This window comes from Eubalaena glacialis, chromosome 6, assembly GCF_028564815.1.
Source record: "Eubalaena glacialis isolate mEubGla1 chromosome 6, mEubGla1.1.hap2.+ XY, whole genome shotgun sequence".
In the NCBI taxonomy this organism is placed as follows: domain Eukaryota; kingdom Metazoa; phylum Chordata; class Mammalia; order Artiodactyla; family Balaenidae; genus Eubalaena; species Eubalaena glacialis.
In genome coordinates this window covers 16,009,565-16,081,653 of record NC_083721.1, presented here as the reverse complement: position 1 = coordinate 16,081,653, position 72,089 = coordinate 16,009,565, and the positions used below count along the sequence as shown (strand labels likewise).

General features: G+C 38.8%; 1 protein-coding gene across 1 annotated transcript; it reads left to right on the top strand.

Moving 5' to 3' along the window:
• The first annotated feature begins 14,951 nt into the window (after positions 1-14,951).
• On the top strand, positions 14,952-54,118 carry MAP3K7CL (MAP3K7 C-terminal like). The gene is made up of 6 exons (XM_061192703.1): positions 14,952-15,056; positions 15,428-15,592; positions 17,595-17,703; positions 31,086-31,147; positions 41,583-41,698; positions 53,716-54,118. The coding sequence occupies exons 1-6, from the start codon at positions 14,952-14,954 to the stop codon at positions 53,894-53,896; spliced, it is 738 nt and encodes a 245-aa protein (XP_061048686.1). The 3' UTR covers positions 53,897-54,118.
• The last annotated feature ends 17,971 nt before the right edge of the window (positions 54,119-72,089 follow it).

The following is a 72,089-nucleotide window of genomic DNA, read 5'->3' as shown; positions in this document are numbered from 1 at the left end:
AGATGAAAAGACAACCCTCAGAACGGGAGAAAATATTTGCAAATGAAGCAACGGACAAAGGATTAATCTCCAAAATATACAGGCAGCTCAAGCAGCTCAATATTAAAAAAACAAGCAACCCAATCCAAAAATGGGCAGAAGATCTAAACAGACATTTCTCCAAAGAAGATACACAGATTGCCAACAAACACATGAAAGAATGCTCAACATCACTAATCATTAGAGAAATGCAAATCAAATCTACAATGAGGTATCACCTCACACCAGTCAGAATGGCCATCATCAAAAAATCTACAAACAATAAATGCTGGAGAGGGTGTGGAGAAAATGCAACCCTCTTGCACTGTTGGTGGGAATGTACATTGATACAGGCACTATGGAGAACAGTATGGAAATTCCTTAGAAAACTAAAAATAGAATCACCATACGACCCAGCAATCCCACTACTGGGCATATTTCCTGAGAAAACCATAGTTCAAAAAGAATCATGTACCACAATGTTCATTGCAGCTCTATTTATAATAGCCAGGACATTGAAGCAACCTAAGTGTCCACTGAGAGATGAATGGATAAAGAAGATGTGGCACATATATACAATGGAATATTACTTAGCCATAAAAAGAAACGAAATAGAGTTATTTGTAGTGAGGTGGATGGACCTAGTAGTCTGTCATACAGAGTGAAGTAAGTCAGAAAGAGAAAAACAAATGCTGTATGCTAACACATATATATGGGATCTAAAAAAAAAAAAAGGTTCTGAAGATCCTAGGGGTAGGACAGGAATAAAGACTCAGACGTAGAGAATGGACTTGAGGACACGGGGAGGGGGAAGGGTAAGCTGGGACGAAGTGAGAGAGTGGCATGGACAAAGATACACTACCAAATGTATAATGGATAGCTTGTGGGAAGCAGCCGCATAGCACAGGGAGATCAGCTCAGCGCTTTGTGACCACTTAGAGGGGTGGGATAGGGAGGGTGGGAGGGAGACACAAGAGGGAGGGGATATGGGGATATATGTTTATGTTTAGCTGATTCACTTTGTTATACAGCAGAAACTAACACACCATTGTAAAGCAATTATACTCCAATAAAGATGTTAAAAAATTTTTTTTAAATTAAAAGAAATCTTCTAGTTCTAACATTAGTAATATACTTACATGTGCCCTAATTCTTCTTTCTTACTGCCCATGTAGACACAAGTGGAAAGGCCTAGTTAAAATTACTCTACGTTTTGTTCTTAATGTGCCCTTAAAGAAAATTATTAAAAACATCTCAGATCAATGGCAGATAAAATTTTCTTAAAATCTTAGTTTAAAAACTTAAACGGAGTGAAAAATACTATTCTGTCGATATTCTTATTAATTTTCATTTACTTTTTCTTGGTAAAAAGGGAATGTCATTCTTCTTCATTGTGAATTTGAGAATCTAAATTTGGAAATAGAATTGTAAAGGCATGCTAATTAGACTCTGAAGAGAGTTCTTTAAGATTTTGAATATATAAGTAATTTTACCATTCAAAGTGTGAATTAGCTATAGTTAGTCCAGAGGGCTTGTTAACGTAATACACTTTTTTTTCATGTTCAGGAGTGTTTTTCTGCCATTTTTGTGGAACTCAGACCATAAACAGCCCTGTAGTACAGACTTGTCTAATTTGAATTGTTTGGATTAATTTGGTAGTCTGTGAAGTATCACTTTGATTCTTATCTTGGTCATGTTCACCTTAAGGAAGGTTTTTTGTTGGTTAATAATGCAAGCTCTGGGCTTCCCTGGTGGCGCAGTGGTTGAGAATCTGCCTGCCAATGCAGGGGACACGGGTTCGAGTCCTGGTCTGGGAAGATCCCACATGCCGCGGAGCAACTAGGCCCGTGAGCCACAACTACTGAGCCTGCGCGTCTGGAGCCTGTGCTCCACAAGAGAGGCCGCGATAGTGAAAGGCCCGCGCACCGCGATGAAGAATGGCCCCCACTTGCCGCAACTACAGAGAGCCCTCGCACAGAAACGAAGACCCAACACAGCCAAAAATAAATAATAAAAAAAAAAAAAAATAATAATGCAAGTTCTCATTTTATCACAAAAGCATTTGTGAACTCTGTCCTAACTATTGATAGATTTCTTATATTTAATGTATTCTTAAATCTCAAAAGGAGGTGATCTCCTGTCCTTCACTGGGATATTTCTGTTCCAAGAAAATGTCAGTTTCTATTTGTAGACTCTTATAGGAAATCTTCATTCTCCTTTAGCTGGAGCAATGATGGGAAACTGCCCCTTCTCTGATGGACTTAACGATGCTATTTCTGCAACTCATTTGAGAGGCTGGCCAGCCATTCATTTGTGGTTAACGCTGTAATTCTTAAAATGTATTTTTAAGAAGGGGATGGAAATAACTGAAACTCCATTTTAATTTGAATGCTATCACTGCTCAAGCACATACAGAACTGTCAGCAAAATGTTGTTTGTGTTGAGCAACTCCTATGAATTGAAAGTAGCTAAGCTAAAAAAAGGGAAATTGACAGGTGTCTTATTAGGCCTTAGCTATTAGTCATTTTTGTATCTGCACAAGGAATTGACACTCCACTTCTAAACTAGGAGTGTACATTTGCATGCTTTCAGGAAGAAGTCCTGCTGGGTGATTCTAATCCACTATTTTAGGATGTGATGGCTTAATTTGAAAAATGTTTTGATGAACAAAACATGATCTCTTCCGTGTCACTTTTCTGGACGCCCTCGGGGTTCACAATATAATCAGGGACTGAATGGATTTTGCTCGGGTATGAAATATCTGATGACTAAGGGAGTTTAGCAGTAAAATTGGGGGTGGTGTTGGTAACCGGCTTCAACAGGAAAAAGAAGAAGGATTATCTTCATTCTGTTCTTTTCCGGACGATTGCTGTAAATGTATTTTTGGTTTATTACAAACCATTTGACTCTTTACTAAATCAAAACTAGGGAAAGAATTCTGAGGATAATTCCTTTTTCAATTAGAGGCTGTTCCACCTCCTAAAATGAAAGAGTTTAGAATTGTAAAGAATTTCAGAGCATCAGTTTTAAATCTTTCCCTTCCAGATGAGAAACTGTTGTCCAGAGACATGAAGTGACAAACTCGATGGGGCTAAATGAGTTAGAGACAGAACCAAGATGAAAAGATTACTAAACCAGTTTGATGCCATTTATGGAACTAGACTCCTCTTTCTTCTGCCTCTGTGTTTTGTGACTTTTCCCACAAGTAGATGAATTGCTAAACCACATCCCACTCTCCACCCACTGCACTTCTGTGTTGTTTTGCTTTTGACCCTACCTCTGAAAACATGGAGTATATCTAAACTGATAATCAAATGGAAAAGTTTGAGTTGGTGATTTGATGAATTACATACCACTGCCTCAACGATAAAATGTTTCCCTACCAGCAGCTTCTCATTTAGGTGATTGTTGCAACTCGCCATGCTATTGGTCTTTGTGACACTATTCAGGAATCGTGTCATACCCAAAAGTGACTGTGCCCTTTGGGTAACCTCTGTTGTCTCCCCACAACCAACCTATAAGGGGGGTGTGGGGAGACAACAGAGGTTACTCAAAGGGGGGAAAGGGTTCAAACTATAACGAAATCACCAATGCCCTCTAGGACACAGTAATACTGATGAGCTGACTGATGGCCCTGAACCTTTGTGCTGTCATGCTGTATGAGTTGGCACAGTGGGCAGTGGGGTAATTTTGGTAGGGATTTCTACACTGGCTTGGCCAGCAACACACTCTATACTGAGATAGAGAACCACATAAATAATGGACAGTAAATGTATCCCCAACTCAACTTCCATTTAGCCAAATTCTCACACCTTCTCCATTTTCACCCAGTGCAGGTGTGGAAGTGTGACAGAGGGGAAGTTGGAATGGTAAGAGACAAAAGTCTTAACCCATGCAATGAAAATATCTTACTTTTGCAAAGTTTACAAAGACATATGACCATGTGAACCCATTGTAAGGGTCCCACCCAGGGCTTTGGAAGGGGTCTGTGTGAGTGAGGGTCCCTGAAAGCTGCCTCTGCTCAATAGATGCTTTCCACAGGGTATGATAGTGACCCAGTCCTCTCTTTTTAAAGAAAGGTAAACAATGGTGGCTGTGGGGAGAATGATCTAGAAGAGAGTCAAGGTAGCAGTTTAGTGATGAAGTCATCACCTGGATGTTGTGAAGATCTCTGAGGAAGAATTCACCCCATTTGTTTGCCAATTCTGCACGCAGAGACGGTGGCGAGGAAGTCCTGTGTGAGAAGGATTGGTGAGACTAGGAATTTTTCCTACCTCACTTCTACCTTTCTTTCAAAATCTAAATGTTTTAAATCCCTGCCTTCTCAGAGTCTCATTCTGCTTTCAAAGGTATTATTTGGATAGTATTACTGTACTTCTGTATAAATTAAGCTAAAAAACAGAGAATGATGCTGCTGCAACAGGCATAAACTTTTAACACTGATCTCTTTCCTTTTTGTTCTCCAGTTCAAAGGCATAACAGTTTTGCTGGGCCTGTTTCCTCAAGAAGGAGTTGGATTAAGATCCTATTCTAGTCTAATATTCCGTGTTTTTCTGATTGCTAATTATATGGACTTCATATTAATTCCTTGCACAAGGAATAACTCAAGGTCTTATTCATTGGATGAGGTGATCAGATTTGTACCTACCGGTATTAAATTACAAAAATAAACAAATCTCTTTGTATTTCCTGGGACTTTGCACTTCTCTTTCCTAAAGAAATTGCTTTTTGAGACTCCCAGTCTGGCAATAGGAAAAGGTATCTCTTACAAAGGCAATTTTAGCTGTATGCTTTAAACAGATTCTGGTTTGTAGATGAAGAGATTTATTTTGGCAAACAAATTGGCTCCAATGCTTTATTAGCTCTGGAACTCTGGAGAAATTACTAACACTTTCTGAATCTCAGTTTGTTCTTCTATAAAACGGAATGACAGTAGCTATTTTAAAGGGGTGTTTTCAGAATTAAATGGTGTCATATGTATGAAAAGAGCTTAGCTGAGTGTCTGGCCCCACCAAGGTCAGTTTTTATCATCATCTTGGAGCTAGAATATCTTCATGGGACACTGACACATCCTACTTATGAGGATATTAGCATAGGATTTTAAAAAAATAGATCTTTATTGGAGTATAATTGCTTCACAATACTGTGTTAGTTTCTGTTGCACAACAGAGCAAATCAGCCATATGCATGCACATGTCCCCATATCCCCTCCCTCTTGAGCCTCCCTCCCACCCTCCCTATCCCACCCCTCTAGGTCGTCACAAAGCACCAAGCTGATCTCCCTGTGCTATGCGGCTGCTTCCCACTAGCCGACTATTTTACATTCGGTAGTGTATATATGTCGATGCTACTCTCACTTTGCCCCAGCTTCACCCTCCCAGCCCACGTCCTCAAGTCCATTTTCTATGTCTATCTCTTTATTCCTGCCCTGCAACTAGGTTCATCAGTACCATTTTTTTTTGTTTTTTTAGATTCCATATATATGCGTTAGCATACGGTATTTGTTTTTCTCTTTCTGACTTACTTCACTCTGTATGACAGACTCTAGGTCCATTCACCTCACTACAAATAACTCAATTTTGTTTCTTTTTATGGCTGAGTAATATTCCATTGTATATATGTGCCACATCTTGTTTATCCATTCATCTGTCGATGGACATTTAGGTTGGTTCCATGTCCTGGGGCATAGGATTTTTAAGTGGCCTTTTCTTTTCTTCCTTCCCTCCTTCTTTTCCTCTTTTCTTCCCTCCTCCCTCCCTCCCTCCCTCCGTCTCTCTCTCTTTTTTCGTACACCCAACATTAATTTATCAATTTGGAGAATTATTCTCTCTCTACTCATGACACTGTCCAAGTGCTCTACTCCTTTTCCACAGCAATGGACATGGCACTCAAGCTTGACCAGTGACTATTCTAACCAAGTGTTCTGAGGAAAAGGATATTCTCTTTCTATTGGGCTTTTGAGCTGGGAGGATGTAAGTTTAGGCAGCTGGTAGCTACCTCATGGGGACACTACATCTGAGAACGAAGTTAACATAGGAGAAAGCTGACCCAGGAGGTGGAGAAAGACAGATTCCTGATGTCTTTGTGCCTTTGAATAAATCCATTTCTGAAACAAGAAGCCTTCTGGATTTCCTAGTGATGTAAGCCTGTAAATACTCTTTGTTATTCAAGCCAGTGTTGAATTGGCTTTTGACTCTTGCAACTAAAAGAATCCTAAATCAGATCTAAAACTTTTTTCTTTCCTCTCATTCACATGGGAGGTTTGCCTGGCATTTGGTCCTCTCTTGCACAGAAGGCTTTCGAAGTGAAGACATACACTAAAAGGGCGGAAAGCCACCGTATTTAATGGAGCATGCAGCTCAGTATTTGGGATTTTTAGAAATAGTTCAATGAGTTTCCTTAATAATTTTAGTAAAATTGTGACCTTAAAATTGAAGCTCATTTGAGAAATGTCAGAAAGGCATTTGGGATACATCGCTTTAGGCCTTTTGATTTTAACAGGCTTGTGTTCATGTGTTAATATGGTACAAATGAAGCAGTTGTGGTTAGAAAAATAAAGGAGGCCAACGTTTACACACCTCAGGTGTTCAGCACTTTCCTTAAATGTGTGCTTGTTGTATGAAGGCCAAGAATGTCATGGGTACCACTCAAACATGGGTTTCAAAGCAGGTCACAGAAGAAAAGTCCCACAAGGAACCAGTCATCATGCCCGTGGCAGTGTGGAGAGGAGGAACCCTAATGTATCAGCACTCGAGAAGGAGTCCTATGTTCAAGCTCTGTGTACTTGCTTATTTTCAGGAAAGCATTCTGTCATGTTAAATTAATGTGGTCAAATTCTATTTTAGCTTTGGTGCTTTATTTGTATTCAATTTGTAAACTTGGTTTTATGAGCCTTATAAATTTGGTTTTATTAAAGTTTTGTAAGAAGCTTACACATAGTTTTATGCTGTTCTTACTTAAATAACATTATTATCAAAATCATCTAAGGTCTTCATTGCTGCGTGCGGGCTTTCTCTAGCTGCAGCAAGCGGGGGCTACTCTTCGTTGCGGTGCGCGGTTTTCTCATTGCGGTGGCTTCTCTTGTTGAGGAGCACGGGGCTCTAGGTGAGCGGGCTTCAGTAATTGTGGCTCACTGGCTCTAGAGCGCAGGCTCAGTAGTTGTGGCACACGGGCTAAGTTGCTCCGAGGCCTGTGGGATCTTCCCGGACCAGGGATCGAACCCGTGTTCCCTGCATTGGCAAGCGGATTCTCAATGACTGTGCCACCAGGGAAGTCCCCTGTTTTCTTTTAAGAATATTATTCACTGCCTATGAAGTAGTCCTGCAAAAAAAAAAAAAAAAAAAAAAAAAAAAAAATCAAGCTTGAACCTGATCAAGTTTCTGGATCTCATTGTCAATTTACAGGTAATCTAGAGGACAGAGAGGCATGTTAAATGACATGATGGGGGTGCAATTGTGGGAAACTCTATGGTTTTTAAAACAAATAAATTGCCAAAAACTTAGTTGGAGGTGATGCCTATAGATTTTTAGAAATGTAAGAAGAGTAGCAATCAATTACATACTTGAAACTTGTTTGGGCCTTGATTGACCTAAATGGGAAGGAAATCCAAAGAAGAGGGGATACATGTATACATATAGCTGATTCATTTTGCTGTACAGTAGAAACTAAGACAACATTGTAAAGCAACTATACTCCAATAAAAATTAATTAAAAGCAAAAAAAAAAAAAATCCTAAAAACAAACAAAAACGGTAACCCCCCAAAATAATTTAAGACATTTGTGAGAAAACTGGAGGTTTGAATGTTGTCTGGATGTTTGATGATGTTGGGGAGTTATTGCTGTGCAGGTTGTTGCTTGGTATGACAGTGTTTTTGGTTGTGTTAAAGACGGGAGTGGTCTCGCCTGTTGGGGTGCACGATGGGGATTTTACAGATAATAAATTTATGTTTTCCTTAGGATAACATGAAAACAATAAAATAAATCTATCTGTACCATAGTGACAAGTTTTAAAACTTGGTTTTAGTAATCCTTCCAGATTGTATTCTTGGGAAACATGCAAATGTTGATATATAAGATAAATATGATTTCTCATAGTCAAGAATATTAAAGGAAATTTCATTCTCTCTCCAAGAGCCTGATGTCTAAGTTATTTTAGAAATAAGAACATGTAAGTCAAATCTAATCAACTATATATGATAGGCTTATAATATAAAACCATTCAAATTCTACGTAAGGTTAAAAGGCAAAACAATGGCTCCACACACACACACTATATTATTCCAATTTGGGAAACCTTAACTTTTCCTTTGCTTGCTTGTTGGCGAATTCTATAGGTTAAGGGTCTGAAAACTATGGACCTTTGTTCAGATCTGGCCCACTACCTGTTTTGGTGTGGTCCATGAGCTAAGAATGCTTTTTAAATTTTTAAACCATTGACAAATATTAATAAGAATAATATTTGGTGACATTTGAAAATTGTGTGAAATTCTAATTTCAGTGTCTATAAATACAACTTTACTGGAATACAGATGTGCCCATTTATTTACTATTTTTGTAAATGAAGTTTTATTGGCATCCATCCATCCGTTTATATATTGTCTATTGCTGCTTTCCACAATAGAAATGGCAGAGATGAGTATAGTCTTATCCCTCAGCAGTGGATTGGTTCTAAGACCGCCCCCCCCATATCCAAATCCATGGATGCTTTAGTCCCTTATACAGAATAGTGTGGTACAGCATCTGTATCCACGGGTTCTGTATCTCCTTGTTCTGCATCTGAATCCACGTATGTGGAACCCGGAGATACGGAGGGTCCACTGGAAATGCCACAGAGATTGTACAGCTTCCTAAGTCTAAAATATTTACCCTCTGGCCCTTTACAGCAAAAGTTTGCAGACCACTGGTATAGATGAAAAAACAGGTCCCAGAGATGTAAAGTGTCTGTTCTAAACTCACACAGCTTTTGAAGGCAGAATCATAATTCAAACCTAGATCTTCTAACTCTTCTAATGCTGTTGGGTGTAGTTTTCCCTATGTTTTTTGCCCCCATGAATTCATAATTTCTACTTACATAGTGCTTATTGTCTTTCCGGCATTGTTGTAAGTACTTTACTTATACTGTCTTTTAATAATCAAAACCACCTATAAGAGATACTAAAATTATTCCCCATACTTGTGGAAATTGAGACACATTAGTTGAGTAACTTTAGGAAAGTCCCACACCAGCAAGAGACAGAGCCAATACCTCACAGTGTTCTGTCTCTTTCAACAAGAAAAACACCAAGCCCAGGAAATAGAACTCTTCGAGTGGCTTAAAGCTTCTAATCCTACTCACACCTCTCTTGAGCTTTAGGGCAAAACTGATAGAAAGTTGGTCACTCTGCTATCTTAAGGGTGAAGTGAACTTGGACTACGAAAGTGGCTCCCGGTCACCTTTAAAATGAAAGGCTGTGGCAGTGTATGATCAGAAGTTCTCGGAGGAGGGCTACCTTGTTTTTGCTTTGGAGCTTCAATCCTCGCTTTGTGATCTTTCACTGTATTACCCTGACAAGGAGATTCGGGAAGGAATGGCAACATCACTGGAAGTAAGGATTGCAAAGAGACTTCTTTGGGACCGTGGGAAATCTTAGCTGAGGCCTGACTGGGGTCAGGAGGAGAGGAAGAGACCACCCAAAAGAACAGTGTCATGAGACCATCTCACAGCACACAACAGGTCCTCACAACGCTTTCCCACCTTTCCACTCGCAGTCCTGTGAACCAAGGGAAGAATCTCATCGCCTGAATCTATACAGCTTTATTGTGGTGCATCTCATAAAAATTTGCCTTCCCCTCATTAGACCAAGGAAACATGCTAAATCCTTGTACTTACTTGCTTATTGAAGTATTTATTCCCCTGTGTTTGTTTCAAACAGATGTATCAGTGCTTTATAGAACAGCAGGGTTAAGGAAGAACTTTGGGAAAACCATAATTCAAAAAGAGACATGTACCACAATGTTCATTGCAGCTCTATTTACAATAGCCAGGACCTGGAAGCAACCTAAGTGTCCATCGACAGATGAATGGATAAAGAAGATGTGGCACATATATACAATGGAATATTACTCAGCCACAGAAAGAAACAAAATTGAGTTATTTCTAATGAGGTGGATGGACCTAGAGTCTGTCATACAGAGTGAAGTAAGTCAGAAAGAGAAAAACAAGTACCGGATGCCAACGCACATATATGGAATCTAAAAAAACGGTACTGATGAACCTAGTGGCAGGGCGGGAATAAAGACACAGACGTAGAGAATGAACTTGAGGACACAGTGGGGGAATGGGAAGCTGGGATGAAGTGAGAGAGTGGCGTGGACATATATACACTACCAAATGTAAAATAGATAGCTAGAGAGAAGCAGCCGCATAGCACAGGGAGATCAGCTCGGTGCTTTGTGACCACCTAGAGGGGTGGGATAGGGAGGGTGGGAGGGAGACATAAGAGGGAGGAGATATGGGGATATATGTATATGTATAGCTGATTCACTTTGTTATAAAGCAGAAACTAACACACCATTGTAAAGCAATTATACTCCAATAAAGATGTTAAAAGAAAGAAAGGAAGAACTTTGGGGCTGTTGTGAAGAAAAGTCTGACATAGAAGAGTTTTTCTGTGGGGATGGAGTTGGGAGGGATGAATAGAAGAGAGGCAACTGAGAGTGGCAAAAAATGAAAAGTTAATTTTCTCCAAGGAGACTCTGCCCTGCCCCTCTGGGAGAGCTATGTCCACTGGAGCTTCAGACTGTGGTGAGGTGAGATAGGAGCTGGTAGACTATGGCTGTGGACCAAATCCAGGCTGCTGTCTGTTTTTGTAAATAAAGTTTTATTGGAACACAGACATGTCCATTTGTTTCCTGTTTTTGTAAATAAAGTTGGAGCCCCTCCATTCAAATGCATCTCGTCTGTGGCTGCTTTTGTGCTGCAATGACAGAGATGAGTAGTTCTGACAGAGATTGTAAGAGCTCATTCAGTGTAAAACATTTAGTATCTGATCCTTTACAGAAAAAAACTGCTGACTGACGGTTATAAGGGAAGACATTACTTCACCATCGTGAAACATTTCTTTTGGAGATTATAGGCTACATATGTCACACAGCAGTGGAGAGCTAACTTTAAAGTATTGATGAAAATGTCTTTCAAACCATTCTCTAAATGCTGTACACAAATATTAGCACTTTTTGCTTAAATTTATAAAACCCTGGACCTACCCCAGACCTACTGAGTCACCGCATGGCAGAGCCTGGGAATAGGTATTTTTAAAAGGCATGAACCCACAATGAGGCAAACTTGGGAAATGCTAGACTGGCACATGCCAAGTCTTCCCAAGATGCTTATTGAATTGTATCAAGAAATTGAGATCACATTATTTGTGATGACAGTCTGTACCATGAGCTGCTGTGTGCATTATAGACCATAATTCAGAAGCAAGTCAAGCGTTCATCATTTGAAAAGCTCCTTGAATTCCATTAAAAATAACTTTCCATGTAACAGTAAAAATCCATTTACTGTTGAAAAGGAGAAAATAAAAATTTTACATATTGCTTCTATCCAGAGACATACTGTTAATCTGTTAATATTTTGATGTACACACACTATCCTTTCTGGATTGAATTAGTATAATTCTATTGAATTCTTAAAATACCATGTAGTTATTTTGGGTTACAGTTGTGGGAAGAGATTTCACTTGAGTTTCAGATTTGTTACCCTCTTGGAAGTGTTTAGATAAAGAGCCAAGAAATACATCACTGCTCCCATGGGAACAGAAGAACTGGTGAATATTATTATTAAAGCCTTGAATTTATGTGATCAGGCTTGGACAGAGCACATTTAGACTACTTAGATGTATTCTTTTTGTTCCTTTCTTGTTGTTGTTGTCATATTATCCTTTAATGACATCTTTTCCTTTGTATCTCTTTACCAACTGGCATCACCATACCACTGTTGATGTCATGAGGATGCAGCCACTGACATTGCAACCCATACAATGGGTGGTCCCCAGGATTGCTGTAAAGGTGCTGGAGAATTCTCTGGATAAAGATCTATGCTGCATCTGTCAGGTGCTTTTGACAATATCATAAGAGGTGATATTTCCATTGTATTTAATATATAACTGCCGTGTTCTATCTCTGGTTGGTTTGCCAAGGGCTTTGATGATCAGGGCAGAGGAGGAAGGTGCTACCTCATTCTGGGCCTTTCCATTCTGAGGGTCAGTTTCACTGGAATCCAGATGCTTCCACTTACTGATTTCCTTGGCAATGTCCTTTTCACCACCAGCTTTTCTGAAGACACACCCATGGGCTGGTTTGGGAGCCAGTGCAGAATTGGTATCCACTTCCCCATCAGCACGCAAAAGATCCACAACTCCGGTTTCCTTGAGGCTGAATTTAGATGTCACGGTAAAGATGGCTGGTGTCAGATGAACCTGGATGCTAATAGATCATGAAGAAAGTTATACCTTTGTCTCCTTCACTCCAAAAGTTGAGTGTCGGACATCGATAATGAAACAACTCAATTTGATAATTCATACACAGTGCATCCTGGTATAGTGGAAATAGCACGAACTAAAAATTGGAAAACCTGGATCTTATCTGGGTCATTATTCCATAATGATCATTTATCCTTGAACCTTTTACTTAAATTGTTTGAGTCTCAGTTTGCTCATCTGTTAAATAGGGATAACAGTATTGGCCATGTTTATTTCATAGGATTATTGGGAAGATGAAGATAAACTCTTTTGAATAAGACTCTTTCTGGGGCTTCCCTGGTGGCGCAGTGGTTAAGAATCCTCCTGCCAATGCAGCAGACACAGGTTTGAGCCCTGGTCCGGGAAGATTCCACATGCCGCGGAGCAACTGAGCCCACAAGCCACAACTACTGAAGCCTGAGCACCTAGAGCCCATGCTCCACAACAAGAGAAGCCACCACAATGAGAAGCCCACGCACCCCAACGAAGAGTAGCCCCCGCTCGCCGCAACTACAGAAAGCCTGTGCTCAGCAACGAAGACCCAACGCAGCCAAAAATAAATAAATAAAAATAAATAAATTTATTTAAAAAAAGAGTCTTTTTGATCAATTTTAATGTAATACGTAAGATGATATTATTATCCATAAAATAACATCAAACTGTAATAATAATTCCTGGAAAGATTTGCAGTTAGAAATGCAAATAGGTTTATATGTGAATGTTTTTAATCATCTGAATCTATGCCCCTTATTACTGTGGATAGCATAACAAATTAGCCTTTTATTCATTAGACCAAGGAAACCTGCTAAATCCTTTTACTTATTTAACATTTTTTGAGCAGTTTAAGGTTTACAGAAAAAAGAAAAATGGGTGAAAAGCACAGAGTTCCCTTCTATCCCCTCCTCCCCACTTCTCCTCCCCTATTTCCCCAATTATTAACATCTTGCATTAGCGTGGTACATTTGTTACAATTGATGAGTCAATATAGACACAGTCTTATTAACTTAAGTCTGTAGTTTATAACTCTTGGTGTTGTACATTTTATGGGTTTTGACAAACATATGACATATATTCACCATTATAGTGTCACACAGAATAGTTTCACTGCCCTAAAAATCCTATGCTCCCTATTCATCTCTCTCTCCCTCTCCACCCCTCTCTCCCTCTCTTTAAACCCCTAGCAACTACTGATCTTTTTCCTGTCTCCGTAATTGTGCCTTTTCCAGAATGTTGTATAGTTGGAATCATACAATATGTAGCCTTTTCAGATTGGTTTCTTTCACTTAATAATATACATGTAAGTTTCTTCCATGTATTTTGTGGCTTGATAGCTCATTTCTTTTTATTATTGAATAATATTTCATTGTCTGGATGTACCACAGTTTGTTTATCCATTCACCTATGAAAGGACCTCTTGTTTGCCTCCAAGTTTTGGCAATCATGAATAAAGCTGCTATAAGCATCTGTGTGTAAGTCTTTGTGTGGACATAAGTTTTTAGTTCCTTTGGGTAAATACCAAGGAGTGTGATGGCTGGATCATAACGGTAAGTACGTGTTTAGTTTTGTAGGAAGCTGCCAAACTGTCTTCCAAAGTGGCCACACCATTTTTCACTCTCACCAGGATTTGGTGTTGTTAGTGTTTTGGATTTTGGCCATTCTAAGAGGGGTGTAGTGGAATCTCAATGTTGTTTTAATTTGCAATTTCCTAATGACGTATGGTGCTCAGCATCTTTTCATATGATTATTTCCCATCTCTATATCTTCTTTTATGACGTGTCTGTTCATATCTTTTGCCCATTTTTAAATTGGGTTGTTTTCCTACTGTTGAGTTTTTTGTTTGTTTTTTTAATCTATAAACGTAATGTAATTGTTTTTTTTTGGGGGGGGAAGGATTATTTATTTATTGATTGATTGATTTTTGGCTTGTTGGGTCTTCGTTTCGTGCGAGGGCTTTCTCTAGTTGCGGCAAGCGGGGGCCACTCTTCATCGCGGTGCGTGGGCCCCTCACTATCGCGGCCCCTCCCGTTGCAGGGCACAGGCTCCAGACGCGCAGGCTCAGTAGTTGTGGCTCACGGGCCCAGTTGCTCCGCGGCATGTGGGATCTTCCCAGACCAGGGCTCGAACCCGTGTCCCCTGCATTGGCAGGCAGATTCTCAACCACTGCGCCACCAGGGAAACCCTGTTGAGTTTTAAGAGTTCTTTTTATATCTTGGATACCCATCCTTTACCTGGTATGTATTTTGCAAAGATTTTCTCCCAGTCTGTGCATTCTCTGGATACTTGTTTATCTTTAATTATTTAACCTCAACATCACCATCCAACTCTTTTAAAGTACTACCCATCTTCAGGTTGATAGCTATTAAAAAGTTTGAACAGTTTGAACTTTCCCTTCCTGTTTACCACTGACTCGGTTTGCGGTCGGTTGCACCGTAGATGGGATCAAGTCATCAAGCCCAACAGCAGCTCAACCTCAGACCTCACGTTCTTAAGCCGAATCATCGCTGCCATCATCTGAGAGTCGGCTTGTGGCCTGTCCAAGTTGGCTGGGTCCCGGGGAGCTGACTGGAGCGGCCGACATTTTTGCTGACTGGAGTCATGCTATCTTTGCCAGTTTGCTGGAATAGACACAGACACCGATTGGGTCACGCTGAAGACATTCCTGTCTTGTGAAGCAAGTCTGTTTGTATTTTAGGTTTGCCAGGACTAATGAATTAAAACATTTGGACTCTCCACAACTTGCTGTTTATCAATGCCTCTGACAGGAGGAGGGATTTCTTTTGCTCTTGCTTTTTCTAGAAGCATGACAACATCCTGGCTGTTGGAGAGACAAGGAAAGGAGAGAGGGGTCGTGGAGGGAAGCGGAACAGGGAGGCCCCGTGGGACGCCGGGGTCTGGGGGACAGCAGGTAGCAGCGAGCCGCCCTCCCAGCTGTCACTGCTCCTCAGATTGTCAGCGGCTGCTATGCGGCAGGTGCAGCCTGCTCTGCCACTGGGTCTGTGCTCCACAAAGGCAACGACCGGCCAAGGCAGTGGCTGGCCCTGGATTACACAAGTGCAGACACTCAACTAAGTGAGGTAAGGCGACAGGTGTGAAAACCCAACTAAACGCTCAGAGCACCAGCAACCTAACCAAAGCTCTGCTACCGCCGAGAGGAGGAATCAGTGGCCCATTTCCCCCGGCGGTGTGATGAAAAGGCAAGTTGGTTCAGGGGCTCTTGTGGCTGACACCGTGTGGAACTCAAAATCCACCCAACTTTGCCGCCGCCATCCTTTGGGAGGCAGACAGATGTTCTCTGTTGTGTGGAGGGGAGGGACTCTAATTAGCTGTGTTGATCAATTCCATTTCCCGTGGCTGGAAACCCTGCCAGAGATCTATTTACAAAATCCCAGAAGGCAAATTTCCACCTCTTGTGGTTTATTTCCTGGTGCAGGAGAGCATTGGGAGATTTAGCCAAAAGAGGAGTGAAGCTATTCATCCTCAGATGTTACGATAAAATGGTTTGGTGATGGTACAGGGCGTAACAATAAGATTTTTTTCTTTTGGCTACAACTTTAAGGGGTTTTTTATTGTCTGTTTTGTTAAATTTGAGACAGTCTGTTCTATTCCCTAGGAACAGGTGGCTAACGAGATGGTTGATTCTAAGCAGACGAGACTACACAGAAATGTATGTCAGAGCTAAGATAAAACAAATTTTGAGTCAAGTAACAGTGATTTTATATTACCCTTTTCTTGAGTCGAATGTTTCACATTAATACTTTTTTTCTAACTTAGAATGACATGACTTGGAGTGCTTTATGGTTCATTGCTACTTGTAGTGTTAAATGAATGGGCCAAATATGATTCTAACTGGGTGATGAACAGTTGCTGGTTTTTCTCCAAAGCTATACTAGGTGTTTAATATAAGCATGTTCTTTTTTCGTATACTGGTGATAAGATGATTCCATATGTATGTATGTCTAAATATATATATATATATATGTATGCATTCGCTTTGGCTCTATAAATAATTGTAAAAACAAAATTCAGTGTTCTAGACACTATTTTTAGATAGAGAAAAGTTATGGGAAAGAATCAGAAACCTTGCTGTGAGAAAATGTCCTGCTAAAGCAGTTCCCAGAATGTCGCTAAGGATGGTTAAAGAGATGATTTATATTTTGCCATTTTTAGAGACATTTTCTTTAAAATGTCATTCAGAGTTTTTGGTTTACTGTCTGCATGAGAAGGAAAGTAGAGGGCTTAGGGGGAAGCATGACTAAAAATAGAAAAGTTAAATATATGGATTTAAATGACAAAGATATCTTGTGTTTATAATAATATCTTTTCCTAGTCCCATTGAACAAAAATTATCAAATATCTTGGTTAAATTATTATACAAAGAAATATTCATGTATTTTCACCCACCCCAACCCATATTATCTGTAGCATGCTTTTCCATTCATTCTATTTTAGTTTATTAAATGGTAATTTAGTAGGTGATGTAGATCATCAATAGGATGTTTTTAGGATGTGTCTTTTGCTCATATCACACAACCTTAGAAATGTTTGGTAGATTAACAGGTAGTTAATCAGATATTTAAAGCACATACTATTCATAATATAACTGGGGGATATTTTAAAATAGTCTTTGGTATTCTTGAAATAATTCCATGATAGTTATTTGTTACCACTCCCAGATCAATAATTCAGATCCAATTTAGGCTTTTGAGTGTGAAAAGATGTCTGATGCCTTATTAAGACTTCTTTAGCCCCCTCAATTAAAAATAAAATACTATATAAGACCTCAAAGGGCCAGGGTTGGACTGGTCAGTGTAAGGGATACTAAAAAAGTGAGGTGGGTGGAGATTTTGCCCCATCTTTTATATTTCGTTCCAGATGTATTTCCAAAGCACACTTTTTTATAAACCAGAAAAAGAATTATAAATGGGGCAGGTGTAGGGAAAGAAAGCTAGGAGCTAGGAATATCTTTAAAATAAGAAAGCAGTGCTTACTAACTTTCCCCTCTAAGTTCCAAAGGCCTCTGAGTATTCGAGGGATAATGTTGGGTAAAGTGACAATGGCTCTCTCTTGTCCTTACAGCTGGAAGACCAGGAGGAAGGCCAAGGCTCAGGTGCCCACATGATCAGCACAGCCAGGGTACCTGCGGATAAGCCAGTACGCATTGCCTTCAGCCTCGATAATGCCTCAGGTATGCTCTGCTTTGAGGAAAAGGGTTGCCTCCCCTGCCTGCCGCCTTCTTACCATCATTTTTTCTAGTTCCACAAAGGGCATTTAAAAATGCATGCCTGGGGACTTCCCTGGCGGTCCAGTGGTCAGGACTCCGAGCTTCCACTGCAGGGGGCGCGGGTTCGATCCCTGGTCGGGGAACTAAGATCCTGCAGGTTGTGCGGCCAAAAAAAAAATGCATGCCTGGCATGACCCAATGATGGGGAGCGTGATTCTTCATCATGCATCGTTGGAGCGTGGCTTCCAGAAATGCCTCTGGTGATGCTTCCATCTCCAAACCTTTGGTTGTTTGAGCACATTTCTTCTTCTTTTTTAAAAAAGTATTTATTTATTTAGGCTGTGCCGGGTCTTAGTTGCGGCATGCGGGACCTTCCTTGTGGCATGAGGATTTTTAGTTGCAGCATGTGGACTTCTTAGTTGCAGCATGCATGCGGGATCTAGGTCCCCCACCAGGGATCAAACCCGGGCCCCCTGCATTGGGAGCACGGAGTCTTACCCACTGGACCACCAGGGAAGTCCCTCTTCTTATTTTTTTACTTTTTCCATTTTAGTTTTCTTTTATTGTAAAATTCACGGAGCTATAACAATTTCTAATGAGAACAAATTATGTCATTGTTAAAACTGCATGAGGAAATGTTTATTAAGAGCTGGCAGTTGGCTAGGTAATATAAAAATATCACTGTCCCGGTTCCAGCAGCATTTCCTGAAGCCTAAGTTCCAAATGCTGGTTTCTCACTGGTGCTCCCACACTTCCGGCTAAATAAACAGACTTCAGCGGGAGTGATGAATGGGACAGGTGAGGCGGACCTTCTTGAAATAGTATGGTCTGAGGTGAGGCTGCCATACTTAGAGCCCTTTGTCATGGCTTCCTTCAATGACCTCTTAACACACATACTCAGTTCCACCGTCTTTGACAGGGGACCTCAGGTGGTGTGAGGTCACAGCAGTGAGGAAGGGAAGGCTTGGATCTCTTCCACTGGTGTCATCTTTTGCTTTCAGTCTAATGTCATCTGTTAAAATCTCATAGTCATATGCTTAAACAACATTATCATTTAAACCTTGCATCTTCTGAGGATTGATTCCCTCCTTCCTCCTTCCCTCCCTCCCTCCCTCACTCCCTCCTTCCTTCCCTTTCTTCCCTCCCTCCCTTCCCTCCCTCCCTCCCTCCCTCCCTCCCTTCCTTCCTTCCTTGCTTCCTTCCGTCCTTCCCTCCTACAATGCTCCTGTAGGAAGGAATGCTTTAAAAAGTAATGATTGAAAAGGGACAGGTTCCACCCCAAAATAATGCAAAGTAAGGATCTGGGCTCTGTGAAGTCTGACACTACACAACCCATTTAGACTTTACTATACCAAGTGATTATGGTGGTGACACCTCTGCCCTGGGGTTCCTGGACTATGCAGCCCCCAGTGGAAAATTCGTTCTAGAGTAGGAAGAGGTGAAGCCTTGACTCTTCATCATCTTTTCTTCCCACACTCTTCCCATGGCCGCTGTTATATTATATTCCCTATCAAGGTTGCCCTGCAAGACAATGATGAAGGGGAAACCGCCCAAAAGGCAAACCAATCCGTCTCAACTAAGAAATGACAACTACCATTAATTGCATTTGTCTTTGCATTAGATCTTCACTTATATTATTTCTGATCTTTAAAATAACCATGCAATGTAGGCATTAGTATTTCCAATTTGCAGAGACAGAGATCAAGGTCCAGAGACCACACTGTTAGTGAGTAACAGAGTTATGATTTAAACTCAGGTCCCTAGACTGGACTGTCTGAACTCTTCATTATCCCATCATGCATCTCTAGGAAGAAAAGGAAGCTATGTTTGTAGGGAAAGAGAGTATGTAAGAACTCTCTGTACTTTCTGCTCAATTTATCTGTAAACCTAAAACTGCACTAAAAAATAGAGTCTATAATTAAAAACAAAACAAAAAAGAAAAGCTCCTTCTGTTTTTATGCATTTCATAAATGCAAGATTTTGAGGAATAATCAGTGCTTGAGTGGCTAACTCTCAAGACAGACACATGTAAACCCAAAATCCCAAGGGAGAAAGAAGATGTACAATTTTCTTCCTGTGCTCATGTCCCACATGAGCAGGACAAGTCCTGTCGCAATCAACAGTGTTACAGAGAAAATTTAGTATATAAAGCTTGGTTATTTCAAACAATATTATTATATCATAATTTTGGGCAACACAAATAAACATATTGGTCCCTCATATTCATTTTAACAAAATTTATGTACAGAAAAGAACCATGGAGAGGTGGATCTTGCTCTTTGGGCTACATGAATAGACTCTCCCTTGAAGTACAAGATGTACAACTTGTAATTAATTTGCCACCATCCTTTGAACCCTCTTGGCCCCTGACTGGGAATTCCTGCATGTTTTTCATCAGTCATTTTAGATTGGTTTGTTCCAGTCTCTTTCAAATGTCCCAAGAATGCCCACTTCTGAAATTCACAGTTTTTGATACAGTAGCTTCAAATAAGGGTTGTCATTTATTTCAAGTAATTCCTGACTTCTAGTTCTACGGAAAGATGCTCATGAAGCCTTATGAAGAACCTTCTAAAATTAAATTTTGTAAAATGATCAATGTGTCCTCATATCTCTCGAAAGGGCACCTAACTAGAGAATCCAAGACAGGAGCTGGGGTTCTGTGTTTCTCTATCTTTCTTAAAATAATCACCCGAGAGCACTCATCAAAAACATATGTTCCATGGCCCCACTCCTCCTGCAGTAGGCTCGGACTGAAGCCCAGCAATCTGTATTTTCCCATGCACCTGAGCTTACAAGTGCACAGAAAGATGCCTTGCAGATATCTGGGGACACTCCCTCTGAATTCTCGAATAAGGAGTGTGTGGAGTGTCACACCAAGCAACACTTGCCATCATACACACTGTGCATGCCTTTTGAATTCCACTGCATGTGGTCCATAGACCACACACTTAGGGGGAAAACAAAGGAAAAATCCTAGACTTTTACCATAAATGGGAAAACTAAGGTAAACTTTTAGGGAGTAATTCCTTATTATTGAATTTATTCTTGAGGAGTAAGCAGAGTCCATGAGAAAATGAGATGTCTTTGCCTGTGAATGTTGACTTGTTCATTTCTTACGAGCCGAATACAGTGCTTATTCCTCTGGTCATGTTAGGACCGTTTCTTTTCTTTTCTTTTCTTTTTTTGCATATTTCTCTGAGACAATTTAGTGTAGAGGTTAAGGGAATATGGCTTTGGAATCAGTGAGCTGTGGTTTCTAGATCTATTTCCATCACTGTCTGTATGATCTTGGGTAAGTCACTCAACTTTGCTGAACTTCAGTTTCTCATAAGATGTGTATAGTAATAACTCACAGAGTTGTTGTGAGAATTAAATGACACTATATAGATAAAACATGTAGCATAGCACTTGACATAAATTAAGGACTCAGCTAGCCCCTGTGTTTATGATGATTGATTCTGGAAAATGAAGGAAAGTATAAACCATGAAGCAGCTTTGTGTTTCACCTACATCTCACACTTCTACTTCTTGTCAAGGCAGGGTTTATAGTATAACTGAGCTGCAATTATTTAGGGAGCAATTATCCAGTTGGTGGATTGAGGGTACCTCTGCTTCTGCTCTTATCAGTTAGCTGAGCTTTACTTAGTTTCTATATTTCTAGCATTCTGCCAAAGACTGGTGATATGTGCAAAGAGAAGTACAATATGATCTCTCCTATGGGTTTTATAAGGCAGAAGTACAATATGATCTCTCCTATGGGGAAAAATCTGTCACCCAGAGCAGATGGGAACAGCTTCTTGGAAGATGTGATAGTCATCCTGGGCTTGAAGGCGGGTAGTGTATAGAAAGGTAGTGTAGGAAAGGTGCCATTTCTGGATGCCAGGTATAAGAAAAGGAAGCTACACATCTTCTAACAATTCTTCTTCCTTTTCCCTTCAAACAGAAAGCGTGAGCAAAACCTAAGTCAGGAAGAGCACAATTTGTTCAGGAAATACTAAAACTCTCTTCAGCTGGAACAGAGGTCTGAACTGTGGAAGAGTTCCTACCATTTACTGGGCCCCACTCTGAGCTGGGCATTGTGCTGGAGTCTTAGGTAGAATGTCTATTTTAGATAGCAGTAGACTAGAGTTACCAAGTCAATCTTAAAAGTTCAGTGAAACAGTTTGGATTTGATCAGAAGCAATAGAGTTTCAAGAGTTCTTGAGCAAGGGAGTAATATGATGAAAATGGTGAGTGTTCAATTGGGATAGTCTAGAATGTGGGGAGATGAGAGACTGCAAGGGGCTTTTTATCATGGTACACAGACAAAGTGATGAAAGCCTGGATTAGAGAATGGAATGGAATGATTGAATTCAGAGTACATTTGGAAGGAAGGGTTGAAAGGACTTGGTGACAGACTGACCTGGGAGATGGGGAATTGATCATTGATCACTGATAGTAGAATGAGCCACAAGTTTTCAAAAAGACTAGGGACCTCTAGGGGCTTAAATAAAAGAAGCAAGTTGTTAGGGGGAAAAAAAGCCTTTTAAAATACAATCAACATTTCTAGCCTACCATTAGACCCCGTCCTTAAGTAACACTTAGCTAGCCATAACTCCCAGAGGCAGCAACGCTTGCCTTTTTTTTTTTTTTAAGAATATATTTTATTTTATTTATTTATTTTTTGGGCTGCACTGAGAGGCTTGCGGTATCTTGGGGTCTTAGTTCCCCAACGAGGTGTCAAACCCGGGTTCTCGGCAGTGAAAGCATGGAGTCCCTAACCACTGGACCGCCAGGAAATTCCCAGCAATGCATGTCTTTAATAAACTATGATATGACTGGTATTACCTCCAAACTGGGGATTCCAAAGAGTTGACTTTCTAAGAAAGTGCTTAGAAAGAATTAAATGACACTAATTACTTGTAATTGGGACAAGTAAATTGGGACCGTCATGAAGTTAGTTTTCTCAATAGAAAATGTGCAGAAGAGAAATGGGAATCCCACTTCTTGGGTTATTAGAGACTCACTGGCCCTTCTCCAATTACAGAGAATTTAGAGTTAGGCAGACGTGAGGATTTGATGTTAATTACTTGAGAATTTTCTTTATCTTCAGCAGAGCCAAAATCTGGCACATTCTCGTGTAAATCTAGACCTTGGCTTTTTTTTTTTTTTTTTTTTTTTAAATTTTATTTTTATTTATTTTTTTATTTTTTTGGGGGGCTGTGTTGGGTCTTCGTTTCTGTGCGAGGGCTTTCTCTAGTTGCGGCGAGTGGGGGCCACTCTTCATCGCGGTGCGCCGGCCTCTCACTGTTGCGGCCTCTCTTGTTGCGGAGCACAGGCTCCAGACGCGCAGGCTCAGTAGTTGTGGCTCACGGGCCCAGTTGCTCCGCGGCATGTGGGATCTTCCCAGACCGGGGCTCGATCCCGTGTCCCCTGCACCGGCAGGCAGACTCTCAACCACTGCGTCACCAGGGAAGCCCCTAGACCTTGGCTTTTTAAAAAAATTTTTTTGGTTGTTATTTAGAATCAAGGATACTGGTATCAGCCCTAGCTGGTAGCTTTCAACAATTTGTTTAAAAAAATTTTTTTTTTCAAGCTATTAGAATTTTTCATATCTGGGCATGAATTAATCATAAGACCTTTAGTTTAAAAAAAACTAAAGACCCACTCTGCTTAAGTAATACTATTTTGTCCTCACACATCTGGTGTTTTGTGTGGCAGTGGGAATTATGTGGAGTAGCTGAAGTAGCTATCCTTGAATGTAGTTTACCTGGGTATCATGTGAATGTCTTTCTGCATACATGTGCAAAACTGGCTCTCAGCAAAATTGTGATGCAGGTGAAATGTCTCTTGTCATTGTCCCCTTCCTTCAACTTTTTTCTCCCTCTGGTACCTTTTGGTGTTACTTCTCTCTCCCTCTTCAGGGCCCCAAAGTTTCCGTACTCTCTTCTCTTCACAGTCTCAATCCTTGCTTTTGGGAAAGACTCTGGAAAACCTCATTCACACTAAGCAATAAGTGTCGAGGTTTACCTTTTTATCTCTCTCAGGGTGTATTTTTGTGTATCAGTAGGAAGTCTAGGGATAAAGTTCCCACTGGAATTCTACCAGCCAACTTGGTAAGGATGGCATTTGGGGACATGGGCTGGGTGAGCCTCTTTGAACTCTCTCAGGTCGCATTCTGTCCCAACTCTGACCCTACCTTTAGGGCTGCCTCAGCATGTACTGATAACAATAAGTTGAAAACCACTCAAGAGTGGGGTGGGAGTGGGGGGGTCTGCTATATTTACATCCTTTACAGAGCACAGAGTTGAGAACCACAGTAGAACTTAATTATCAAATACTATAAAATCAATAATACAGTATCTATAACCCCTTTGAGTTTGTTATTCTGATATCGGGTGAAGATTCTCTGAGATACAACTGGATTTATTGGTTGGAATCTGTTGCTTAAGGCTGTAAAGAAAGGTCAAAAAAGGAAATGAATGCTTATGGAGTCCCTAGGTGCTTTTACTTGTACTATCTCATCAATTTAGTATAGGTGACAACTCTGCAGGAAGATGTTATTATACCCATTTTACAGATGTGGAAACATTGGCTAAGCGAGGTTAAATAACTTGCCTCTAATCAAGCAGTTAATACATAATGGGAAGGGATTCAAAGCCAGGCCCTTAGGGCTGTTTTTACTTTATCGCCCATTTGGCGGTAGGATCCAAGTAATAAGAGAAAAGAATGATAGTTCCTGTCAGCAGATAGCTTCCCCAGTGGTCCTGGGAAATGATGGAGGAAAGTTAGTTCTGATATGTTTTCATAGAGCAGGAAAGAAGAAAGGGAGAGGTAAATTTTATTTAGTGGTGTCTGACAAATAAATATACTTCCAACGAGTTCATCTTGAAGCAGATGTTTCTGGGTGAGGGAGTATGCTTTTAAGCTAAATAAGTCAAAATATTCTTACAAAAGGATAAATCAATAAGATTCACAAAATGATAGGTACAATAATAGTGACTAGATGAGTGTTTCAAAGAAACATAAAATCTGTCTTTAAACTGAATCAGGTCTCTCCATGCAGAGAAATATCATTCAGTCTATTTGATGTATGATCTTGTTTGCCTGATCATTTTAAGTACTGGTTAAGGTAACATGGTGATTTTTATTAATTATAAACAATTGACAATCTGCTAGGTATCATATGAAAGCTCTACCTTTATCCATATCCATATCTATAGTTTTAATTTTATGGGCCCTGAAAATTCAATGTGCATTAGATTTGCATCTCTAATGTTTAACAAGCAGAAAGCAAAGTTTTAAAAAGCTTTTGATGTGTTTCAAAATGATATGATGCTCTAACAAGAACCAAGGTATCCAGAAAGTTTAAAATAGTTTTTTGATGTATTGGTAATGTGATTTGCAAACTTATGTCACTTATTTTATTTCTAAAAATAAAATGTGAATCTTGATTTAGATTTAAAGGGAAAGTACTCAAAGACCTTTCATGTGTAAGTTAAAAAAATTTTTTTTACAATATTTTACATAGAAAGTGCTTTGATAAGGAAGTAAAAGAGAAACGCTTTTAAAATTCAGACTTAAATGAAGAGAGCTGAGGTTATGGCCACACCAGGGAAATCTCCCTTAACTTGGCCTGGGGAGAACTCAGTAATTAGAGTCAGTGATCTTGACCCTACCTGTTCTCTTTGGATTATTCGGATGATGAAGATACCCTTAACCCCCATCATTAAACACATACTCACATATGCGCATGCGGGCACACACACACACACGTGCCTTGCCTCCCCATTACCACTTTGACTGAGTTTATGGTGAAAAGGAATTTAAACTCGATTATATTAAGCATTCATTATTACTACTGATTATTTCCTAGGTGCCAGGCTTTAGGCGAAATGGTTGACATATGCATTCCTTTACTAATAAGTTTCTGAGCCGGGGAATATGACGTCCATTTTGCAGAGGAGAAAACTGAGTCTCAAAGAGATTATGTTGATTGTCCACATTCACCAGTTAAAAAGCAGTCAACCCAGAGATTCAAAGGCAGGTTTATCCATCCTACCAAATGGCACCAACCTGCTGTGTCCTTAGTGGTTAGGAGCCTTCACAGGCAAACAGTTACCAGGAAAGGTTTTTCATGAGCCTCTGCAGTGCAGCCACTGGCCCAATTCACTTGCCTCTTAAGTGTCAGTTTGCCCTGGTGCCCTGAAGGACAGTCTCCAGGAGACCAGCACTCAGGGGTTGTCCTGGAGGCAGGACCATAATGTGTAGAGGCACAGTGCAAACATTCTGGGGCTTTTCAAAAATTATTAAGAATTTCAAGACAGTGTACCCGGATCATTAAACCAAGCGCGGGCCCGCCTCGGAGAAGAGCTTCTGTGACTGCACAGGTGCATTCCCACGAAGCCGGCTTCGACTGCCGGAAGTGTAGACGGGTTGAACGGTTTCTGGGCCAGCTGCCTCTCCAAGTTCCTGGTTGTGGAGTGGAGTGAGGTTTGGGGATGTTCTCTGAGCGTGACTTCTCCCTCTCCTGAGGGCTTCTTCTCTGTGTGGAAACCGACACTCATTCTACCAAGGATTTGGAGTTTCCCAGCGTAGACCCAGTTGTACAATATTTAGGATGGAGGGCACAGTGCGATGGGGAGAGAGTTGACTCCAAAGTCCTGTCAAGATGTTGTCTAGAGCAGTTGTTCGCAAATGCTGGTTCTCAGACCTGGTCTGGTTCTGATGAAGTTTTCCTCTCTGATGTAAAACAAAAGAAATGAGGACAGCACAGTGAGGTCGTGTGTGTGTGTCTGTCTATAAAGCGAAATTTATCCATTATGATGGATACACTTGCATTCTAAGATTATATTTGTCTTATAATTTTGGTGTTAAAATGTTCTCTGTCATAAAGAGATGTTAAAGATACATGGTCGTTGTTTTGGAATCTTCACTAGCTGAATAAAAATTTGGACAGTCTAAGGGCATGATTCCCAATGTTTTGGGGAAAATTTTACTGGCTCATGAAATACAAGTGCATGGGAACCCATGAAGCAGAAGGTGAAGAAGCACAGGACAGCATGAGAAGAGCCCTGGGTGGGGAGACACCCCTTAGTCTTACGAGGGGCCCTTGTCCTCAGCTCTGCTCTGAGAGTCTGAGACCAGATGACCACCAGTTCCTTCCAGCTGTAGCATTATCTGAGAGCTCTGGCTGCATAATTACTAAATAACAGTGAGGATTTGGATTACAGACCCAGTGGGCCTCCCTTATCTGATTCATGGAGAAGCACAGAGCAGACAATTTAAGGAAATCTGAAACAGAATAACCACCAAAGCAGCCCAACAGCTGCTAAATAGACACTGAGACAAGCCCATCATAAAATGTACTATGGTATGTCATAATGGTTGGGATACCAATCAGAAAGTTCTATATTAAGTACCATTGACTTAGTCACATTGTGTTTGCAAAACAAGCAGTGAACATCTGCTTATTAAAAAAAAAAAAAAATTCCTCTTTCATTCTTTCCTTTATCTTTCATCCTTTAACAAATTCCTGAGGATACATTTTTCTTGGTCCATCAAGCCCACAGTGCCATTTTGGAAAGGAAGCCTAGGAATTATTTTCTTAATGCATTAAAAAATGTGGTAAAGTGATTTGCCAGTTTGGCATAGAACCTCAGTCCCTGCCTTGAATGTAATAGGCATTTAATAAATACTTGATTGATAAATAAATTTTAACAAAAAAGTACTTGCATTCTGATTTTTATCACATTATGAACATATCTAGCAACTACTCTCCTTTTTTCAAAAAAGCCAAATTTTTCAAGGGGGTGTCTTGCATAGCTACTGTACAATTTACTTTGTGCTTCTGGAATTGTCAAAACAAACTTAACTGCTCTTAGGAACTCCGATCTGATATCACTGTCAAAATGTTTTACAATGATTTGGCCAAATGTTTGTGGAACAGCTGTGCTACTAGTCTGCCTGAGTCATTTTCCTTCTTTCTTTTTGGCCCAATCCTGTGATTCATCATTCTGCTTTTAGAATATTTGCCTATTTTTAAAAGCAGTCCAAGAAGGCAGCCACTGTTTAAAAGTAAACACACCACACATCAGCTTGGAGCAGCTTTGTAAGCAGCTTTGCAAGCACTGAAATCTCTGGCTGGCAGGGATGCCAGCTAAACCAGATGGCATCAAGCAGTGAAATACAGGACTGGCTTTCAAACTCAGTCATCTCCTTACATCTGTCTTTGGTTTTCTTGTTTCCAATGCCATTTCCTGCTTGGATTAAATCAACTTTAACAAAACTCTTGCTTTTATTTTGTCTTTCTAAAATATTTATTATATGTTTATTTCTATGTCAATCAATTAGACTTTTTTTTTTTTCCAACTCGAGGAATCTAATCTTAAGCCTTTACTTATCTGCAAAATTATCAGCTTGGTCCCATATATATGCCTTTACATGGTGTGACTATCAATAATGACAGATTTTTATAATGGGCTTTATTAATTCTGGGTCATACCAGATATTTGCTATTTACTATAGTAATGCAAATGAATATCTGTTTTCCTTTTTTTTTTTTTTAAATAATTAAGCAGGAAGGAGCGTGACTTCACAGAGAAGAAGGTGGATTAAGTCCCAGGAAGCCTTGAGTTCCATTCCTGGCTATCTTTTAGAATTCTAGAATGTACTATCTTCTCTGTACTTTGTAGAAGTGGTTTCTCCTTCTAACAAGTGGCTGCTCATCTGTGACTATTAAGGTTGGGGTGCCAAAGTATAATATGTTCCCATTTACCCGTACCAAGTTGTTCCAGCCTTGAACTCAATGAGCAGAAATAATCATGATGTTTGGGTTATTGATATTTTATTGAAGTAAATTGAAATACGCCTTAGACCAAAGTCCATTTTATATACAAACTATAGGTTTTATATAAAGGCTATCTCCAAAGGGTCAGTAGAAACAAATGATTATTTCTGTCTTTTTTAAAAAAATTTCTGTTTTTTTGTCCAATTCTTTGCAAATGATGGGGTGGATTGAAAAAGCCACAGTATTTGGCAGAAGTTGTCACCTCCGAGTAGAAGAAAGCATTGCAAGGGCCAAGGGATTGACTCTCCTTGTTTCCTTGTGAGATGGTACTCCAGCCTGCAGCGAGAGTCTTGGGAAGATTTCCCTGTTTCTACTTGCTCTCTGCAGCTACATAGCGTCGGTGAACCTGGGGGCATCCATTGTCTGGCAGGTACAGGAACAAATGGATTCATAGTTGGTGCCCCATTGCCATTGTCTGAAGCCACTCAAGTGGGAGTATTATTACACTACTCGACTAAAATATAGCAGAGGCCCTTAAGGTGTTTGGAAGAGGTGAATACTGTCCTTGTTTGAATGATATTTCTGGTGATTATCTTCGGTGCCTTTGAAGAAACGTAATCTCTTAGAAGCCAGGAGCTCCTCGTGTGCTGCATTTTATTCTGGATAGTACTGTCCGTGAGTAGGGAGAGGATGCTTGCTTCTGCGTTGTGTATGGCCCGTATTACTTCTTCTGGTTCAAAGAGAACTTCAACAGTTTTTATAAATAAATTTGTTTATGGTAGTGAGAACATAAAAAGCATGATCTTTCTTTCTTATAATTTAAAATAGATTTGGTATTGAAATTATTTGTGTAGCCTGTATTTCATCGTATTCTCATAGTCATACCTGTGGTAGATGTTGTCAACAAGGAGAGGATTGGAAATCTATGGCCAGTGGACCCACAGAGCCAGATACAGAGGTTCTGCTGACAAGAGGGCTGTCCTCTAGTACCAGAGCTAGGTCAGCAGTATGTTCTTTTTTTCTTTTTTAAACTTCTAAGGACAGTCTTCATTAGTGCTAAAATTACTTAGTTAAACCCCAACCTGAACTGCTATACTTCTATCTTTATCTGTAGAAAATAATGGAATAAACACCAATAGCTACTCACTGCTCTAGATCCCATAACTCTTTAAACTTCCTAGTGAGGGTCAAAATGCTCTACTTCAAGATCATATTATTCTTGAGAAGCACTTTATTCTGACTGTATGCACAGCTTTTCTTCCTTTTTTTTTCATTGCAGCATTATTTATTATTACAAAAAATTGGAACTCAGTATTCACCAATAGGAAAAGGACAAATACATTCAAATAATAAATGAATGAGTGAATACTGTATATCAGTTAAATGAACAAACTAAAACTAAGTTTATTTAGTTCACTCTCAAACACATAATGTTAATCAAAAAAAAAAAAAGAACAAATTTTAGGATATCTACAATGTGATTCAATTTATAGTTTAAAATCATCCATGCATAGTAATACTATATTACCTATATTGTTTGTGGGTGTATACATACATAATAAAAATATAAATACATACATATGCATGATAACCTCTAAAATCAGGATAGTGGTTACTTCTGAATAGGAAGGGGTAGAAGGGGAATAGAGCTGTCTCCACTCACCTTATTTCTTAAGCTAGGTTCTTACCTTTTCTTACCATATGAATTCAATTGGCATGAATTCCATTAGAAATTCTGCAGTAGAAAAACCCTCCTCCTTGCCAAATAATTGAATGGTACAATTCTCATCATCTTTTTAGTCTGAGGAGGTCAGCCTTATGGCTACGGCAAGGATAGCAGAAGTATGTTCTTGAAGAGATTTGGATAAACTTCTCTCAGGTTTCCTCTGATGCTTCTGTGAACCACCTCTTTTGATCCAGCAACACCTGCCTATTGCCAGTCAGCCAGATGAAGGCAGCTGAGGACAGAGTTGCGGGCTCTCCCGCATCAGGACAGTATATGGGCCTTGGGTTGGGATTGCTGCCTGGTACGTTGGGAAGAAACGCCCTGATTGGGTTACTGCCTGTCACCCACTGTAACCCAGAGGAAGTTCTGGTCAACTGCCTGTCAGTGGTGGTTTGTGGTAAGAGCAGAGGGCAAACCCATCAAAGCTTGCCACCCTTGGAGTCTTTCAGAGCAGAACTAACACTTTTTTTCCACTAACACGTTCTTCTGTCCCAGTGAGGTTGTTCTGGTCACCTCATTATTACCTTGTTAAACAAAGCACTTTCCTGCATATCATATTTTTTGGTTTTGGCTAACGTACGAGTATTGAAAGATAAGCAGTACTTCTTAATCGGAGAACTACTAGACTGAACATTTGAGGATTCTGATACTTGTTTGCAAAATTTTGGTCAAACCAACTACGCCTTCTGTGCTTCTGTTGGTACCAAAAAATGAGCAAAATTGCCTTCTGCATTCTTTCTGTCCCTAACTGATGTATACTGACGATGCAAATCCAAAGATGGTAACAGCAAGAAAACTCTCCTGAGAGAAAGGGCTCTAATAGTGAAGAATCATTTTATTTTCATGTTTTAGATGATACACCTCCTGAAGACGCCATTCCTCTGGTCGTTCCAGAATTAGACCAGCAGCTACAGGTAAGGATTTTTCTGCAGTCTTTCCTTTTTCCTCCTTAGTTTCACAAAATACAGTGACTGGAAAAATCACTGTATTTTGCCTAATTGACAAAGACTGACCTGGAGACAGAGTGGGGGACATTTCACGTCATCAAGGTTTGCATTTCTAGGGTTTCAAGGTCATGAAGCCCTCAGGTAATGCCCCTGTCTGTTTATGTGGCTGTAGCATGAGAATAGCAAGAACTTAGGGGACTTCCCTGGTGGCACAGTGGTTAAGAATCCGCCTGCCAATGCAGGGGACACGGGTTTGAGCCCTGGTCTGGGAAGATCCCACATGCTGCAGAGCAACCAAGCCCGTGTGCCACAACTACTGAGCCTGCGCTCTAGAGCCCGCGAGCCACAACTACTGAGCCCATGTGCCACAACTACTGAAGCCCGCATGCCTAGAGCCCATGCTCCGCAACAAGAGACGCCACCACAGTGAGAAGCCTGCACACTGCAACGAAGAGTAGCCCCCACTCGCCACAACTAGAGAGAAAAGCCCTCGTGCAGCAACGAAGACCCAATGCAGCCAAAATTAAACTAATTAATTAATTTAAAAAAAAGAACTTAGGGTGTAAGCTCCTACTCTTAAGGAGTTTTGGAGCCTGGGGACAGGGCTGGTCCCTGCTCTCCTTGGCTGTGGATGTTTCTGGGCTATTGCAGTTTTGGCCCATTTTGGATTAGTGATTTAGTGATAAACTACAAGGGACACTTGTCATGTGTGGCGAGACTTCAGAATAATCTTCCTTTCTCTACTCCACGCTCACCCTCTCCCCAGTTCTCTGACAATTTGTAATAGAATGTAATTATTTTAAGTTAAGCCTTCTGAATACTGTCTGGTTTGACCTATGAGAAAAATATTTTGTGTGTGTAGTCTATGGATGACCTATCAAAGATATCTCATTTTAATACACCAGAATTATTTGAAAGAAGCTAATTTATGACACTTTAATTTTCTTTAGGTGATATATGGTGATTCCAGAAAGATGGCTTTAGGAAGAGGCTCTGCCTAAAATACCTGGATACTGGCCTTGGGTCAAATGTTCGCCTGAGTACTTCACTTTGCTGTCACATTTAGACCAGTCTAATAGGGGTCTTGAATCCTGTGCACAGAGATTTGCTTAGTCACCACTTTTTTCTCTAAATACTGATTCTGAAAGCCTTTAGGAGGGGTCTGCCACCTCCAGTTCCCAACTGATGTTTCCTATTGTCTTACACTTGGTAGCATTTCCCATTTGTGGGTGCACTTGGTGTCCTGAAGTCATTTGAGTTTGGGACCCCTGGACCAGAACAGCCCTTGACAGAGGTGGGAAGAACCAAGAATGAGCCCTTACGCAACCCAAGATACAATCCTTTTTTTTTTTTTGGCTCCAGTTCTTGTCTCTGTGCCCAGTGCACTGAATTAGAACCTGGAAGCGACTAGGTTGGGTCTGAAGAGCTGGTGCGCCACTGCTGGGGTGGTCCCCTGAAAATCTATCCAACACAACTCAGGTGTGACCAGACCTCTTGGAGGAGCTCTTATCTCATCTCTGCGCAGTCCTGGGCATCGTCACAGCCCTCAGACAGAAAGCCTGCCAGCAGAGCAATATCAGTAATGTAGAGATTATGGAAGACTGTTCAGGAGGTTATACTAATGACCTTGCAGCTGCCAAAAGACAGCTCTGTTCTCCTCTAAAATTTCCTCTGCAGCTATCGGCCATCGTATCTCCTTCCTCTCCCGTCCCCCATGCAGGATCTTCAACCCAGCTCTCTGGTTCCTGCTGTCTAACCATAACCCCCAATCTCTCTTCTTCTCACCATGGAGGGCGACTCAGCTGTTCCTCTGCTTTTCCGTCTGGCGTGCTTACGCGACGTACAACCTTCCTTGCTTGGGTTCTGTCCTCACTGATGGACTGTATGTGTGCTGCTCATGGTGTAGTTGGGGTTGCAAAATAATAACTATATTTTCTTCCCAGTCACAGTTTTTCTCCTTTATTTTACTGTCACCGCAAAGCTATTTTATTATCTTAGGAGTCAGCTGAAAATAAGGAGTTAATGCGTTTTGAAAATAAAAGAGGGAAAGCATGTTTAGATTCATATTCCCCCCACCACTATTATGGATCATTAATTCTACTTTCTTGTGCTGACAGTTTTTTTCCTTTGGGAACATTAATGGTCTTCCCTGGCTTGTGGATCATTCTTCCCAGGATTCATAGCACCCCTGGCAATTATCCAGATAATTTTTCTGTTAAAACATCGCAAGATCCCTTTGAATTTTATAGCTTTAATTCCATTTGACATATATTAGAAATTGTCTACTTAATTATTTTAATCTAATGAGACTATTTCATCTTCATTGATCCTTAATGAATTAGTCAGTTGAGAAGCTGATTTCAGACTCAGGGGTTATGATACCCCCAACTCCCCCACCCTAAAATATGGTATTGCTTTGCCTCTTCACGAACAGAGAGGACATTCCCAGCACTACAACTAAAAGCATTTAAGTAAGGGCTTGTTTTTTGGCTGAACGATATGATTGAGTTTGTTATAAACATTTACCAGTGGTCAAGCCATTTGGTTAGGGTTGCCTCTGTCTAGGGCTGTTGTCAGTTACCTTTATTCTACACTCCAGGGTGTGAGTAACTAAAATATAAGATGGAAGGGATTGAGAGGGGAAAAGCTACATCTAAAAGCAGACTCCTGTTTCCATGCTTAGCATAAGCATATAAATTTAAGACATTCTGCAGCAGGAAGTCTCTATTGAAAGCAATGAAAATGCTTTATGTATGAAAGGAACAATCCATTCCACGGAGCAGGCTGTCTTTACAGTCAGTCCGGTGTGCTTTTATCACATAATAATGGCTCTTGGCATTTAACCAACCATCGTAATCCTCTACAGAAAAATAAAAGTTAGGTTACAAAGGCATATGAAGTGCTTTGTGGTTGTCACTATTTGCTTGAGGATGAACTGACTCTTAACTTATCTCTGCTAGAGCCTTATAAATGTGCCCAGTGAAAAATAATTGATGCCAGCTGATTATTGCCAGCCTTACTCTCTGAATACCCTCAGATTTAAATCCTACCCATGCATATTGAGTACAGCTAGGCAAGGGGGGTTTCCACACAAATGACCTCATTTGATCCCTGCAACAATTGTGTAAGCTAACTATTATGTCTCCACTTTAGGGATGAGAAATATGAGGTCAAAGTTTGGTCTACATAAATTTGCTAATTCAGACTAGATCTCTGATTCTTTTTTTTTTTTTTTTTTTTTTAGATCTCTGATTCTTAATCTAGGTAGCCTTCATCTCTTTACAGCTTTGGTGGAACCTATGGTCTGCTTAAATTATGTTGATAGGTGGAGAGTTTTTGGTTTCTGGCTTGCGAAGTTGCCATAATGTGGTTATAGAACAACCTAGTAAAATCTATTCTGGCTTTCTGATATCCATTACACGTTCTTTCATAGTTTATAAAATGCAGCTATAAAGTATCTGTTTGGTAGATACGCTATCACCAATTTGACCCCCAAGATTTTTCGGTTGCTTTGCCAAGAATGTGGACATGTTTAAGCATGTAATTCGTGGGGCTTCTATTTTCACAGAAGCCAAAAAAAGCCTTGGGCAAGAATAGCAGTGACAAACATTTTTCTCAATGTCTCTATTAATGCAAAATGTTGGGCAAGAGACCTTGGGGTAAGGTAGGTGTTAAAATGAACATCTCTTTATAGACCTCAGCCCAGGGGCAGGTGCTAGGTTGGTTCTATTTTGTGCGGATTCTTTTCCTGGAATTTGGTTTCTAAATTCTTCATGTCCATTAGGGTCAATGTTTGGGTAGAGCTAGTTTAGACCATACAGTCAAAAGAAAGGAGGTTCAATTCTATGTCCATTTGTAAGAATGAATGAAAAATCACTACTCTTCTTTAGGCCTCAGTTTTCTTCTATTTGAAGAAGAGGTAATGATTGACCTCCCTCCCTTTTCTGAAGGATGGCACAATCCTTTAATAGTCCCAAGGTCTGGGTCAGAACCAAATTTGTCTTAAAATTTAACCACATTGTTATGTTTTGGAGATTGTGGTTTGACCTATAGATGATCCAAAGCTAAGCTTTGTGGTCTTTGTTGCCCCGGAAAGAAGAATATGTTTTATTTGTAATCAGGTGGAGGACATGCTGATGACTAGATTGTAATAAACTTGGTAATGGGAGTGACAGTGACTGGGGCATAGGCACTGGCATTAGGCTGGCATGAATTTGGACCTCAGCTCCACACCTACTAGTTTTGTGATTTGGGGCATGTTATTTACTTTCTGTAAACCTCACTTTTCTGACCTGCAGAGTGGACGTAATATCTCACATCGTTGTGTGAATTAAATGTGATAATGAATAGATCGAGCACGGTGCTTGGCAAAATAATTGCTCAATTAATGTTAATTTCCTTCCCTAGTGAAATTGTTTACTGAATGAAATATTTAAGCACTAGTATCTTTATAAGTGTAAAATGAAATGAGAGAAGCATCTCTTTGGAGATTTGAGTTAGGAACAGAGATGCTGATGCCCTCTTCTTTAAGCTAAGGTACTTGGAAAACAATATGACTATTTTTTCAAACCAAATTGAGCAATAGCTTCAATCCTACCTAAAGTCCTCCCATCTAATCTGAGAAGACAGTAACAGGTGTCTCCGTGGTACACATTGAACTTGCTTTTTTCTCAGACAGAGTTTGGTAAGTCCAGAAACTGATGTCACCTCCACAAATAAACAATGTCGTAGCTTTGGTTGTGTACTATAGTATCTTGTTGTCTGAGCAGTCACTCCAGAAACTTCTTTTATGTCTTGCATCAGTGTATCACTTGCTATCTGGGAAACAAAAATGGTAGAAAATGGAGGAGTCTTAGCATTCTAGGATTCTACTGCACTAGTCTTGAACATCCAGAGAAAACACTGAAAAAATGTCTGCCATTTTCTCTCTCACGCACACGTTGAAAAGTATCTTACAGTCATTTTTTTGGCTGCTGGGACCACACAGGAAACATATATAGATAACTTGGAGCTTAATTTGATCCCTTTATTTTTTTTTTATTTATTTTTTTGAGAAGCCCAGTTCATTAGGATATGCATTGTTAGAAGCGTTTGGGACACTCGAGTTCTTGTTCCCTTTAATATTGCCTACATCGATAGAAATGACTTAAATATCCTTCATTCCAATCTTATATAATGTATAAGATGTGTAGTATAATTATTACTAGTGCTGACTTTGACCATAATGTAGATACTATAGAAATGTCAATTCTTAAAATATGTAAAAAATATTTATAGTTCTTGATAACAGAGTTTTCAAATATTGCAATTAGTCCTGTCTGTGTTTTTCCATTTAGTTTTAACAAATTATGCTTGTTAATTTGGGGACATTAAAATGCAACATAAATTTAAGCCAGACACCCCCATTCTGCCCCCAAAATAAAGATAACACTGAGAATCAAGGAATACATACAAATACAGTCTGCTCAGCGACTGTAGAATATTTAGCTTCCTAAATATATCTTCTGTGTGGGAAGCTGGGAGAGGAAAATTAAATTCTTACATTTTTGAAGTGGATGGGGCCAGTAGTATTTGAAGAAGCCAAGTAGAAAACGGAAACGCTTAAGCTGGCTTTGCCTCTTGAGGAGAGATGCTTGGCTGGGTCTTTTCCCACGGGGCTCCTTCCAGAGGACAGAGTCCATTTCGGGAGGAGCTTTGCTATAAACCGATGGATGGGATGGTGTGGCTCAAGCCGGCATTCTTGGAACAGGAGTCTGTGGTTTCTCTCTTACTTCATCTTGTTAAATTGGTCCAGATGACTGGGGTGGATACCAGAGATAGTAGCGGCTCTCTCACACTGCCATGTAATTTAAAGCCCTTGCAATCTCCATCCTCAGGCAGTAGCAGGATGAGGGGGGATAGAGGTAAGGGGGTGTGGAGGAAGTGCCTCCTCCTGGGCTCTGACCTCATCCAAACCCCAATCTGTGTCTTGGGAAAATGTGTTTCAAAGTTGTCTTGAGACACTGTTAAGGGAAGGTCTTAATTTAACCTTCTTAGAACTGGCTGGGTTGTGAGTAGACCAGATACCATGGCATTGAGTGGACCGGAAAAGTTGTTTCTGTGACCCTACAGAGTTTGTCCCCTAGTGCCTGAAGAATACTTTTACCTTTTCATTTTCACATGAAATATCTTTGGCTTCTTTTTCTTTGAAATTCAATATTTCATTCTTTAAGCAAGAGCGTGTGATAAATGCGTCCAAACCATGGGAGGATGTAGGGTAATTGTGGAGAAAATAACGAGGAAACTTTCTCTTCCTGAAGAGAAAAGAAATTCACAATCAACATGGAGTTTATTTATTGCTTGCCCATTCCCAGCACAGGATTATAAGTATGAAAATCTCTTGGATGAAATAGTCAAAATCAAGCAATGAGAACTGAAATAAAAAGTTTTATAGGTAAACAAGGATTTACTGTATAGCACAGGGAAATATATTCAATATCTTGTAATAACCTAAAATGGAAAAGAATCTGAAAAAGAATATATATATATATATATATATATATATATATATATATATACACACAACCAAACTACTTTGCTGTACATATCTGAAACTAATAAGATATTGTAAATCAACTATACTTAAAAAATTTTTTTTATAACTGTGTTAATTTTTATTCCAAGGTGTTAATAGTTGTTTTCATCTGGGTTATCACGGGCATTCTTTTACGTTATTTTTTGGGTTTTTTTTTTTAATGTGAACACATGTTAAATAGTATCTTAAATCCATGTACAGTTGATTAATTCATGGGTGCCAGTGTTTTAAATGTCACATGATGTAAGCCTACTAGTAGCTTCAATTTTAAATTGGAAACCTGATTCTTGTGCTTGAATTTTAGGAATCTATTTCCTCGGGTAAACACTTTATTCAGTGAACCCTATTGGTCATATATTTTCTCCTGTTTTCAGGGCTTATAAGAAGGTAAGAGAGAGTCACTCTCAGTGAGGACCTTATGATACAACACACACACACACAAACCCACATTATATCATGAAACAATGAGAGTGTGCTATGTCATGCAGGACAATACATTTCATTACTCTGTAGTTCTATTTTTTATATCAGGTAAATTCCTGTTGGGATGAGAACAATATGTGTTTAAAAAATTCTTTGATGAGTTTCCTAAACTGGAGTAAACATCCAATGATGTCAAATGGCTTTCTAGGAACAGTGGGTCCTGCTGACCAGAGGGCACTTTGATTTGTCCAGCAACGTTTGGGTTTAGTAGTACCTGGCTTCGAATTATAAAGGGATGAGAAATTTTAAGTTCCCTGGGGAGAAATTTGGGAAGGAGAGAAAGGTAGGGTGTGAATGAAGTGAGTCTCAGATAGGGAATCCTAGTAGCAATGCTTAGAAGATGGGCTGGGGGCAGCAGAAGAATCTAATGATACTTTTTTTTGCATTAAACTTTTTTTTTATCGTGGTAAAAACACATAACACAAATGTTATCTTCTTAATTTTAAGTGTACAGTTCAGTAGTGGTAAGTATATTCGTATTTTTTTTTTATTCGTATTGTTGTGCAACCAATCTCCAGAACTTTTTCATCTTGCAAAACTGAAACTCTATACCCATTAAATAATAATTCCTCATTTACTCACCTCCCCTCCACCCCCAGCCCCTGGCAACTAATGAGATAATTTTACAGTGTTGTGGTGTGTTGTGCAATATAACTTCCCTTCTTGCTTAAAAAATAATTAATTTTGTCCTTTAATGCTTTCATACGAATTGGAAGAACATATAGTGCTGCTGAGTTACATGTCAGGCTGGGTATAGACAGAGCTTTTAGGAGCTGGAAACTGAAGTGACACCTGGCATCTTTTTACTCCCTGAAACACTGAACACTAAGTATTTTTGGCTTTTTTAAAAATTGGCACTACTTCTTAATTGTGGGCAATCTTGAAAATATTGTGACGTATAGCATGATCTTCCTGCTGAGAACATATGAGGATACTGAATATATCCTGAAATACTCCATATCCTAACGTCCCGTTAGCATGATCATGTTACCTGTACATAAAAACATCTTCAAATTTCCCACAATTAAATAGTGCCAATAAAAAAAGAAGTCATGAAAAAAAAAAAAAGAAAAAAAAAAAAAAAGAAGTCATGAAAACATTTCCCCCTTAGTAAAAAGCATTGTGGGTTGGCAAGCCAAGGAGGAAAAGAGGACTCTTTCTTCTTAAGAAAATTATTATCTGTAATTTTCAGTTTTTCTTTTAAATTATAGCAGCAAAGGGCATTTCTCCCTTTCCATGGCTGCTCTCATCTGTATCCTCTTAGGCATGCAAACACAGACTCCTAAAATCTTCTGGCTGTCACATAGGTAACTATGCTGAATTCGTGGTTCAGGTACCTCCATGTGGCAAGTTATGGGCTGAACTGAGTGTAGTTTATGAGTGTTCATAAGGACAGGAAATAGGATGTGTTGAGTCTTGGGGCTTACCGGTATGCAAATCCTTTAACAGGGCACAGATGATTTAATAGCAGCTTGGTGAGGGTGCCCAGAGTAAATTGCTTTCATTCCCCTTACGGTTATACCTGGTCATTTGCCAGTGTAACAGGTGAAAATTGATGAGGGGGTGGTGATATCTAGGATTGGAGGAGCCAGGAGTTCTGAATGCCTTTGGCAATGGCTTTATATCCTGGGGTGAGTTGTACTGTTATACTCCTGGGCACTACTTTTTAATTTATTTCACTATAGAAAGAGATAATGGCTCCAACAGGCTGAGTTTATGCTGTGAATGTGTTCATGGGGCAGTAGGGAAAGATGCTACATAATATAATTATTAGATGAATTTCCATGGATTAGAACACAACAGATGTTCCACATAAAGGTTAATTTCATCCAAGTCTATTTCAAATTTTATTTCCTTTAGAAGATCTCTACTCAGAGGCTTCATGATAAACAGGAAGCGTCATCTTATTTATCAATCAGATTTTATAGAATTTTGTAGAACTTTCTAGAATTTCTTTTGCATCCTGGGTGAGGTCACTAAATATGACACCCAAAGAAATCTGTGTCCTTGAAGAATATATTGTGAGAGGAGCAAGTAGTAAGAAATTCATTAGTTCTCATTTACTAATATAAAATTAGTGAAACTATGACCTAGTCAGACACATAGTTTACATATAAAGACTATTGTGAAGAGAGGATTAGACAGAAGAGCCTATTTAGCAATTAAGTCATATTTCTCAGATATTATATAACATTTTTCTATAAATAATTGAAAAAGGTGATTAAAAAGCTCTTTAAAAGACTATTAGCTAGTATTTCTCCAAGTAATGCTTTTAATAATGTGCCACTAATTAGAACTAAGGATTACAAACTCAGGGAAAGCTAGTTCTTTAAAAATAATTTCTGGAAAGAGGATTTTCAACATGTTTCGGTTAGAAAGGCTTGCATTCTGGCCTTTGTTTCCCTCATGGATGGGAGAGAAGCAAAGACAGGAAGTCTTGTTCTCTTTGGCCACACACTTTATAAGCATCGTCTTATTTGGGGTTTGGTCTTTCATATGCTTTGTTAATTCTTGCAAGCATTATTTCCAGGCCAGCATCATTTTTTCAGTTTGGATTCCTTTCTTTTTTCTTTTTTTTAAAATAATTTTTATTGGAGTATAGTTGATTTACAATGTTGTGTTAGTTTCAGGTGTCCAGCAAAGTGAATCAGTTATACATATACGAATATATCCACTCTTTTTTGGATTCTTTTCCCATATAGGTCATTACAGAGTATTGAGTAGAGCTCCCTGTGCTATACAGTAGGTCCTTATTAGTTATCTATTTTATATATAGTAGTGTGTATATCTCAATCCCAATCTCCCAATTTACCCACCCCCCCATTCTCCCCTCGTAACCATAAGTTTGTTTTCTGTATCTGTGATTATTTTTGTTTTATAAATAAGTTCATTGGATTCCTTTCTTGTAGGGCTCCTCCACTCTACAAGATGTGATAGAGCTACAGGAACAGAAAACAAGGGGGGATTGAAACAGACAACTGAACTATTTCCCCATCACTAATTCTCTAAAGCAGAGTTTAAGATTTCTGGGGACAAGTACAGAATTATTAGGGGACTTATTTTTCCTCCAGCGCATGGCAGGTAACTGATCTGTAACGGGTCTCATGGCTCTGGCTTGGGCCTGAGAATGCCCCGGAATAACACTGGAAGATGCATGTGGGGAGGATCAGACCACTTCTCTATTTGTAGTCAAGTAGAATCAGCTGAACTCTGTCCAATGTGGATGGACAGTGCTATTCTCATGCAAAAACTCTCCTTCTAAAGAACATCAGTAGAGCACGATGGTTGGTAATTTATTCTGCTACAAGGAAATGGACTGATTTCTTCTTCTTGTTGTTTGTGAAGCCTCTGCCGCCTTGTCACGACTCCATGGAATCCATGCAGGTGTTCAAACAGCACTGCCAGATAGCAGAAGAATACCGTGAGGTCAAAAAGGAAATCGCCCTGCTTGAGGAAAGAAAGTAAGTACTGTCCCCCTGCGCACCCTCAGCCCTGAATACTGACTGCTGGTCATGGACCAGGGGTCGTGGACTGGGAAAGGCAGGGGAGGAAAAGGCTGAGCATGGGAGCAAGAGGGAGGGAGACATACCGGGAGGAGAACTGACATTCTGTGGTTCAGAGGTTACATGCATGTCATGTTTGATTCTAGAAATGATCCAAATGCAACTGCGCTAGATGAAATGCTTTACAGTAGTGAGAGGAACCACAGGAGTGCTTCCTACTCAAATTTAATTTTTTAATAAGCATTCTTTAGTTCAGGAAATTAAAGATGCCAAAATACCACCTAGAGCCACGTTATGTTCCATGTGAATGTGCCCAAAGGCCCCAGAGCACTTTGTCTTGGGGTGAATTTTAATTAATGCTTGAATGGTGGAGTACCCACATCAAGTAAAGAAGCCACTGTGACGGCTCTTTGGAATAATGTAAATGGATTAGTTGCCTAACTACATTTTATAGCCCAATAGTCCAGTAAGTTTTTACCTTGATAGCTTCTATTACCATTACAGTTCTGCTATAGGGAATTAGTTCTATTAATTAAAGCACTATCACTTTACTTACTCATAACTTTATGCTTCAGAATTCTCCTCCTTTTCATTGCACTAAATTCTGCTGATGTCTACCCAGTGATCCCCATTCTTTCATACTTTCAAAGCATCATAGCACTGGTCAGTTTGTACTTACACATTTATTAGGGAGATCTTTTGATGAATATTTGCATCTCCTGTTAAGTGGTAAGTGTCATAAAAGGGAGGATAATCAGGTGTCTCTCACCATCATATTTCTGAAGCCTAGCACAGTGCATGGCATGTAGATACTGAATAAATTTTTGTTGGATGAGTGACACATAATCCAAACATACTGAGTCTGTAAGTTTCTGCTTCTTCCCTTCTTCTTACTGGAGTGATACATGGTATCACTCCATATTTATATCAATATTTATACTTTGTATTTATATTTATATAAAACTTAATTTTTAAATGAATATAAATGAAATATATTTTGTTTTGAGAGATTTATGAAATTCGTGGGACCCTTTGGAGACTCCCCAGAATGGTGGTTGCACAGTATAATATGGTAGGGAGCATCATGGGTTTTAGGGTCAGACTTCTACATTCACTGTAAGACCACAGTTAGCATGTTATTTTCTTACTTCCTTGCTTCAAACATAAAGTCTTACCTGGACTTTTGGTTATAGGGCATTGAATGATGCTTACGAGGAGATCAGAAATACAACTTTTCCTTCGTATGTCTGAGACTTTCTTTGTGGTCTAAGAGTTTTCATAAATTGGTCGGAATGCTTAAATTGTCCATTTACACACAATATGAGCCCTAAAAACAGTTTCATAAAGGAACAGAGGAAGCTTACTAATAATGTGACCAGTGATTAAGTTAAAGGAGGACTCGTATAATAGTAGCCTATAAAGGTATCTTCCAGTGGGTGTACGTGTGTGTGTGTGTGTGTGTGTGTGTCTGTGTGAGAACTGTGGTGTTGTGATAGGAAAAAAAGTCCCAGGTAATTATGTATTTATTTGTAAACACTTTAGACTGGAAGTACAGTGTTATTTAAATTAACCCCATGTGTAGCTTTTTTGGGTGGGGGCCATGCAAAACTTACCCACTAAATTATACATTTTGTAAGTTTATATTTTTGTATATTGCATTAAAAAATACAATAGGATAACAATATGAGAGTGATTCATCTGCTCTTTTATTGAAACATATTCCTGCTGTTTCTGCAAAACTAATCTTACTTCCTCCCTAAACCTCTTTGAACTTTGGAGTTTTCTTGAAACCATGATGTTGTCTTTTTTTTTTTCTTTTCTTCCTAATAATTGACTAGATGTGAGGCAAAGACCAAATTCTTTGATTATTTTTTTCCTTTCTTTTTTATAAAGTCTGTCAAGTTCCTTTTCTTCATTCCCACTTCTGCCATTTGGGATCAGGACTTGTTATTTCAAATCTTGATCAATGTAATATTATAACTGCTTTCCCTGCCTATGGTTTCCTATTGCTAGAGAAGGGCACTCAGTGCTTGGCCTGGATTGAAAGATCTACCTCGGGCCTTAGTACCTCTCCAGAATGTTCTAGCTCATCCTTCGTCTTCAGCTACGTTGACCTATTCACTTTTCCCACCTCGGTGCCCTTGCTCACACCAGGCTCTCAGTATAGAGTCTCCCTCCTTCCTCTGCACCTGTCCAAATGCTATCCTTGAAAAGAGCTTAAAAGAGCTTACAGCTCACCTGTGTCCCTAGTCCAACCATCCCACAGTGATCAGTGCTTTTCCTGGGTGAAGGAAAATTCACTGGAATGATTCTTTGGGCACTTTTTGTGGGCTAGTGTTATCAATAGTTATCCACTGAAGTTTCTGTCCTTTCTGACTATGTATAGTTCCCTGCAGACCTGGATACCCTTTAACATCTCTTTGGATCCTAATCACTGAATAGGGAGCTGCACGTAGGGTAAAATACGAATAGGGGTGATTTACAGTAGCTGATGATAGGAAACTGTTCTATGCTCCATGTATGCATTTTTTAAATTTGTAATTTGTACGGTCTGTATTTAAAATATGGAGCCAATATCAGCAATAAAGAATTGCTAAGATAAATTGTTAAAATTCAAAGTAGGGTTATATTTTATATCTATAAATAAATGAACTTGGTCCTCCAAGGGTTATGGGTGATCCGTGTTTTCATTAACACTTTACTGAAGCAGTAATTCATTTTAAAACAGGTATTTTCCTGAACAGTCTTTGTGTTCAAGCAAGATAAATTGGGCCAAATGGATTTGACCCAAGTAAATTCACTCTCCACTTTTTTGATGATTTGGATGAGAATTTCTTCCCCATCATTTAATCAAGTGTGGCTGATTATGCTGCTTCCAGTGATTGGCTGGCATACGCTGGCCACACAGAGAGTCACTAAATCAGATATTTTAAAAGAGAGATTTTGAATATTGGAGCCATGTGGGCACAGGTTAAGCTGAACTTCTCTCTCATCTCCAGAGGGGGTCTCCCTGGACCTAGTTTGGGAGACTTCGCAGACGGGAGAGGAGAAGAGTTGATTATAACTATTGTTTTAAATCATGTCTGTTGGGTGGATAAAGAGAGTCAAACATTTTCTGGGATTACAAATTCAGCATGGGATGAATTTAATTTAAAGAATAGCTTCTGGCTTATTGACCAGTGATATACAAAAAGCTTGTTCTTACTTTCATTGGAAATTTTTCTCTTCTCAATTGAAAAAAAATGACAATTTTATTGAAAGCTTTAAAAATTTACCAAGAATTCTGACATCTTTACAGAACTCCTACTATCATTTTTGCCTATTTTTTTCTAGGCCTTTTGGATGTGAATAGGTATTTTTATATAATTGCTTATATAGTAACATAAAATGTATACATACTTTTTTCAATAAATATTTTAAGCATTTTTATAGAACACATATAGGTTTTGTGTATGTAATGGAAACTCATGGAAGTGAGATACAGGTATTTTATGGCATTTGATATTTATCACTGAATTGTTTGGAAGTTTTAAAAATATATGGTTAAACTATAATTAGTTCTACAAATAGATTTACAATTAGTAAAACTTGCTTTGTGTTTTATCTTGTTCAGAGGAGAGACCACTCTTCCGCTCTATATATGAAAAATTGTGCGAGGTGCTCTGGTGTTTAAAAGATTGACTTAGACTGTCAGAAAAAGATAAAATCTTAGGAAAGTCAGGTTGAAAAATGTTATATAACTTAAAAGAAATAATTCAGTGGCTTAAAAAATAATTCAGTGGTTTTCAGTAGACTCACAGAGCTGTGAAACCACCATCACGATTTTAGAACATTTTCATCACCCCAGAAACAAACCTTGTACCCCTGAGTGGTCACTCCCCATTCCCTCCCGCCGGCCACTGGCAACCACTAGTCTACTTTCTGTCTCTATGTATTTGCCTATTCTGGATATTTGAGATAAATGGAATCATGCAGTATGTGGTCTTTTGTGACTGGCTTCTTTCACTTAGCATAATATTTTCCAGGTTCATCCTTGCTGTGGCATGCATCAGTGCAGGCAGACCTCAGAGGTACTGCAGGTTCGGTTCCAGACCACTACAATAAAGCGAGTATTACAACAGAGAGTCACACAAATTTTTTGGTTTCCCAGTGAATACAAAAGTTATGTTTACACTATACTGTAATCTATTAAGTGTGCAATAGCATTATGTCTAAAAAAAACCATACATACTTTAATTAAAAAACACTTCATTGCTAAAAAATGCTAATCATCATTTGAGCCTTCAGCGAATCGTGGTCTTTTTCCAATAATAACATCAAAGATCATTGATCACAGATCACCATTACAAATATAATAATAATGAAGAAGTTTGAAATATTGTAAGAATTACCAAAATGTGACACAGAGACATGAAATGAGCAAATGCTATTGGAAAAATGGTGCCAATAGACTTGTTCAGTGCAGGGTTGCCACAAACCTTCAATCTGTAAAAAAACACAATATCTGCGCAGCACAATAAAGCAAAGAGCAATAAAATGAGGTATGACTGTACTTCATTCCTTTTTATTGTCAAATAATGTTCCGTTATATGGTTATACCACATTTTATTTATCCATTTGTCAGTTGATGGACATTTGGGTTGTCTGTACTTTTGGCTATTATGAATAATGCTGCTACAAACATTTATGTATAAGTGTTTGTGTGGATGTATCTTTTCAATTCACTTGGGTGTGTACCTAAGAGTAGAATCACTGAGTCATATGATAACCCAGTGTGTAACCTTCTGAGGAACTGCCAGACTGTTCCTAAAGTGGCTGCACCGTTTTATATTCCCGTCAGAAATGCATGAAGTTTCTAATTTCTCCACATTTTGCCAACACCTATTATGTCTTTTTGATTATAGCTATGCTAGTGGGTGTACAATGATGTTTCTTTGTGGTTTTCATTTACACTTCCCTGATAGCTAAAAATGTTGAACACCTTTTCATGTGCTTTTTGGCATTTCTATGACTTCTTAGAGAAATGTCCATTCAGATCCTTTGCCCATTTTTAAATTGAGTTATTTGTCTTTTTATTACTGGGTTTAAAAATGTTGTATATAATTTTAGTTGCAAAACATTAGAAAGGTGTTTTCATATGGGAGTACCACAATCAGTATAAGACCTGTATTTTCATGCCTTTTTTAAGATACAAAAAATGATGATTGAGGGAGCGACATCTCATTGAGGGGAATGTATCAGGATGGGGGAAAAGGGAGCGTAAGTAATTTGTAAAGGCATAGTCTAGAAAGAGCCCTATTCTGATTTGTTTTTAGTCACGGTATTTACTTTATCCTGAAATTTCCAACAACAAGGGGTTTTTATGATTAATCAGAAACATTTATTTCTTTATGGGCATTCCTGAAGGCAGAGGCTTTTAAACTGTGTTCTAGGGAACCTCTCAGAGATTGGGGATGGTGAGGGTGATGGGGGGGTACTGTACAAGGACCAAACAGGGGAAGTTCAATTTTATGTTTTATTTGCTTCACTTCAGGGTACAATTTTCTTTGCAAAACTATACCACAGTTAGAAAACATTGAAAACCAAACCTCGCTTTTTTATTCCAGGCACATTTTTCTTAAATCTTTACACAGCCCTCAGAAAGCAGGTTTCCACCGTCATAAAGAAACAGTAAATGGAGGTATTTCTCCACAAGTGTCTGCAGGGTATGTAGCAATGTGGGGGAAAGTTCTGTCCTCTTTCCTAAGATGTCTAATATGGATAAGATGCCTTTTGTATAATTTATAGGTTTTGAGTTCATTTTCCAACAGTGGAGATACATTCCCCGAGACTAACTAGTCTATCGAGAATTGAGGACAGGGCTTGGTTTGCAATAGGATTTCCCAGCTTACCCTTCCCCCTCCCCGTGTGGACAAGGGGATTCTTTTGTTTCAGGATTTAGTTTTATGTGAAATCCCAATATACCAGATTTCATTAGACTGTGAGATTACACTTTCCATTTATGCCCCAAACATAATGATTTGGGCCTTTTATACCTAATTACAGGCAGTCCAGTCTTTTAACTGGAATCTCATTCTCAGGTATCTCTCCACCTAATCCTCTCTGCCTGGAACCACATTAAAAGGGACAGAATATTTACCTCTCTTCAGTGAGAGTGCCTTTAATTTTGTCTCCCTTGCTAAGGAAAGAAACTCCAATCTTTAGGGGAGCAGAATGAGGAAACATTTTTCCCTCAGCCAGTTTCCCCAGTCGTTGGCATGTTACATTACCATGGTACATTTGTCGAAACTAAGAAACTGACATTGATATATTACTATTAACAAACTCTAGATTTTACTTGGAATTCATCTAATTTTTCCATTAATGTATTCTGTTGATTTTTTTTTTGTAGACTCCAGTCTTCTATTGAAATATATCATCTGTTCTTCTATTTCTTGAATATATTAATCATAGTTATTTAAAAGTCTATGTCTAAGAGAAAGACAAATACTGATGATATCACTTATATGTGAAACTTAAAAAATACAACAAACTAGAGAATATAACAAAAAAGAAGCAGACTAGCAGAGAATAAACTAGTGGTTACTAGTGAGGAGTGGGAAAGGGGAGGGGCAGTATAGAGGTAGGCACGTAAGAGCTACAAACTATTAGGTATAAAATAAGCTACAAGTTGGGCTTCCCTGGTGGCGCAGTCGTTGAGAATCTGCCTGCCAATGCAGGGGACAGGGGTTCGAGCCCTGGTCTGGGAAGATCCCACATGCCGCGGAGCAACTGGGCCCGTGAGCCACAATTACTGAGCCTGCGCGTCTGGAGCCTGTGCTCCGCAACAGGAGAGGCCGCGATAGTGAGAGGCCCCTGCTTGCCGCAACTAGAGAAAGCCCTCACACAGAAACGAAGACCCAACACAGCCATAAATAAAATAAATAAATAAACATAGAACAAAAACCTGTTTAAAAAAAAAAAAGCTACAAGGATATATTGTACAACACAAGGAATATAGCCAATATTTTATAATAACTATAAATGGAGTATAACCTTTAAAATTTGTGACTGTATTGTACACCTGTAACTTATATAATATTGTACAGCAGCTATACTTTAATAAAATTACTACTTAATTAATTAAAATAAGGAAACAAACAAAAAACAGAACGAGGAAACATTTTGTCTTTCCCCTTATTCCTAACCCAGAATTTAACCCTTTTTCGGGTGATTGATAGTGAAATCTCCATTTCCTATAGAGTCGGGGTTTTTAACTAGGCTGATTCCTCAGCCTCCTACCCCCAGAACATTGGCGATGTCTAGAGACATTTTTGGATGTGATGATGTGGGGTGAGGGGAGGTGCTACTGACATCTAGGGAGTAGAGGCCGAGGATACTGCTAAACCTTCTATAATGCCAACGTCTGGAACAGCCACCAACAACAAAGAGTTGGCCCAAAAGATCAGTTGTGCCAAGGCTGAGAAACTCTAGAGCAAATCTTACTTCTTCCTGCAAAGGTAAGGTGTTGCCCTTTGGCTCCCAGAAGATATGGTAAATTTATTATTCCTGCATCATTCATTTGTAGGGCTTCAATACCAAAGTCTAGACTGTGTTTTGGAAATTCCATTTCAATACCATCTATTGTTCCTCCACCTGCATAAGATGAAGGTGGACTTTCACATCCTTTTTGTCATCTTGAAGCATCTACTCCTCTCCTGTGTATAAATGTTGGTGCTAGAACACACACCTTTCAAGAACCACTAACAGTACAGTCTAAATCACAATTAAATCTCCCTATGATGAAGATAGTATTTTATTACACTATTATTTTTTTTAATTAATTAATTTAATTTTATTTATTTTTGGCTGCATTGGGTCTTCGTTGCTGCACGCAGGTGTTCTCTAGTTGTGGCGAGCGGGGGCTACTTTTCATTGTGGTGTGCGGGCTTCTCATTGAGGTGGCTTCTCTTGTTGAGGAGCATGGGCTGTAGGTGCGTGGGCTTCAGTAGTAGTGGCTCGCGGCTCTAGAGCACGGGCTCAGTAGTTGTGGCTCACGGGCTCTAGAGCACAGGCTCGGCAGTTGTGGCGCACGGGCTTGGTTGCTCTGCGGCATGTGGGATCTTCCTGGACCAGGGCTCGAACCCATGTCCCCTGCATTGGCAGGCGGATTTTTAACCACTGCGCCACCAGGGAAGTCCCTTTATTACATTATTATTCAAAACGCTTTAGCTCCTGGGGGCTAAACTGCCTAGGATTTTGTCTTTTCCAAATCAAAGTCTTTAGTCAACTTAGAAAGTTCCAAGAGTTCTGGTCTTTCCAGAAACATAGAAATACTTGTACTAATGATGAATCCATTTCCCAACCTCCTACAACATAAAGAATCTCCTTAATTTTGAAATTAGTTTGCAGAAAGTTTTAAAGTTCTCTTTACCAACTCACTTGGATTTCCCCTTCCCCCATTTGTTTTAGCAAATAAAAACTTATCCAGGCATGTGGCTTAGGATGGGGCCAGCAGATGATCTATGGCGGACCCAAGGTTATGACCTTTTCACTGTTGAGGTACATCATCTGGAAAACTATGGTATAAATAAGATTCCTGTAATGATAGTCTTCTACACCTTTATCACATTACGCTGAAGGGAAATGATAAACAAGAAATCAAAGGCAGGACCACATTCTAGCCAATTATACATATTGACTTGCTCCTCAGATCATCTATTTGTAAGATTATCTTTGTAGGTTGATGTGCCAGGGTTTAATTATGAATTGCTAATGAATGAGCATCAATTTGTCTATATAAATAGGTCTTGGACCGGAGGCAACAGACGTTTTGACAGTATTCATTAAATAGATGTGTAACTGCTTATCAAATACATGAAATTAATTTAGAAACCTATCAATTGAGTCTTCTTGATTCCAGTAAGGAAAAAATTATTATTGACTTTCTCCAATGCAAGAAAATTGGATTAGACAATCATGACCATTCCTTTTAGTTGTAAATCTGTGATTCTGTGATTTATTTTCCCTACTAGTCAAAACTAATAACAGATATCCTCAGGAGTTTTAAATGAGGTCAGATATGGAACCTGGACAGTAGCCATTATTTGTGTGACACAGTTAATTTGAAAGGAAGAAAAGAACAGGAATAGATGATCTGATGAGTGAGGGATTTAGAGGCATGTCTCTTTTTACTTACATAAGTTTTACTAATCAATTTCCTTAAGATAGTTACATAAGAAACTTTACTAATATTTAATTATTGACATTTATTGCTTAAACTATGTTTAGAGGCAAAGAACCTTAAGCATTTAATCAGAAGGATAGGTTAGATTCATGGCTGTTTCTTATTAGGTGTGTGACTTTTTCCAATTATATTAAACACTTTGAGTTTCTGTTTACTCACCTTTAAAATACATGTTGTCTCTGAGGTACCTTACTCTTCAATTATATTTATTCAATAAATATTTATTGGGAGACTTTATATATATTTTTTTCCCCTTTGGCTGCACCGAACCCAACCAGGGATCAAACTCATGCCCCCTGCAGTGGAAGAGCGGAGTCCTAACCACTGGACCACCAGGGAATTCCCTATATTCTTTTTTTAAACCATTTAAAAAAATTGAAGTATAGTTAATTTACAAGGTTGTGTTAGTTTCAGGTGTACGGCAAAGTGATCCAGTTTTATACAAATATATATATATAAATTCTTTTTCAGATTCTTTTCCATTATAGGTTATTACAAGATATTGAGTATAGTTCCCTGTGCCATACAGTAGGTCCTTGTTGTTTATCTATTTTATATATGGTAGTGTGTATATGTTAATCCCAAACTTCTAATTTATCTCTGGGAGCCTTTATATTCCAAATACTATGGAAGATTCAAAGATCAATAAGGGCCCAAAGGAACCTTGTGTATATGCATATGAATGTTCCAGATTATCTTCCCTTTGTCCCTGTTGGGCACTTTCTTTCCAGTGCCTGGTTTTGCTCAGTGGTCACCAAATTGGGTACACAAAGCAGTCTGTTGAATGCAGGAAGAAAATACTAGAACTTCTATTCTGATTTGATTTTTATCCTTTTCCTGGGGCAACTGTTTGATAGTTTCAAATTTACAGAAAAGTTACAAAAATTGTAAAAAGAACCCCCATACTTCCTTTACTGCATTCATTAATTATTAAGAATTTTCCCAGTTGTGCTTTATTCTCCCTCTCCCAAAACTACGTACTACTGCGGCTCTCTCTCTCTTTCTCTCTTAGATAGATGCGGTGTCTATCCATCTATCTATATCACATGCACATATACAATTATATATATGTGTGTAGATATATATATATATCATGCTCCATTGCCCTAAATACTTCAGTGAGTATTTTCTAAGAACAAGGACATTCTCTCACTTGACCTCAGTACAATAATTAAAATTAAGAAATTTAGCATTGATACAGTAGTATTATCTAATTCACAGGCTATATTTAAATTGCATCACTTTCCCAATAATGTCCTTCACAGCTTTTTTTTTCCAATCCAGATTTGCACATTGCATTTCACTGTCATTTCTCTTTAGTTTTTCTAAATATGAAACAGTTTTAACATTTTGAAGCATACAGGCTTCAAATACTTTTGTAACATTTCCCTCAATTTGAGGTTGTCTGATGTGTGCATTTTTTGGCAGGAATACCACAGAAAAGATGTTGTGTCTTTTGTGATGCATGGGGCATCTATTGGTCTCATTACTAATGATGTCAAGTTTAATCACTTGGTTCAAGTGGTCTTCCAGGTCTCTGCACTTTTGCATACAGAGGAGAAAGAAATATGACATACCCTTGTGTTGAGGCAAAGGAAAATTCAGTTAAGTCTAGTTTAGGATTAACTGACACATATAAGGGGAGTGGACCTGTCTTGGGTTGTCATATTTATTAATCTAAATATAGACTGCAAATCTTTAGCTCCTTATTATGTGTATTTACATCAATGAATTATTTACAAATACTTATTGTTTTAGTCGTTATCACTACAAGTTCCCTCCAATAACCTTAGCTTGCTTCCTAAATTCAGGAGTCAGGCCAGCACCAAACGTAGAGATATTGCTTTGTTAGTTAGGGCGACAAGATATATATAAGGACTAGGGAAAGACATGGAAAATAATATCTGCAGGAGGCAACTGGAATTTCCTCATAAAGATTTGTTACTTTGCCTAGTAAAGATTTGTTAAACTCAGAAATAGAAAACAAAAGAAGATAATAACTGAATTTAGAGGACAAAACTTAGGTAAGGGACAAACTATGATTCACCTACCCGTAAGACAATAGCATCTTAAATTATAAGCAAATTTTTCTGTTTTCTTCCTACAAAATAGTGATAATTTTTATAATTTGTTGTACTCTTTAAAAGATTACCCCTTTTGACTGTCAAAGGACTTATTGAGCTTTTTCTGGTATATGTTTATTTTATTTTATTTCTATTTATTTATTTATTTTTAATTGGAGTATATTTGCTTTACAATGCTGTGTTAATTTCCACTGTACAGCAAAGTGAATCAGCTTTATGTGTATTTATATCCCCTCTTTTTTAGATTTCCTCCCCATTTAGGTCACCACAGAGCATTGAGTAGAGTTCCCTGTGCTGTACAGTAGGTTCTCATTAGTTATCTATTTTCTACATAGTATCAATAGTGGATATATGTCAATCCCCATCTCCCTATTCATCCAATTCCCCCCCTTCCCCCTTGGTATCCGTACATTTGTTCTCTATATCTGCGTTGGTATATGTTTAATATTTTGGATATATCTAGACAAGGTGCTGGAATAAAATAAAGGCATCTAACATTTGTGAAGTTGGAAAAATAAAAGTAATTCATCGGAGGCAAGCAGAGATGGGTAAAATTTAGAGGAATAGAATGACATATTCGACTTCCATTATGCTGTTGCTGTATAATTTAATTTGTTTGCATTACATTTTATGCTTCTTCCTCACCTGCCCCCCTGAATCTTCAGGAAGGAGCTCATTGCCAAGCTGGATCAGGCAGAAAAGGAGAAGCTGGACGCCGCTCAGCTGGCTCGGGAATTTGAGGCACTGACGGAAGAGAATCGGACATTGAAGCTGGCCCAGTCCCAATGTATAGAACAACTGGAGAAACTGAGAATACAGTATCAGAAGAGACAGGGCTCGTCCTAACTTGAAATTATTCAATGTGAGCATAAGAGGTTGGTGGCTGCTATGCACTGGCCAAAAGATTTTTATTTTAAAGGGATAGTGAGTAAAATCTATTGCTTCTCCTTATTACCCACATGGCCGACGTCTATACTAACGAGTTTAATGCTTGCCTGATATAGTTTGAGAGAAGGGTTATTTTATTTTAAATAAGGTAATTAAAACAAACCTATTACCAGATGTTTTCAGAGATCATAATTCGTTTCCAAAGATATTCTTTTTTCTTATTTAGCAAGATACGATCATACTGTAGATCCGCGTAGAAAATGATAGAAATAGAACATTGACTGATTCTACTAAGAATCATGAACAGAATTCAGCCATGAAACAAAGTAGTAAGATGCTCACTGCAGTTTCATATCTGTGTATTTTTAAATTTCACATCTTTAATATTTCTACGGTGCTCTAATCTCAACTGTCAGAAACTTCTCCAAATATATTTATGTTCATCAGAGTTAGGTTTAATCCCTCAATGATTGATTGTACTAAGAATAAATGGTTGCATATCATAAAAGCTTTCTCATGAAAATATTAGCGGAAAGCATGTTTGTGCCAGAAGCACATTTGCCAGTGCTAACTTGCTGTTGTAATAAAAAGCTGATAAGGCTGCATTTTCTCCATGCCACGTTACCTCCTGGTAAACATCTCTGCCTTTGCTTGTGTGTGTTCTGGGAGAAATGGAAAAGTATTGTTTGGACATTACTTTGGTGAGTTCCCATGAAAACATCCCAGTAATCTGAACAGTAAAATTCTAACTATTACTCTGTTTTGGATTTAAGGAGATGTTTTGGATCAATGAAAACTAATAAGAATATCTGAGGAAATTTAAGATTAAAATGATTTTTCCCTTGTTCCATCTATCACCGTATTTTGCCAAATTGATCTCTTTGTTTTATGTCCATTTCTATTCCTGTAACTTCTTTTTCATTAAACATAGATCAAAACTCTGTCTGTATTCTGTCTCTTTCTTAACCTCAATTTATGCTAAAAGTTGGGATGGGTTAACCCTAGTCAGAAATTGCTCTTAGTTGTATTTGGAAGTGCCAGAAAAGCGGTGAAGCCCCTTTTCTTGTAAGACTGTGGTTTCTCATATAAATAACTCAGAGCTCTATACTGAATATGATCATTAGTGTCTTAAAGTATTTGCCCAGAAAACATAAAAGAGAATAGCTGATTAAAGCAATAAGATGGCCTGGGGGTTGTTATCAACTGGGGGTGATTTTACCCTCAAGGGACATTTGGCAAAGTCTAGAGATATTTTTGTTGTCACGACTAGGATGAGGGAGTGCTACTGGCATCTGGAGAGTAGAGGCTGGGGATGCTGCTAGACATCCTGCAATACACAGGACAGCATCACAACAGTGAAGAACTGTTTGGCCCAATGTTCCAATGGCACAGAGGTTGATGCACCTTGGGTTAGACTAATCACTGGGCAGGTGGGCAAATGCCAAGCGGAAACATGATGCAGGGCCATGGGTTTCTTGTCCTATGGTGTGTTTCCGTAAGGTCCTTAGCATCCTCACCCTCAGTCTCCTCGTTTGTAAAATGAAGCTTTTCAATAGCTCTCAAAGTTTGAATGTTATGTGAGCCTATTCAGCTTTCAGCTGCTTTAACATTTACCTAAAGGTGAAAGTCCCTATTATCCTGGTAGAGCCTTCTTTTTAAAATAACCCCAAGACTTATATATACTAATATAAAGGAGGACTTGTTGACTAAATTTATATAAATCTAAGGTTAATTGACTGGAAGGATGAAGGGTAAGTTACCTAACTTTAAATACAACGATTAGTTGTTGATCACTGCCCATCTGAAGAGGGTTACACGTATTTACAGAATTCAAGCAGTCATGGCACCTTATAGAAAATGGGAGGGGAGGGCAGGGAAATATAGTTCCAAAGTCTCTCTGCTCTACTAGAATGAAAATAATTTTACAAGGTCAAAATATTTGAACACACTGTTATTATGTTAAGGAGACACTGAGTAAATAGTTTTCATATCTGTTCTAGTCTCAGCCTGGAATTTTACTATGTTTCCGAAAGATATCTATTCATGACTCAAAAGTAAGCATTTCTATAGGTGTGTGTGTGTTTTAATATTTTTTAATTGAAGTATAGCTGATTTACAGTATTATATTAGTTTCAGGTGTACAGCATAGTGATTCCACATAGGAGTGTGAGTTTTAAGCAGACTTTTATTCATTAAAAATATAAAAACATCTACTTTTGTAGCATTGTCAGAGAAACCTAAAGGCAAAATTTCTTATATTGTCAGTTTCATCTTTTCATTCATTTGACAAATTTCCTCCAATCTTATTTACCGCTGCCTATCGTCTGTATAACACAGAATCATTTAAGAATTTTGTATCTTCAAATATACTTACAATGTTCTTACTATTAGCAATAATGAAAAATTTATAGAGCATTAAAAATGAGCACAGAGGTTCTATTAGTATTAAGATGAAGTGCTTGCTTTAGAGCTAGAATTTAAGAAAAATGTAACCCACATTATACTGTGTAATTGCTCTGCTAAAGATTTTGCTATTTGTGGGCCATTTAGTTTATATAGACATAAAAAGAATGTGGTTACAGGTGACTAAAAGTCCAGTCTCTACTCATTGGTGTTGGTATCTTGATGTCATTCTGGTACCTGGGCTTGGAAGTATCATTAACTCAGTACAAACAAGGAACTAAAAGGGATCTGGAATTCAAATTCAATTCAACAGAAGTTTACTATTTACTTATCGAGTGCCAGGCAGAATAACAGCAAAAATGAATGACGCAATCCCAGTGTTCCACACTTTGGGAGGCAGTAGATAGTCTTCCAGAGGGTATATGTAGGGGGATAGTGACAAATTAAGTTGAGAAGTTCCACTGGGCCCTGGTTGTGGGAGAGTTTGGACAAAATAAACATTTTGAAAAGAGGAGTGAATGGTCAGGTCTGGTCTTGAAGACAATGAATAGGGTTGTGGTGTACAGGATGGATGGATACCAGAAATTGTCAGGAGGCTAATAGGAAGGAGTGTGCAACAAGGAGAGTGACAGCAGCTGGATTGGAGGAACAGACTAGTAGGGTTGGGAGAGACAAAATGAGAAGGAGAATCCACGTGCCTTGGGATGGATGGCAGGTGTCACTGAAGCAAAAAGATGAATAAAAGTAATGTTTAACGAGCCCTTTCTGTGCCAGAAAAATCCAGGTTCGTCATATAGGGCTGTATTATTTAATTCTCAGAACAGCCTGAGAGGTAGCTATAATTATCCCCATTCCCCAAAGCCAGAAAGTAAGGTTACATAATTTGTACAGTGTTTCTGCAGGGCTGGGATTCAAATGCAAATTGACTCTTTACCTCCCTCCCTCCCTCCTTCCTTCCTTCCCTCACTCCGCCTTTCCTTCTTCCTTCTTTCCTTCCTTCACTCCCTCCCTCCCCTTTCCTCCTTCCCTTCCTCCCTCCCTCTCTGTCTCCCTTTCTTTCTTTCTCTCTCTCTCCCTTTCTTTCTTCCTTCCTTCCTTTTTTTCCTTTCTTCCTTTCTTCCTTTCTTCCTTTCTTCCTTTTCTTCCTTTCTTTCTTTCTTTCTTTTCTTTCTTTCTTTCTTTCTTTCTTTCTTTCTTTCTTTCTTTCTTTCTTTTCTTTCTTTCTTTCTTTCTTTCTTTCTTTCTTTCTTTCTTTCTTCCTTTCTTTCTTTCTCTTTCTTTCTTTCTTTCCTTTCTTTCTCTGAATGCTTGTACTTTGCCAGGCATTCTGGAAGGTGTCAGGGACACAACAGTGCACAACAGAATGTGGGTCCAGTACTCAAGCAATCCTTAGTCTAGTAGGGAAGGTAAACATTTACTTAAATACCTGCCTAGGGTAGTTTTAAATTATATCCAAAAATCTCCTCAAAAGGTAGAGCTTATTTCTCCTCCCCTTTAGTGTGGGGTGGACTTCACTTGTTTGTGACAAACAGAATAAAGCAGAAGTGGCAGTATGTGGCTTCTACGCCCAGGTCATAAAGACACAGAGCTTCCTTCTCATCCGTTCTCTCTTGGATCACTTGCTCTGGGTGAGCTGGCTGCCGTGTTCTGAAGAGGCTCCAGCAGGCCTACGGAGAGGCCCACGTGGTAAGGACCTGAGGCCACACGAGTGAACTGGGAAACAAGTCCTCCAATCCCAGGTGAGGCTGCACATGGCTGCAGCCTCGTGAGAGACTCTGAACCAAAGGCCACCCACCAAGCTGCTCCTGTTCCTGAGTCTCAGGAACTTTGAGATAATAAATGCTGGTTTAAACCACTAAATTTTGGGGTGATTTGTTATGCGGCAATAGATAAAAAATACAACACATAAATGAGGTAAGTGCCAAACAGAAAAGAAATATAGTCTATGAGTTCATATACAAAAGAGAATCTAACTGAGATGAGGAGTCTGGGATGGTTTCCTCAAGGTGGTGACTACTGAGCTGAGATCTGATGGATGAGTAAGAGTTAAAGAGGCAAAGAAGGCAGGAGGAGGAAGGTGTCTAGACAGAGTGAAACATGTGCAAAGGCCCTGGGGCATGTTCAAAGACTTGGAGGGAGGCCCATGTGGCTGAGCATGAAGAGGTATGGAGAGTGTGGTACAAGATGAGTTGCAGGATAAGGCAGGACCTTGAAGATCGCATTAAGAATTTTGGCCTTAATCCTAAAAACAATAGGAAGCCACTGAAGACTTTCAAGTACAGGGACAACATGTGAACACATTATCTTCTAGGGTAACATGTTTTAAGGGTTTTCTTTGTTAAGTTACTTCATTTTAAGTTGCTTAGAGTGCTATACTGTATGGAGTTATTTATACTATACAGATTTAGCTAGCTATACAGTTGATAGGTTATTTGTATAGGGTTATTTATACATTTTACTTGAGAAGTCATTTTAGTGACTATTTTTCTCCTTAGAGAGAAGGTAAACCTTAATCGTATCATGTGGCTTGGCTTAGAATAGAAGGAATTTACCTCCACTGTCACCATTAACATATTTAATTGAGTGACACTAATAATCCTGCTTTTTAATGAAGATTTCTATGATCTGGTTTTTAATGTTTATTTCATGTTTCAAAGTTGCCAAACTCACAGCTCGTAAGAGAATATTCTTAAGCAGTTAGAACTTTTGAGACAATATTTTCCACCTGTCCATGTTATTTTTAAAGAATGGTAATAATCGAAGATGGACGTGCAGATCACGTCACACATGTGAAATGTCCACAAGGCAGAGATGAAGTCACCCACAAAGCTGATAGCCTTAACCTTTAGCTTCTTTGAACACCCTTCCAGTTCTAACCGTCTATGTTTTAATTAACGGGGAATATATTATTTCCCATGGTTAGAAACAAATGCTCCCTGAAAGAAAAGTGTCTTATATACTCAGGGGGGTTTTAAGTTCTAGTGTTAAAATCATATCGATTTCAATTTGCTCCCTGAAACTTTGAAAATGTTCCTAATCAGTCCTCCTATTTGCACATTTCTCAGACAGCTCTGGGGCAGGGAGATAAAAGAGGAGGCTTTTATGAGAGTAGATTATCGAGGCTACAATAACGGCCATGAGGTGATGGTCTGAGTCACACAAGCTGGAAAACAAAGTTTTCCCCAAGGAGTTTCTCTTTTAAAAACTTTTCATTCTTTTGGACTAAGAAGTTTAAGACAAGAAATTCTGAACAGAAGGACTGAGCCAGTGTGAAAAAAAGGAGGAATCAAGTTTTTTAACAGCCAAACAAGGAAGAATATGCGTCTGCCATCTGCTGCACTAACATATTGTATCTGTCACTGGACGTGTCTGGGCAGTGGCAGTTCTCTCAGGTCTGAGTCTTGAAAAGGGAAAGATAAAGAAATAGTAGGACAAGGTAAAATTATATATTAAACGGCTTTCCTCTCGCCACCCTGAGCTTTTTAATTGCCTGTCCACGTCCCAAAAATGGAGTAAATGCTGAAGTGCTGACTTTCCCCCATCATTCCTGTAAATAAGGATATGACTCACAAGCCCTGTAATCTCCAGAATGCTATAGAGACTATGGTGATTTGATTATTTAAAAATAGCTGGGAAAAAAAGCAAGAAATCGATTACGGGTAAGTTGGGGTGCTTTCTTTTTTTAAGATTAAAAAAATTTAAAATTTAACTTGTTACTGTGTCCAGCCCTAAGTATTCTTAGAACATCTGGCCAATCAAATTTTGAGGTTTTATGATTTCTGGAAATGAACACAGTGAACACAGCGGTCAGTTCTCAGATCCCAGGCAAGAAAGAAGACCCGAGACTTACCAGGGGGTCATTGTGGTCTGTGTGCAAATCTCTATTTGGTGGTCTGTTCTCCTTTTCTCTAAAGTAGAGAGAGATGAGTGTTGATGGCGTTTGAGTACACTCACCCCCACCCCCAAACCGTTACACAACCATTGTGATATTGTCAATACAGATATTTAGGGTGCTAACAAGAATAATAGTTGTAGGGATAGCAATAGCTTATGTTAAGCCTACTGAGCGGCATGCATTGACCTATAGCTAGCTGGTCCAGAAATAAGAAAAAGGGAACCTCCTTATTGTTGGTGCGAAAACCCCCAGAGCAAGACTTTCTGCAAACCTAGGTTTGAGTTTGAGATTTAGGATTAAGGCTCAGGCAAGGCATCTCCATTTGCCCTAAATCTCAGTCTTCTTACAGGATATTACTCAGGGTCCTTTTAAGGAAGAGGAGCACAAAAAGAGGCCGAAAAAAGAGAACTTCATGGAGAGACTGTTTACAAACTTGGGGGCAGAGGCTTGTGATTTGACTCCAGCGCTCCTTCCTAGTCATAAAGCCCCATTAAATGCCTGGAAATATACACCAGGATGACCAGAAGCTCCTCCTCCCTGGTGATGGATTAGGGGTAGGGTTGCCAGACAAAATACAAGGTGCCCAGTTAAACTGAATTTCAGAAATCAGATAAACAATGAATAGATTTTCAATATAAGTAGGTCCCAAACATTACATGGGACATACTTATACAAAAAAAAATTCTTTTTTGCTGTTCATCTGAAGTTCAGTTTTAACTGGGAATCCTGTATTTTTATTGGCTAATACTGGTAATCCTAATTAAGGAGGGTGGTATGGAGAAAACTCCGCAAGTGCAGCCATGTAATCCTCTGTCCCCTGCCCCCTCCAACCCTGTCCTACCCTGTAGTACGTTTAGTGAGAAGAAAGTGCCCTCAAAGTAGAAAGTGGTATAGTGCTTCCGAAAACATGCTCTTGCAACACCAGTGTTTGAAATGTAAAGTATTTATAAAAAACAAAACCAGAAAAGAAAAAAACCAAAAAACCAAAAAACTGATTCATGGTCACACAAGTTTGAGAAACTCTGGGCTGAATGAAAGAGTTCTTGCAGCTTTAGGATTTCTCCTAGCATTTAATGCTAACATGCACTGTGACACAAATAATAGTGTTTCCTTGCTTTATCTACAAACGATCACAGCAAACAAACAACAGGCTCAATATCCTTTGGTTCCACAGTGACCATGGGTTTCCGTTGAAATGCAGTTTAAATTTAGCAAAGTCATTTTGGTGTCCGTCAGGTTAAAACAGAATTTCAATGTTATAATCTTGCTTTAAGACTTAATTTGCATTTATAAAGAAGTTTTAAGGCTCCCCATAACTGTTTGTAAAGTGATAGAATTCTATTGAATAAGATATTGTTGCCCACTTGATACTGCATGGTTTTGCTTAGCTTAATATGAAGAATCAAAACCAAATTATCATCTAAGCAAGGACAATCCTAGGTTTTTCAGAGAGAAAAATGAGGATTAAAACATAAGGCTTCTCTGCCTCACAAGGTTATTTTTGGAAAGATATAAAGTAATGTCATGAAAGGCTGCACAAAAGCTTTACAATGCTGTATAAAGTTTGATTGTTACCTTTACTGTAGAGTTGAGGGCTACACAGGTCTTAGGGTTTTCTCTCTTTCTAGTCATGGGTATTTTAGCTAATTTGTTGCCCAATCCATCATTCTCTCCTGTAGTGTGAAATGGGAGAAAAAGGGAGATATATCAGTTAGAATTAGCATCAGCTTTCACAGATCCCCTCCTTTTCCACAAACCATCATCACCAAATAACAGCAGATTAAACGAGGTGCAAGTTTCTTTCTTCTCTGATGTAGAAGACTGTGGATATAGAGTCCTGGGCTGATGTGGTGTTTCTGCTCCATAAAATCTTCAGGGCCCCAAATTTTTCTGCCATTATTTAGGTATGTCCCTTGTTGTCATGGCCCAAGATGGTGGCAGCTGGAGGAGGAAGAGACAAAGAAGGGGAGCAACCTAGGAGTGGACTGATTATCCTGGGAGCTGCCACAAGATGCTTCCAATGACCTTCCTGAGATGGTTAATTTTATGTGTCAACTTGACTGGGCCACAGGGTGCCCAGATATTTGGGCAAACATTATTCTGTGTGTGTCTGTGAGGGTGTTTTTGCATGAGATTTATATTAAAATTGGAAGACTGAATAAAGCAGATTGCCCTCCCTAATGTTGGTGGGCCTCACTCAATCAGTTGAAGGCCTGAATGGAGCAAAAAGGCTGACTTTTCTATGAGAACTCTTCCTGCCTGCCTGCATTGAGCTGGGACATCGGTTCTTTCTTGCCTTTAGAGTAGAACAGAAACATTGGCTCCTTCTGAGTCTCAAGCCTGCTGGCCTTCAGATGGGAAGTACACCATTGGCTTTCCTAGGTCTTCAGCTTGCAGATGGCAGATTTGTGATTTATCAGTCTTCATAATCACTTGAATCATTTTCTTATAATAAATCTCTCTATATATGTATGCCTATCGGTTTTGTTTCTCTGCAAACTCTGACTAATACAATCTTATTGCCTGGAACTTAGCATTGAAGAAGGAGAGAAGTATAGGGGGTGAAACATGTAGGGTACAAGTAGGATATTCTGCCACAGGAGGGAAACTCAAACCTTCAGGACAGTTGTGAGTCAGCAGTGATGTTGGTGCAGTCTTTTATTTTGGTAGCTGGTCAGAAGTATTGCCAAATCAGCAGGCCAAGTTCTCCATTTATCAAATTGGGTGGCAGTGCCTTCCTCTGTCCCACCAGATGAGAGTTCTTGGAAGATATTAATCATATGCAAATTCTTTCACTTTTAATGTCTATCCAGAGTATGTTAAATACAAATGCTTTTCCAAATGGAAAGCTCTGATGCACATTTGTGTTTATATGAATGTGTTGTCTAAAACCTGGAAATACAATATTTGGTCTCTTTTAATGCCTGAAATGGAAGTCAGGTGATTATTTTTGTATAGCAAGTAATACACATGCAGATTGTAAGCAGTTTTTTTTTTTCTTACGTCAAGGGAAGCTTGTCAAGAGTGAAGGATGGCAAAAGAAGGTTTTGACAATGGTGCCAAATTATTTTACTCAGTTTCTCGACTGGGCATTTTGAAGCCATTTCACTGGCGGGGGGCCAATGTCATCCCATTATTAGAGGTTCAGTCCTTGATTTTAGAAGCAGTTATCCAAGCTCTTGTAAATACTGCTAATTAACTTGCATCTCTTCTCAAGCTCTGCACGAGGACCGGTTGTTACGTAGTTCCTGATGGCTGTTGCTCAAGGTCTTTTCTTGCCTGCTGTTCTTTCCATCTGTGGGAAGAGCATGGGATGATGGGATTTCAGTTTGGTTTGCTGTTATTCTTGGATCCTAACATAAGACCATTAGAATAATCAGTAGGTGGAAAGTTGAATAAACATTTACTTTTAACTTATAACTGGTTACCAAACTTAAAGGAAGATTTACTTAGCATCAGAAACAATTTTGTAATTTGCAAGGCCAAGTGCAAAACGAAAATTTGGGGCCCCTTGTTTCAAAACTTATTAAGAGTCTCAAGATGGTGACATTAGAGCGCTAAAGTCAGTGCAGAGCCCTTCTGGGCATCTGTGCAGACGGCACATCTGTGATGTTGGCCCTGCTTAGCGTTGTACGTTTAGCACTTTGATGTCCTTGAAGTCCTCACTAAACTCTCACCTCATCCCCTCATCCCATGTCCTTGCATCTTCTATTACTTCTGCAATCTTTACTTTTGTATAACAGTATGGGACAGGAGAGTGTCTGATGAGAAAGCATTACTTGGTTTTAACCTAGTTTTTTACCTTTTATTCCTGAATATCAGAGCTCACAGACATTTCCCTGTCTTCTGACCACCCCTAATATGATGCGGTACCTGAGGCAGCTTTATTGTCATGGATACACAAGTGGCAAACATTGTGGGGCTGTTTGTAGGGGATTGATTCCTACCAAATAAACTAGGAATATTCTTCAAAGGACCTTGACATTTAATATGGAAAAATAGCCTATAAGAATCAAATCACCCACATGTAGTAAAGAGTGATCTAATTACCCAGGGAGAAGGGATGTACCTGGATCATGAAAAATTTATAAGGCAAATTAGAGGTGGGTATTATAATCAAAGTAGCTTCTGATTACCTTATTTCCTGTGATACTGTATTAGGGCTCTCCAGAGAAACAGGGCCAATAGCATATATATATATACATATATATATACATATATATATGTATATATATATATATGGGTGTGTGTGTGTGTGTGTGTGTGTATACATATATATATATATATACTCATGCAATTATGAAGACAGGTAAGTTCCAAGATCTTCAGGGTGAGTGTGTAAGCTGGAGACTCAGGAGAGTTGATAGTGTACGTCCTAGTCTGAGTCTGAAGACCTGAGAACCAGGATGTCCCAATTTTATAACTTTCAGGCAGGAAGAATCTCTTACTTGGGGGAAAGTCAGTCTTTTTGCTCTATTCAGGCCTTCAACTGATTGAGCGAGGCCCACCCAATTAGGGAGGGCAATCTCCTTTACTCAGTCTATCAATTTAAATCTTACTCTCATCCCCAAACACCCCCATAGAAGCACCCAGAATAATATTTCACCAAATATCAGGGCATCCTGTGACCCAGTCAACTGGACACATAAAATTAACCATCACAAATACCGTGTCATCACAAATTCTATATTCAAATTCCTAGCTTCACACTTATACAGACAGCTAGCTACTGTTCATCATATTTGTTCAATTCTACCACTTGCCATAACTGAAGATTTAATTAGAACAAGGTAAATTAGAAAATTAGAAAAAGGTAAATTCTTACATCAACAGTTTACCGAGTGCTTGCTTTGTGCTACAAGCTAGGGCTGTGGAAATGACTAAGAACAGCTGATTAATCCAAAAGGCATTGTTAAGAAGCAGCTTTACTTCAATGGGTTTCACCTGCGAACTTCCTTTCTTCATTTTTTTATCCCTCTCACCAGGGATGTGATTTTCTTTTCTCTTGTGATTGCACTTTTAGTGTTGGGACCCTACAAATGTCTCACCACTACTATATGGAGTATGGTTGGGTTATGTAGGAAAGAGAGAATGAGGGGTGAGTGGAATCACCTAAAGAGGATTAGAAAGTAGCTATGGTTAGAGGCGTCAGTCTCCATGGGAGAACAAGAGTTGGAAGGAGTAAACAGAGGGAAAAATAAGAAAGAACCTTGGATGGAGCAAGGAGAGTGAGACTGATGAAAGGAAGGTGAGGAAGCCAAGACAGTTGGTCACTTTTAGCTCTACGTTATTGAACAAAATGCTTAGATTACAAGGAGAAAAGAAACCAGCCTAGAGGTGATGAGGTAAGAGAGAAAGAAGAGCTCTCATCATTGAATTCCTTGAGAAAACCTGTTAAGAGGCTTGAGTCCTCAAAAGACAGTGGCATCCATGAAAAAACTTGAACTAAAAGGAAGATTTAATTGATTAAACATTGATGCCATGTTCTTTCTTACTTTCAGCTTTTGTTCATGCCACTCTCTCTGTCTGGAATGCCTTCTTTGCCATCCCCTGGTTAACTCTTATTAATGATTAGGTCTCCGCCTCACTGCTGTTTCCTCTCAGACGTCTCCTTGGACCCCTGAAGACTGGGTTTGGTGCCTTTCTCCTGTGTTCTCATCTTACCCTATTTTAGAATTTATCGAACTGATTGAAATGGCTTCCTGACATGCCTGTCTTCCTGAATGAGCTGGGAGCTCCTTGAGGACAGTAGTTGTATATTGTTTAAAGTTGTATCTGCAGAATATACTTCAGTGTTTGGCAGCTGGTAGGTATTTAATGAATATTTGATAACTGAAGGAAGGAATGAAAGAATGAATGAGGACCCTAGTCCTGCTCTCTAAGTGTCATTTAAGACACTGGTGTGGAGCATCAGGAAGGGTGAGGTAGAAGTGATGGTGACACAAAGGGATTGGACACTGTTCCTGGCCTTCAAGAGCCTGCAGCCTGGATAACACCTATGACTCACGGTGTGATACAAGACAAGTGACATAATACCATACTACAGCGCAAGACAGGAGAGTAGGGGCGCACAATTTACTAAACAAATATACAGGATGCCCGATTAAAATTGAATTCAAGGTAAACAACAAAGAGTATATATACATCTCATGGAATATTTGGGACATACTAATACTAAAAGTTTTTAATTGTTTATTAAAATTAAGATTTGACTGGACTTCCTGTATTCTGTCAACCCTATGAGAAAGGAACATGGCCTACAAGAGATTATTTTTGTTTCTTGTGGTGGGGTGGGGAGTGCAAGGGGGTTATTAGAGAAAGGGAGATAATTCAGGAAAGATTTTCTAGAAAAGATGGGAAGTAAGTTGAGCTGCAAAGGACACAAGCCAAAATGTGAGGAAATGGAGTTCAGGTAGATGACATCTCAGGGGAAAAGAGAGTGACAGGTTCAGGACTGGCTGGAATCTGCTTTGGGCAGTGTGAGAATGTGTGAGCTGGGTGGTGAGACACCCAGCTAGATGGCTGAGTCGGGCTGGGTGACTCCTCACATGTCAGAGTCTCACTCCTCTGACCACCCCTGCCCTCTTCACCTAGGCCAAAGTCTGTGAACAGGCAGGATGGAGCCTGGATGAAAGTTTCATCCTTACCCAACTCAGCAAGGTTGGGCATTAGTCTCTCTCTGTAAATAATGAAGAAGAAACACCAGGAGCATTTTGCAAGGATCATGAATTTCTCAACCATTTTCATTTTTTTCAATCACTGGTGTCAAAACACTGTTTCTAGTGAAGGCGAGGAAATAATGAATACTAATGATGACTTATCAAAACAAGAAGGATGGTGTGAGAAACACTAACAATACTAACAATGTTAAAGGAACTTGTAATGTTAGGTTTTTCCAATTTTTTAGTATAATATCTATTTAGCATTTTATAGTAAATATGGTAATATGCTCTATGGCAAATATATAATGAAACAGACAAAAACAGCTTATTTATGATGTAGGAAAGAGGTGGAAATACTTATATAATCTTATTGAGCACTCACTATGCTCCAGGTAACAACATATGTAATTTCCCTTAATCTTGATGATAATACTATAATACTATTGTATATATATATATAAGTATATACCATAATACTATAACAATTATTATGCACATCTTGCTGAGGTTCATAATGTTTATTTGCTCATCTATGATCACTCAACTAGCAATTATTTTGGAATTCATTCTGATTTGACTCCAACTTCTATATTGTTTCCATTATACCACACTTATAGATATAGACTCATGTATAAAGAGCAATTACTGAGCACTTATGGCATATACACTGTGTGAGCAGAAAGGAAAGAACATTTCTGTCTTGTAGACATCAAGGATTATTTTGCAGGGGAAGTGATGCCTGAGTAGTGATTGACAAAATTATTTCACCTTCTAATAAGTTTAATAACAGGCAATGCATGAAGAATACTCACAAGTAAAAGAAGTATTAATAATTTTAAAAACAGATATTGCAGTTCATTCTAAAAAGCTCTCTCTAGGTTTCTGTAATCTTTTATTAAGTGCTCCACATTGATGACACACAATTAAATTCTCATACTTTCTCCCTTTTTCTATTAAACACCCACTAATATAATTAGTCATAATCATTAAAAGGTCATTATTTATAATCCTCAGCTACTCATATGATTATAGTTTGTTACCACTTTTGTTAGAAACACTACACCTTCCCATAGAAATATGTTTTAAATGTCGTTACAATTCTATAACCTACAGGAATAGTTATATAGTTGGGTTGACCAACTTCCTCCCACATAATTATTTCAATTATATAAAATGTTACTTACTTAATTGGAATGGTATTATAGTTGTAAAATATTCAATTCTGTAATTATGTAAGATTAAAATAAGTAAAAAGAAAGGTCTGAAGTTTTAGCAACCTATTTCCTAGAGAAAGGCTGAAGAGTTCTATTCTTATATTAAAAAAATACAACTGTAATAATAAAATATGAGAACAAAATGTTTTCAATGCTTTTCTATCTCAAAAGACATTAATTAAATTTTAATTTAAAACATCAAAGAGTAGTAGCCTTGAATAAACTCTTGTGAGATGGGCAAATATTGCTGTCCTCTTTTAACTTACATCTGGCTTCCACATCTTCTCTCCAGGAAGTCCTTTAGACAGATCTTAACTCATTTTGTTTAAACTATTTGTATGTTGCCTTAGAAACTTTACAGGTGTGTGTGTGTGTGTGTGTGTAGAAGAAGCTATCCAAAAATGCCCAGAGCACTGCTCTTTACTTAGTAAGCTTAGACAACCATGTTTGACTTACTGATTTTCTAACAATGACTGTTCAGGAACCACAAGAAGATAATTCTGGCCTTGGCTAGACAGTTTGCAAGGGAGGTAACTTGTGTGAATTTCAGATGTGTTCCTCAGAGAGTCATATAAGTTTGAAGCTTATACTTATTAAAGGATAAATTTTCAATGAGGATAAAATCATGACTTTCATACAATATAAAATGTACATGTATCAAATATTTAACTCAGGAATTAAAGAGAGACCAATAGCTTCTGCAACCAGTGCAAAAGAGAAGCACTCATTTATAGTCAGGTAAACAATGTGAATTTATAAATAGATGCAAAATTGGTAAAACTGGTCAATATCCACAGGAACACAATTTACATTTTTATGGACAGGCATTACTTGCACTACAATTAATTTTCTCTAAGTTAACTTCTGTATCTAAAAGGTTGTGAAATAGCCTAGTTAGAGGCAAACAAAGGCCTAGATAACCCAGATGTATGAGTTGGACAGGACACTTAGTAAAGTTCAAAATCTTTCACATTTTTTTCTCATATTTTTTCTTTAAAAGGTGCTTTTGGTGCATCTTACATCTTTGTATTTATAAATAATTCAAGATTCAGAAATTAGCTAGTGAATACAATTAATTATTGGGGGGGTCAAAGATTCACATACAAGAATTTGACACTGAAATTCATTTTGGATAATAACATGAAAATTAAGGATTCTTTTGAGGGTCTGGTATCAACTAATTATACTTTCAAATACAAACTGAAATATCATTCTATTTTCTGTACACGGTCCATGAGATACAATACAAGCATCCTGAATGATTTGGATCAGTCGTCCATTTACTGCAGGCACTCTGTCACTCTCAGATCCACCTCTATAATAATAACAATGAGTAAGAACAATAAAAGTAAAAACTATGACAGACAAGTCTTACTGATACATGTGCCAGACACTGTGTTTTATCTGTAGTTTTTTACCTATAATTTTTAAAATTTAATTTTTATAACATCACATACAGTGGGTATAATTATACCTGTTTTATGGAACAACAATTCATGCCTTCCTTACTCTGTCTCTCTTTTTAATAAAGAAGAAAAAATTTTAAGCAAACATATTTCTTTCACTGAATGATCTGAGTTATAGTATTTCAAAACCAGTATGGTTCAATGAATCAAACAGCAATCCTTTTTTGGCTCTGGTTTCTTCAACAACTTGGCTTCTTTCCCCTCAGTTTTAAGCTATGGATAGCATTATATAATTGCTGATGTTTAATCTCTGTGCAATACTTTGAGAAATCTCTCAAGGTATAAAAACCTCGATTATTCCTCTTTTTATGAGTGGAGAGACCTAGAAAGGACATGAGTGCTTTACTTTAACAGACAGATTTAGAGTCTGGAACTGTGGACCTCTAGCCATCCAGAGAGAAAACATCTGAAAGAGTAATGCAGTGAAATTACAAAACAAACATCATTTGGGGAACTGAGATACTATCTAGACTACCCACATTGGAAAGCTAATTTATGTTCACACTTATCCTCTTCTTTGCACTCCTCTCTCTTCTTGTTTCATCTTGGTCTCTTTTCTCTTTATTGGCTTTGTATGATTCAAGAGTCATTTAGTACCTGACTACACACAAAACACAAATATGCTGAGTTTGCCTTTCTTTTTTGCATACACTAGGGAATTAATTTTAGTGTATGTTGCATTTATTTAACAGATGACTCTTCTTGTCATCTTAAACTCTATCTTGTTCTGCATTTTAATTTCCCTGCTTTGCATTGTGGCAAAAGGAAAACAAAAAGCAGTCGTGATACAAAGGGCACCCTCTAAATAAAGATGGCTTCCCCCAGGCCTGACTAGGCTTTCTCCACCCCACTGATGGAAAATGTTAGAATAAGGAAGTAGCATGAGTCATTACTATTGCCACACCCTCAGGAAAACCCCTCCTCCATCTTCCTCTTGCGCTCTCTCTGGCCAAGGTCTTGGGTCACAGGAGGTAAGTTTTCAGAACATATATTCAGGAGTTTCCTGTAGAACTGCAGCATCAGTTTGCTTACAAACAGAAAGAAGGACAGACATAAAAAATCTTTGGCTGAAGAACAGAAGAGTGAGTTTGATCTAAACATTTATTTATAAACTGGTTGTTTGGAAGTGGGAATGCAGTTTCTGTTTCTTACATATCCTCTAAGATTGTTAGGAGGACTCCTGGATTAGCCCACCAAGCATATCCTACTGGCAAGTGGCTGAAATACGTGTAGTATTATTTCTGTGGGGAAGATACGTCCAGTGTTCCAGTTTGGTTAACAGGGACAGGTTCAGCAAAATAAAAAGGCAACCTATAGAATAGGAGAAAATATTTGCAAACCATATATCTGATAAGGGGTTCATATAAAAATATATAAGGAATTCATACAACTCAATAGCAAAAAAAAAAAAAAAAAAAAAATGGGCAGAGGAACCGAATAGACATTTTTCCAAAGAGTGTCATGAGAAGACGCTCAACATCACTAATCATCAGGGAAATACAACTCAAAACCACCATGAGGTATCACTTCACACAAGTTAGAGTGGCTATTATCAAAAGACACAAGATATTAGCAAGGATGTGGAGAAAAGGGAATCCCTCTGCACTGTTAGGGGGAATGTAAATTGGTGCAGTTACTATGGGAAATAGTATGGAGGTTCCTCAAAAAATTAAAAATAGAACTATCATATGATCCATCTATCCCACTTCTGGGCATATAGCCAAAGGAAATGAAATCAGGATCTTGAAGAGATATATGCACTTTCACGTTCATTGCAGCATTATTCATAATAGCCAAGATATGGAAACAAGTGTTTGTCTACAGATAAATGAATAAAGAAGCTGTAATATATAGTATTATTTATCCAGAGAAGGGAGGAAATCTTGCCATTTGTGACCACATGGATGGACCTTGAAATATGTGTGATCTCACTTACATGTGGAATCTAAAAAAAAAAAATCAAACTCATAGAAACAGAGAGTAGAATGGTTGTCAGGGGCAGGGGGTGGGGAATGGGGAGATTTTGGTCAAAGGGTACAAACTTTCAGTTATAAAATAAATAAGTTGTGGGGAATCTAATGTACAATACGGTGATTATAGTTAACTGTATCATATTATATACTTGTAAGTTGCTAAGAGAGTATATCTAAGTGTTCTCATCACCAAAAAGAAATGAAAATTATATGAGGTGATGGAGGTGTTAACTAAGCCTACTGTGGTGATCATTTCACAGTACATAGTTGTATCAAATCATGACACTGTACACCCTGAATTTAAACAATCCTATATGTTAATTATATCTCAATAAACCTGGAAAAAATAAGGTGTACAATTCAGTGATTTTCAGTATATTCACAGAGTTGTGCAACTATCACCACTATTCAATTTCAAAATGTTTTTACTACCCCCAAAAGAAACCTTGTACTCATTAGCTGTCACTCCCCCTTTTTCAACCCTTGGCAACCACTAATCTACTTCCTGTTTCCATGGATTTGCTCATTCGGACATTTC

Excerpts from the sequence above, each read along its gene's own strand:
- MAP3K7CL (XM_061192703.1), top strand. The coding sequence starts at position 14,952 with ATGGGATCAAGTCATCAAGCCCAACAGCAGCTCAACCTCAGACCTCAC. Across the intron at positions 15,593-17,594 it reads CAGACACTCAACTAAGTGAG|CTGGAAGACCAGGAGGAAGG; the intron begins GTAAGGCGACAG and ends TTGTCCTTACAG. Across the intron at positions 31,148-41,582 it reads AATTAGACCAGCAGCTACAG|CCTCTGCCGCCTTGTCACGA; the intron begins GTAAGGATTTTT and ends TTGTTTGTGAAG.